General features: G+C 42.5%; 5 protein-coding genes across 6 annotated transcripts in view; 2 read left to right on the forward strand and 3 right to left on the reverse strand.

Moving 5' to 3' along the window:
• Window positions 1–381: 381 nt before the first annotated feature.
• ndufa2 (NADH:ubiquinone oxidoreductase subunit A2) lies at window positions 382–7,442 on the reverse strand. Its single transcript, XM_023281006.3, has 3 exons — window positions 7,285–7,442; window positions 2,521–2,627; window positions 382–640 (listed from the first exon to the last, which is right to left on the reverse strand). Exons 1-3 carry the CDS (start codon window positions 7,383–7,385, stop codon window positions 549–551), a joined length of 300 nt encoding a protein of 99 aa, XP_023136774.1. The 5' UTR covers window positions 7,386–7,442; the 3' UTR covers window positions 382–548.
• A 2,705-nt stretch (window positions 7,443–10,147) lies between these two features.
• Window positions 10,148–40,682, reverse strand: adamts2a (ADAM metallopeptidase with thrombospondin type 1 motif, 2a). The gene is made up of 25 exons (XM_035953178.2): window positions 40,492–40,682; window positions 38,980–39,416; window positions 36,053–36,317; window positions 29,936–30,042; window positions 29,283–29,366; window positions 28,655–28,738; window positions 25,496–25,649; window positions 23,994–24,099; window positions 23,517–23,660; window positions 23,298–23,430; window positions 21,321–21,434; window positions 20,255–20,400; window positions 20,087–20,176; window positions 19,886–19,968; window positions 14,522–14,655; window positions 14,105–14,228; window positions 13,760–13,840; window positions 13,527–13,690; window positions 13,292–13,451; window positions 13,090–13,222; window positions 12,085–12,292; window positions 11,727–11,856; window positions 11,556–11,630; window positions 11,275–11,452; window positions 10,148–11,102 (listed from the first exon to the last, which is right to left on the reverse strand). Exons 1-25 carry the CDS (start codon window positions 40,577–40,579, stop codon window positions 10,340–10,342), a joined length of 4,185 nt encoding a protein of 1,394 aa, XP_035809071.2. The 5' UTR covers window positions 40,580–40,682; the 3' UTR covers window positions 10,148–10,339.
• Window positions 40,683–45,940: 5,258 nt separating this feature from the next.
• LOC111575716 (GTPase IMAP family member 7-like) lies at window positions 45,941–47,962 on the forward strand. Its single transcript, XM_035953175.2, has 3 exons — window positions 45,941–46,013; window positions 46,124–46,228; window positions 47,196–47,962. The coding sequence occupies exons 1-3, from the start codon at window positions 45,941–45,943 to the stop codon at window positions 47,960–47,962; spliced, it is 945 nt and encodes a 314-aa protein (XP_035809068.2).
• A 1,704-nt stretch (window positions 47,963–49,666) lies between these two features.
• LOC111575713 (uncharacterized) lies at window positions 49,667–56,990 on the forward strand. Its single transcript, XM_023280996.3, has 5 exons — window positions 49,667–49,731; window positions 50,491–50,772; window positions 55,618–55,737; window positions 55,807–55,950; window positions 56,361–56,990. The coding sequence occupies exons 1-5, from the start codon at window positions 49,689–49,691 to the stop codon at window positions 56,426–56,428; spliced, it is 657 nt and encodes a 218-aa protein (XP_023136764.1). The 5' UTR covers window positions 49,667–49,688; the 3' UTR covers window positions 56,429–56,990.
• Window positions 56,991–60,089: 3,099 nt separating this feature from the next.
• The window catches only part of LOC111575721 (arf-GAP with Rho-GAP domain, ANK repeat and PH domain-containing protein 1), a 19,456-nt gene continuing 8,364 nt past the window's right edge, over window positions 60,090–71,181 (reverse strand). The window contains exons 17-26 of one of the 2 annotated variants that reach the window (XM_055017223.1): window positions 71,159–71,181; window positions 70,950–71,076; window positions 70,233–70,332; window positions 69,936–70,137; window positions 68,063–68,108; window positions 67,750–67,964; window positions 66,308–66,556; window positions 63,682–63,787; window positions 62,109–62,250; window positions 60,090–61,824 (exon numbers count right to left, since the gene is read on the reverse strand). The exon at window positions 71,159–71,181 is cut by the window's right edge and continues 34 nt beyond it. In XM_055017223.1, the coding sequence (XP_054873198.1) occupies window positions 61,771–61,824; window positions 62,109–62,250; window positions 63,682–63,787; window positions 66,308–66,556; window positions 67,750–67,964; window positions 68,063–68,108; window positions 69,936–70,137; window positions 70,233–70,332; window positions 70,950–71,076; window positions 71,159–71,181 (1,264 nt within the window). In that variant the 3' untranslated portion in view covers window positions 60,090–61,770. The remainder of the gene's footprint in view (window positions 61,825–62,108; window positions 62,251–63,681; window positions 63,788–66,307; window positions 66,557–67,749; window positions 67,965–68,062; window positions 68,109–69,935; window positions 70,138–70,232; window positions 70,333–70,949; window positions 71,077–71,158) is intronic. The other variant, XM_023281002.3, reaches the window with a different exon arrangement.

Raw genomic sequence — 71,181 nt, forward strand, 5'->3', positions numbered from 1 at the left:
TTTAGCAGAAATACAGAAATACTGAGAGGCAATAAAAAGAGACTTCAATCATTGCTTTAAAGCCAGCTAACACCACGTCATGTCCACTGAAACACAGCAGAAACAGATAATAACCCAACAAAACTTCCTTTAATACCTTTAGACTCCAGGTTTTCCTCATGGAAACCCAGTAAAGCTCCTAGAAAATCCAAGTGACAACCCCGTAAATTACCACTAAATTACTAGCCCTAACCCTTAAATGTAGCAAAGCCCTTAAAATAACCACTACTAGGCCTTTAAACCCCTGGAAAAAAACACCTGACCAATGAGAACCAGTTAAAAACACCTTAAATTCCAAGTAAAACTTTACTAACAGCAATAAAAACCAGTAGAAGCTGAACGTCAAGAATATTAAGGTTTATTCACATCAACACATTTACAGGAAAAATAAACTCAAGGAATTCAGGAGAGTCGATCCTGGACCAGACCACTTTCACCACGGAGGGGTTTGGACCAGACCACTTTCAGCAGGGAGGGCGGTTTGGACCAGACCACTTCCATCTGGGGGGTTAAGGTTTGGACTGAGCCAGAGTCTGCAGAGCTTGTCCCACCTGATCAGCCGACATGTTTTCCACGGAGACGCTGGTCTCTTTACCGAAATCTGATGGAAACAAACAGCAGCTTCATCAATAGTGGATCAAATAAGTGGATCAATAACAGCGATCAGCATCAATATGTGGATCAATAACAACGATCAGCATCAATAGTGGATCAATAACCACGATCAGCATCAATACAGTCATGGATAAAATAATCAGACAAACCTTGTTTTCTTCAATTTCTTGTTCATTCCAATGCCTGGTACCACTAAAGGTATTTTACCTGAACAATACAATGAACACGACTTTAAATGCAGCTGATTCCATCATACTTTATGTCCTATCTGACCTGCTTCAGCTTCATATTATTCCAGGGTCTAAAAGAGGACATTTCATGTCATCAGCAGCACATGCAAAGGTCTAGAGTGGTTTCCTGCTGACATTCAAGCCGTAACACAACTCAGAAGTTGTCAGCTCTCACATAACGCCTAAAACTAAAGAATTATGTGAAGCCACAAAGGCAGCCATCATGAATGAGAGACAGGTAGCCAAAAAAACTGAAGATCTCCAAGACAGCCGTTCATTACACCAAGAAAAAATAAGCCCAACATGGTTCTACCAAACTGCTAGCTGGTCAGGAAATGTCTTTCTACCCACCAGATGACCGTCACTCATCCATTCCTGTCAGGAATCGTCCTCAGACCTCCAGGGACCTTAAAAATGAGTGGACACTGTGGAGAAATAGGACTTGTTGGACAAGGACAGTTGGAAAGATACTTCTTGAAGCTGGTCTGAAGTCACACAGGGCAGGAAGAAGCCCTTCATCAAGGAAAGGCAGAGGAAAGCTGGTTACTCTTTGCTGGGATCACAAGGATTGGACTGTTGATGATTGGGCTGAAGGTTCTCTTCAGGAATGAATTTTCAGTTGATGTCCACTTCAGCCAACTTACTGCTTAGGAGGAAGCCTGGAGAAGCTACAAACCAGACTGTCTGCCCCTACAGTAAAACATGGGGGTGGATCAGTGACCATCTGGGGTAGTTTCAGTCTGGGTGAACAGGGCAGATGAACCAGGTCATGTTTGGGGCTACTCTAGAAAACAGTCTTCTTCCATCAGCTGGAAAACTCTTTCCTGCCTCCAATGACTGGATTTTCCAACAAGACAAGGTCAGTTAAAGCCTGGATGGAGAACCAGAACATTAGAACAGGCAATGCCATAGCTATTGATGGAAGAACTGAAGGGATTTTGGTTATTAAATAGAAAATCATGGAAAATGTCTGATATCAGCTCTGAAATTCATTCTGAAATTAAACTTTTATCAGCTATTTTTTGTTATCATTATATTTGTCCAAACTAACGTACCTTTAGTGGCACCAGACATTAAAATTAACAAGAAACAGAAGAAAACAAGAAAACAAAGATGGTCTAAATACTTTTTTACATGACTTCATGTGGATCAATAACAGCAACCAGCATCAATAATGGATCAATAAGTGGATCAATAAGTAGATAAATAATGGACCAATAAGTGGATCAATAGTGGATCAATAAGTGGCTCAATAGCGGATCAATAAGTGGATCAATAGTGGACTAATAGTAGATCCATAGTGGATCATTAGTGGATCAATAGAGGATCAATAGTGGACCAATAAAGGGAATCAATAAGTGGATCAATAGTGGATCAATAGTGGACCAATAAAGGGAATCAATAAGTGGATCAATAGTGGATCATTAGTGGATCAATCTTGGACCAACAGTGGACCAATAAAGGGAATCAATAAGTGGATCAATAGTGGATCAATAGTGGACCAATAGTGGACCAATAACTGGATCAATAGTGGATCAATAAGTGGATCAATAGAGGATCAATAGTGGATCAATAATGGATCAATAGTGGATCAATAAGTGGATCAATAGAGGATCAATAGTGGATCAGGACTGACCGTAGCGGGCCCAGAGCCGGGCCTGGACTCCAGAACATTCCCGGACCAGGATGGGGAATTCTGGGTTGGACTTCTTCAGGGTCACATAGTTCTGCTCCACAAAGTCCCTGAAACACACAGCAGCCAATCAGCAGCTGCAGGGGCTAAGATCATCAACCGGCCAATAGAAACAGTCTGCCGAACAGAAGCTCCTCCTAGCAACCAACCAGCTGTCAGGAAAACGTTTCACTGATTTTAAAGCCATCGATGGTTTAATCCTGAAACAAGACGTCAGGCTTCAAAATAAAACCGTTATGATTTCACAATAAAACTGTTTGAGCAGCTGAAAAAATAAAACTCAAACCGTCAGATGGCTGTAAAATAATCTACGAGACTGAATAATAATCATTAATAATTCAAAAATAATAAATATTAAGAATAATTAATTATTATTAATAATAAATACTAACAATAATAATTAATAAGGAAGAGTTTCTACTGTTGAAGTGCAGACCTTTGTATTAGTCCAGGGAAATAACCCACATGTTTGTACCTGCTGTGTATATTCACCTACGAACAAATGCTAACGTAGCTATGAGCAGCTGCATCACCAGCAACAGAACAAACACCCAGAGGGCTTCTGGAGACTTTAATCACACCAACTTAAAGATGGTTCTCCCCAGATTCTACCAGAATGTTGACCTTCAAACCAGGAAGAGCAGAACTCCAGACCAGGTCTGGAGCCTACAGAGTCCTCCACTCCCCCACCTGGACACTCAGACCATCTCTCCTGACTCCAAATAACAGCTGCTCATCTGCAGGTCTGAGCCCACTACCAGTCAGAGCAGTGCTGGACAGAGGAGTACACACTGAGGACACCACATGGAAGCTCTCTGAAGACCCAGACACTGAGCTCCACACCTCCTCTGTCCTATCAGACATCAGTTTCTGTATGGATAATGTAACATCAAGGAAACAGGTGAGAACATTTCCCAACCAAAACCCTGGTTTAACCCCAGTATCAGAGCACTGAGAGACAGGAAGCTACAGGAAGCCTACAGGATGGCTGGACCTGAACGGACGCATCAATGCTGCTAAACAAAGTCCAGAGAGCAGATAGAGGCCAACTTCAGGGAGAACAACCCTCGATCCATGTGGAAAGGCATACAGAATATTACTGACTACAAACAACAACCCCACAGCCCCCACCTGTCCATGATAATCCCTGTGAATGTCTACCTGTGGCCCTGACGCCAGGGATCATAAATGCATGGAGTTCTGCTGTTACAGCAGGTCCAGGCCCACATCCCACCTGGCTTTGATCAACATCAGTTCACCTACAGGTCCAACAGATTCCATCTCCATCGCCCTCTACACCACTCTCAGCCACACTGAAAACCCCAACACACATCAGGATGTTGTTTGTTGACTTCAGCTCAGCATTTCCCTCCATCAGCCCCTCAGACTCATCAACAAACTGCAGACACTCCAACCTGGAACCTCCCTCTGTCTGTGATCAAGGACTTCCTGACTAACAGACCCAGCATGTCAGAATGAGCTCCTCCACATCCTCCACCATCGTCCTCAGGGCTGGTGTTCCTCAGGGCCGGTGTTCCTCAGTACTGTGTGCTGAGTCTAGTCTTGTTGCTTCTCATGGCTCCAACACCTTCATCAAATCTGAGGATGACACAACCGCTGTGGGCCTCATCACCAACGGTTATGAGATGCCATACAGGGAGCAGCAGTCCAAGCAGTGGAGGCCTGGTGCAGAGACAGCCACCTCAACCTCAACACCAAGAAGACAAAAGACCAGGGGCCTCATTTATAAAACATTGCGTAGGATCCACACTAAAAGTTTGACTACGCCGAAAATCTGAAATAGGCGTACGCCAAAACATATTCTGATTTATAAAACTGTGCGTACGCACAACTGCACGCAACTTCCCATTTATAAATCACACTCCAGCTGGAAGATTGCGCAGGTGGATCCACCTCACATCCCGCCCACGACACACCCACATTTTACCATGAATGGTCAATGCAAAGTAACTCATGAATGTATTTGCATATAAACAAGCTGCTGATCCACGGCATTTTACGCTCAGTCATGGCAGAAAAAAGAAAACGAAATTTTTCAGAGACCGAGATAGAGATGCTTGTGGATGAGGTGGAGGCCAGGAAGAGTATTTTGTTTGGTGGTCATAGTAGTGGCATCACTAACAAAAGAAAAGGCACTGAGTGGCAGCAAGTTGTCACCTCTGTCAACAGTGTGAGTGCCAGAGAGAACTGTGGCAGAGGTGAAAAGGAAGTGGTCTGATTTGAAGGTGGAGTCCAAGAAGAGAGTGACATGCCATCGCCAAAGCATGTCTGCTACAGGTGGAGATAGAGGCAAACCCGAGCCCACACCTCTGGACAGCAGGATAGCATCCATCCTCGGGACGGCCAGCGGGTGTGGAATCGTGTCAGAGAAGGAAGGAGACACCGATTTGGCAGAGCCCACAGAGGAGACCGGTAAAGTACAGTTTTATCTGTTTATTAAATGTATTAAATATTTAAATGGACTTGTAAAAAGGCAGTGGACTTATGCTTTTTGTCCTCCGTCACTCTAGAGTTGGAAACGCTGGCTGACGAGGAGGTTCTGACCACAGCGTGTCCTGTCAGCGTGGATGAAGGCCTGGCTGTCCCCGGTACAAGTACATCCTGAGACCATGGCACACCCAGAAGTGGTCGGGTCCTGACAGACAGAGTCCTACAATCACAAAGGGACACCATCGGTGCCATAAATGAAGTGCGGGATGAGCTCCAGCAAATACGCTCCGTAATGAACAACATGTGTGAGGTCCTGTCTGACATTGCCGCCTCTATTAAAGAGCTTGTTAAAAAAAAAAAAAGAAACGTACTTTCGGTCTTATTGTAAACGCTGCATAACACCCCGGCTCTACAAGTGTAGTATGTGATGACAGTAAAGGTTTGAGATAAATCTGGCTTCAATTCACCACCTCACCGTCTGGCACTGCCGTTCCCTCTGTCTGCAAAATGTCCGTAAGCAAGCATCAAAGCTGGCGCACCGGTGCGCATATTCTCACGCCACGTTTATTTTTACAAATCACAACCTTTGCGTTGGAAGTGGCGTACGTAACTTTCTAGCCCTGATTTGTGCGTAAGCAAGCTTTATAAATGAGGCCCCAGGAGAGACCAACTTATCTTTGTCCAGGTTCCACATCCAGTCCAGTCTGATCTCCAGTAAAACCAGTAAAACCACATCATAATAACCTCTAAATAACCACAACTCCTAATGGTTCCTTTGTTTTAGTGCAGAAATGTTCACATTTAAGGAATTATCTTTTTACTAAACATCATGAACAACCTGAAATTTATGAAGAAAAATAAATTCAGTTTCATCAACATTCAACCTCAGTTTATCATTTCCAGTGTCTACAAATGAACACAACATTTAGTCATCTGGAACTGAACCAGAGAGGGTTTACTGGAGGATCAAAACCACAAAAAAGACACAAAAAGACAAAAAACAATAAAAACAAGACAAAATATTCCAAAAATGAGACAAAACGACACAAAAATGAGACAAACAAAAACCCCCAAAAAGAGACAAAAAATTAGACAAAAAAGTTACAAAGCGACAAAAGACAGGCAAATGACAAAAATTAGACAAAAAATGACAGAAGCGAGAAACAAAATGACAAAAACGTAGCGAACACAAGCGAGACAAAAAACACAAAACGACACAAACAATACACAAACCAACAAATAAAACAAAATGACAAAAACAAAAAACACAAACGAAACAAAAAGGAAACACAAAACGACAAAAGTCAGACAAAGAAACACTAAAAACAGACAAAATCTTACAAAAACGAGACACAAACCAACAACAGAACAATGAACAACCTAGTATTTTACTTTCTGATCAAAACAACTTGTCATGGCCAAGAAATGATTTTAACTTTATAGTTTTACTAATGTACAATCTGCAGTTAATGTCTTCTCTGGAATTTTTACACTTTGAGGGCCGGATTGAACCCTCTGGAGGACCGCTTTTGGCCCACGGGCCGCATGTTGGACACCCCTGCTATAGAAGTCATTATTGACGTCTACAGCCTGGTGGACAGCCGACAGCTTCTCCCCACCCAGAAGAACACATACCCACCTAGCTGCTCCAGGATACGCTGCCCAACAGAATGTCATTATTAGACCTTTGCAATGACAATACAGTTTCTTTATCTAAGTTTCAAAACATCTCAGCAGTCTCTAAAATCTGGGGAAAAATGACAGAATTTACCTCACTGAGACGGCAGCAAAGCTACACATCACCTGTCCGACAGGTGCTCATGATGCTAAGCTAACTGTCCGAGGACATTAGAGGAGGAACTGGTCTCTGACACCGCGGTCACCCTGATGTTAGCAGTTAGCCATTAGCAAAGACTGTATAATAAAGAGTCTATGGCTGTTAGCTGTTGGCCGTTAGCTGTTAGCATAGACTGTATAATAAAGAGTCTATGGCCGTTAGCTGTTAGCATAAACTGTATAATAAAGAGTCTATGGCCGTTAGCTGTTAGCATAAACTGTATAATAAAGAGTCTATGGCCGTTAGCTGTTAGCATAAACTGTATAATAAAGAGTCTATGGCTGTTAGCTGTTAGCATAGACTGTATAATAAAGAGTCTATGGCTGTTAGCCGTCCGGTCAGCGTTTCTGACTCGGACCGACTCTCTCTCTGTGAAACCGCCGCCGGTTCCCGCCTCTTGCGGCCGGCTCGGAGCTCACCTGGCCCCTTTACTGGCCGCGGAGGTCTGGCAGAGGTGCAGGCGGATCTCCCGGAGGTTTCTCCCCAGACTGGAGCCCAGACTTCTCACCGCAGCCGCCATCTTAGCTCTCTGAAGGACACGGTGGTTCAGCCCAGAGTCTGGTCTTTCAGGCAGCGAGCCGGTTTTACTTCACCCTGAGCGCGTCCTCACAGGAGTCTATTCTATTCTATTCTATTCTATTCTATTCTATTCTATTCTATTCTATTCTATTCTATTCTATTCTATTCTATTCTATTCTATTGACATACTACTACTAATAATATAAAACATCGTATTAAACAATCAGAGCTGCTTGAACACCGATAACAAAATAAATCAACAGTCTTCTTAATGAATTTCTGCTGAACTATGAGTTGATTATATTCAGTTTTCTGTTTAATAACTGATTAAAGATATTGATTAATGTTCAGTGACATTCAGGCGATCAGTCAGAATCTCTGAAATGTGAATTTATCATCAGAGGAAAAAGAATTCTGATCAGAGCTGCAAGAAACAAACAAAACAAACAAAACAAAACAAAACAAAACAAAACAAACACTGATGTAGGTTTGATTGATTTTTCAAACCTGTATGTGTTTCTGTCACCAGCAGAGGGCACCGTCAGACCTAGTATCACCAGACTAACCAGAGGAACCGGTGGAACCAGTGGAACCAGCAGAACCAGCATTCCTCAGGTCCTGGTTCCAGTTGTTCCAGTTTGTGGTTTTCGGATGTTTATGATGTTTCCAGAAGATTCTTTCTGAAGATGACAGAATCTTTTTGAAAGAATCCTGTGAATCCTCCAGAACCTCCAGAACCTTCAGAACCTCCAGAACCACCAGAACCTCTATAACCTCCAGAACCTCCAGAACGTCTGGAATCAGCCTGCAGATGTGAGACTGGATGAAGCAGCACTGAGACCAGAGAACGTCGGTGAGCTGGAGACAGTGGAAGCAGAAACCTTCACAGCAGCTCTGAGGTCCATGATGATTTTTCCTGAGTAAGTTTCTACGGAACATTTGTTTTTGTTCTGACAGTTCTTCTCCTGTTCCATCTTTGTGAGCTCCTAATTATTCTGAGATCTTCATCTAACTGACTTAATTTTGTGTTAGTTAGTCTCTGAGGGTTCAAGCTCATGTTTGGTTTCATCTGTGGGCTCAGCGATGTGTTCTCATCATGTTCTCATCATGCTCACATTGTGTTCTCATCATGTTCTCATTATGTTCTCGTCATGTTCTCATTATGTTCTCATTATGTTCTCATCATGTTCTCATCATGTTCACGTTCTCATCATGTTCTCATTATGTTCTCATTGTGTTATCATGTTCTCATCATGTTCTCATTCTGTTGTCATGTTCTCAACATGTAGTGCTTATGTTCTCATTATGTTCTCTTCATGTTTTCATCATGTTCTCATCATGTACTCATTATGTTCTCATGTTCTCATCATGTTCTCATTGTTATTGTGTTCTCATCATGTTCTCATTATGTTCTCATCATGTTTTCTTTATGTTCTCATTATGTTCTATGTTCTCATCATGTTCTCATCATGTTCTCATCATACTCTCATCATGTTTTTGTCATGTTCTCATCATGTTCTCATTATGTTCTCATCATGTTTTCTTTATGTTCTCATTATGTTCTTATCATAGTTTATGTTCTCATCATGTTCTCATCATGTTCTCATCATATTCTCATCATGTTTTTGTCATGTTCTCATCATGTTCTCATTATGTTCTCATGTTCTCATCATGTTCTCATTATGTTCTCATCATGTTTTCTTTATGTTCTCATTATGTTCTTATCATAGTTTCTTTATGTTCTCATCATGTTCTCATCACGTTCTCATATTCTCATCATGTTTTCTTTTTGTTCTCATTATGTTCTCATTAAGTTCTCATCATGTTTTCTTTATGTTCTCATTATGTTCTTATCATGGTTTCTTTATGTTCTCATCATGTTCTCATCATGTTCTCATATTCTCATCATGTTTTCTTTATGTTCTCATTATGTTCTCATTAAGTTCTCATGTTTTCTTTATGTTCTCATTATGTTCTTATCATGGTTTCTTTATGTTCTCATCATGTTCTCATCATCCTCACATTATGTTCTCATCATGTTCTCATCATCCTCACATTATGTTCTTATCATGTTCTCATCATCTTCACATTGTTCTCATTTTGTTCTCATCATGCTCTAATTATGTTGTCATTATTTTCTCATCATGTTCTCATCATGTTCTCATCATGTTCTCATTCTGTTCTCATCGTGTTCTCATCATGTTCTCATTCTGTTCTCATTCTGTTCTACTTATGTTCTCATCATGTTCTCATTCTGTTCTCATTGTGTTCTGCTTATGTTCTCATTCTGTTCTCATCATGTTTTCTTTATATTCTCATCATGTTCTCAGTGTACGTGTTGGTTTGCTCAGATGACCAGCTGCTCACAGCTAACTTGCCAATAGTGGTTCAGATCTATGTAGCTCCGCCCCCTCACTGCCTCCAGGTAACCAATCAGAACAAGCCTCTCAGTCCAGCAGGTTTATTTAGTTCCTGCAGCTGCTCTGCTGAATTCTAAAACTCGCCAAACGTTCTGCTGTTAGAGTGAACACAAGAGTCGTTATGCACTGCAGCACCTGAGGACCTGAACACTTCGGTTACCACAGTAACCTGTATCCTGGTGAATCCAGGACACGGGGAGGAGAGGAGCTCTCAGGTCAGCTGAATGTTGGAGAGTTTGTTGAATGGGTTTCATGTTTAAATGTCAGAAAGATTTGAGAGAAGAAGGAAAAGCTGGAGCAGAAACAGATGCTCCAGATGTTGGTGAGTCACAGCGACAACAGCTGGATGAAGTTTTGCTTTATTCATAAACTGGAATATCTGGTACAAACATGAAAACCAATGAAACTGAGCTGCAGCTTTCTGTCTATGTGGCTGTAATTCAGGAAGCGGCTTTGGTCTGTCCATTAGTGCAGTTCGTTAGCATAGCATGAGAAGCTGTCATGCGTGGCGGCGAGCGGCGGGAAACCTGCAGCGTCAGTGTTTCCCCACGGTCCGACTGGTGCTCGTCCTGCTCGGCTTCCTCAGCAGCTCCTGACGCCGCCTCTCGTTCAGGAGCTGCTGGATGCGTTTGTTCTGCGTTCGTTCGCGGAGCGGCGGCATCCGCGGCACAAAGTAGTTCTGCTGCCCCCTGTTGGCATCACCGTCCAGCCCCACAATCCGGTACGGAACCTCATCCACCGAGTTGTTGTCCTTCTTCAAGAGCGGGAAGAATGACGTCGAATCAGCGTCTATTGACGTGATGTTACTGTGGAGGCTCCACCCCCCTGATGATGTGGAGGGAATGATGTCATCAGGCACTGCTGTTTGGTTCCCAACATCCACAGTTACCATGGGAACCATAGCAGGAGAAACTGTGGTCGTTTTTCTCCAGAAAAAATGTGGTGGAACAGTTTTTCTTGGACGCCTTGTAGTTGTCATACTACTAGTAGTGGTAGTAGCAGTGGTACTAGCAGTGCTACTAGTAATGGCACTATTAGTGGTACTAGTAGTAGTGGTAGTAGTTGTAGTACTCGGACTGACGTGTGGACTCTTAGAGAGAAGCGATGGATCTTCGTAGGACAAGTACTCCTCATAGTCGTCATAGTCCATGTAGATGAAGTCAGTACTGGTCCTACTGATGGGGGGCGGAGTCACTGTGAAGCTGGGAGGCAGCGTGCTGATGATGTCACTGATGATGTAGCTGCTGTCAGACCAGGTGGATGCTGATGTCATCATCCGTGTGGTCAAAGTCCACGAACTGAGAGACAAAAACAAATAATCAGTCAGATGGAGGATACATTCAGCAGAGTGAAACATGGTTTGTACACTTTAGTTCCTCCATACGCTTAATCTAAGAGCTTTCATTTGTTTTTAATTCAGTTTTTACTTTTTATTCAGTTTTTCCCTATCTGTCGTCTGTCATGTCTGACCTGATGCTGTCTGTTGGCAGGGTCGTGCTGCTGCTGGAGTTGCTGGAATTGCTGGAGTTGCTGGAGCTGCTCTCGCTGCAGGATTTGCAACACATCTGCTGGTATCCGGCGATGGAGCAGTACCGACTCAGAACCTCCATCCGACAAAACACAGAGCGGTCACCACGGCAACGCTGTCCTGGAGACAAAGCAGGTGAGCAATGAGTCCAGAGGAGGAGGAAGATGAAGGGGATGAAGATGAAGGTGATGAAGATGATGAAGAGCAGCAGTGAGGGGTTTACTGGAGGAGATCTTGGCAGAGGGGAAGTCTGGGTTGGACCTGGACAGCCACTGGATGATAGCATTCTTCTGGTCGCCTGCAGGGGGAGACAAACAGTCACAAACAGTAACCACATCTCCCAGAATCCCCCTCTTCCCTTCAGAACACTGACACATGATTGGCCGCTGCGTACCAGTGCAGGGCGGGGCTTGGCAGGAGCGAGCTGTCATTGGTGGAGGTTCGCTGCAGTTTGTGGCGGATCCCTGCGGACCGGAGCAGGCGATCTGCCGCTCCTGAGTGCCGTTCCCACAGGAGGCCGAACACTGCAACAGAAACCATCAATCAATCAGGTATAGATCACACGGAGCACCGCCTACTGCAACAGAAACATCAATCAATCAGGTGTAGATCACACAGAGCTCTGCCTACTGCAACAGAAACCATTAATCAATCAGGTATAGATCACATGGAGCACCACCTACTGCAACAGAAACATCAATCAGGTATAGATCACACAGAGCTCCGCCTACAGCTGACGGCAGCAGTCGTACCGGGGTCCAGGGTCCCACCCTCCAGGCGGCGGGGCAGGGGAAGCGGTTGCAGGGCTGTTTGGCATCTGGCCGGTCGTCGCCACAGAGGTTGCTGTTTATGGACCGCTGCTGCCCCCCGCTGGACGCCTGCTGACAGCTCACCCAGCGGCGCTGCCACCCAGTCTGTCCACAGGAGGCGCTGCAGGGCTGCCAGTCCCCAGTGAGCCAGCTGAGGAGACACAGGAGAGACGACTGCCATGACGCCAAATGGAGCTACTGTGGCGACCAGCAGTTACTGCGTTACCATGGAGACATGCAGTGTGTTACCGTGGAGACATAGAGTGTGTTACTATGGTGACCAGCAGTGTGTTACCGTGGAGACATGCAGTATGTTACTGTGGTGACCTGCAGTGTTACCGTGGTGCAGTGTTACTGTGGTGTAGTGTTACTGTGGTGCAGTGTGTTACCGTGGTGCAGTGTGTTACTGTGGTGCAGTGTGTTACTGTGGTGCAGTGTTACTGTGGTGTAGTGTGTTACCGTGGTGCAGTGTGTTACTGTGGTGCAGTGTGTTACCATGGTGCAGTGTGGTGCAGTGTGCTATCATGGTGACCTGCAGTGTTACTGTGGGGCAGTGTGTTACTGTGGTGCAGTGTGTTACTGTGGTGCAGTGTGTTACTGTGGTGCAGTGTGTTACCGTGGTGTAGCGTGTTACCGTGGTGCAGTGTGTTACCGTGGTGCAGTGTGTTACTGTGGTGCAGTGTGGTGCAATGTGTTATCATGGTGACCTGCAGTGTTACTGTGGGGCAGTGTGTTACTGTGGTGCAGTGTGTTACTGTGGTGCAGTGTATTACTGTGGTGCAATACATTACCGTGGTGCAGTGTATTACTGTGGTGCAGTGTGTTACCATGGTGACCTGCAGTGTTACTGTGGTGCAGTGTGGTGCAGTGTGTTACCGTGGTGCAGTGTGTTACCGTGGTGCAGTGTATTACCGTGGTGCAGTGTATTACCGTGGTGCAGTGTGTTACCGTGGTGACCGGCAGGCCTCGGTGTTACAGTTGCGGCTGATCGCTCTCGGTTTGTTGATGTTGGAGCAGAACGTCCTCTGAACCATTTTCCCGTCCGCCTTCCTCCTGCAGCCGAACCTGGTATACTGTTTCCCTGGAAACCAGAAATCACTGTTAGCGACGTAAAGCCGTTTCCTGGTAACCAGCGAGCAGGCGTGCCTACCTCCTCCGCAGGGTTTGGAGCAGTGTGACCACTTCTTCAGTGCCCACTCGTAGAACACGGCGTCCTCCTGCACCAGGTTGGACTCCAGCGACGAGCGCAGGCGGTCCTGGATGATGTACTTGTAGGACACCGTCACCTTGGAGTCGCCGTGGGAACGGACCTGTAGGACAGAAAAGCCTGTTAGCACCAGCTCAGACTCCATGAGGACGCACCGTCTCCGTGGTGATGGACCAACCATGAGCAGGACGGCGTACTTCAGTGGCCCGGCGGTCTGCAGCGACTCCAGCTCCTCTGAGTTCCTGTACTCCCAGGCCACGCCCTTCTCGATCACCACTCGGGACTCTGGGAGCTCATGTTGGTCGTTGAGGAACAGGTTCCCCGTCTCCAGGTTCTTCACAGCTGCAGCACAAATACAACAGTTTTAGAAAATGAGCAGCGACAAGCCGCTTCCAGCCTCCCTCCTCTTACCCAGGATGTGGGGCGTCCCTCGGAACTCCTGGATTAGCAGGTGACGCGCTCCTTTAGGGACCTCCAGGATCTTCAGGTACCCTGAGGAGCAACAACAGTCAACCAATCAATCTATCATCTAATCAATCCATCAACCCAAAAACCAATCAACCAATCAATCATCAGTTAACCATCCAACACACAGGGGATCAGTCAACATGGTCTGGTTGAGTTTGGGGTCTACATAAGTTCTGGTTCAGTTCTGGTTCAGTTCAGTTCAGGTTTTGACTAAGTTCTGGTTCTGGTTCAGTTCTGGTTCTGGTCCAGTCCAGGTTCTGGTTCTGGTCCAGTTCTGGTTCCGGTCACCTTGCTTCTTGGTGCTCCGGGTGAAGTTCCCTTTGATGATCTTGCAGCTGGAGTTGTCCCCTCCACAGACTCCACATCGATCCTCCTGCTGGTCCGACGCTATCAGACCATCACAGCCGACATGCTGCAGGAGACAGGAGACAAGAAGACAGGGAGACAGGACACAAGGAGACAAGGAGACAGGGAGACAAGAGACAAAATGATTCGCAGTATAAACTGTGAGAAATGTAATAATTTTGTGAAATATTTTCTCCAAAATGTGACTAAAACAAGAAACACAACATGTACACAGAAACACAACATGGACATACAGAAAGACAACACGGACACACAGAAACACAACATGGAAAGAAACACAACATGGACACACAGAAACACAACATGGACACACAGAAACACATGAGACACAATAAAGACCTCACACTCTCCTCGGACGCACACGCTGAAGGCGTCATCGTAGGAACACGGCGTCCCATCGTGCACCATTCTGTTCATGGAAACCACTGCCGCCGTCTCCCGGGAACGACAGAACAGACGACAACGCTGCTCCGCTGCAGACACACAACACGTTACTGCAGACACACAACACGTTACTGCAGACACACAACACTGTAGACACACAACATGTTACTGCAGAAACACAACACATTACTGCAGACACACAACACTGTAGACACACATGCTACTGCAGACACACCACACTGTAGACACACACAATATGTTACTGCAGACACACAACACGTTATTGCAGACACACAACATGTTACTGCAGACACACAACACTGTAGACACACAACACGTTACTGCAGACACACAACATGTTACTGCAGACACACAACACGTTACTGCAGACACACAACACTGTAGACACACAACATGTTACTGCAGAAACACAAAACGTTACTGCAGACACACAACACTGTAAACACACATGTCACTGCAGACACACAACACATTACTGCAGACACACAACACTGTAGACACACATGTTACTGCAGACACACCACACTGTAGACACACAATATGTTACTGCAGACACACAACACGTTATTGCAGACACACATGTTACTGCAGACACACAACACTGTAGACACACAACACGTTACCGCAGACACACAACACGTTACTGCAAACACACAATTTGTTACTGCAGACACACAACACATTACTGCAGACACACAACACTGTAGACACACAACACGTTACTGTAGACACACATTGTAGGAACACAACACTGCAGACACACAACACGTCATTGCAGACACACAACACTATAGACACAACACTGTAGACACACAGCACTGCAGACACACAACACTGCAGACACACATTACTGTAGACACACAACACGTGACTGTAGACACAACACTGCAGACAAACAACACGCTACTGTAGACACAAGTGACTGTAGACACACGTTACTGTAGACACAACACATTACTGTAGACACACAACACGTGACTAGACACACAACACTGCAGACAAACAACACATTACTGTAGACACACAACATGTTACTGAAGACACACAGCACATTACTATCTCCTATATAAAGGTTGTCCTGCAGTTTATTCTCTTCTACATAAAGGTTCTCCTGTAATTTATTCTCCTATATAAAGGTTGTCCTGTAGTTTATTCTCTTTTATATGAAGGTTCTCCTGTAGTTTATTCTCCTCTATAAAGGTTGTCCTGTAGTTTATTCTCTCCTATATAAAGGTTCTCCTGTAGTTTATTCTCCTATATAAGGGTTCTCCTGTAGTTTACTTTCCTATATAAAGGTTGTCCTGTAGTTTATTCTCCTATATAAGGGTTCTCCTGTAGTTTACTTTCCTATATAAAGGTTGTCCTGTAGTTTATTCTCCTATATAAAGGTTCTCCTGTAGTTTATTCTCCTATATAAAAGTTCTCCTGTTTTTAATTCTCCTGTATAAAGGTTCTCCTGTAGCTTATTCTCCTATATAAAGGTTCTCCTGTAGTTTATTCTCTTCTATATGAAGGTCCTCCTGTAGTTTATTCTCCTATATAAAGGTTCTCCTGTAGTTTATTCTCTCCTATATAAAGGTTCTCCTGTAGTTTACTGTTCTATATAAAGGTTCTCCTGTAGTTTATTCTCTTTAATATAAAGGTTCTCCTTTAGTTTATTATCCAATATAAAGGTTCTCCTGTAGCTTATTCTCCTATATAAACGTTCTCCTGTAGTTTCTTCTCCTATATAAAGGTTCTCCTGTAGTTTATTCTCTCCTATATAAAGGTTCTCCTGTAGTTTACTGTTCTATATAAAGGTTCTCCTGTAGTTTATTTTACTATAAAAAGGTTCTCCTTTAGTTTATTCTCTTCTACATAAAGGTTCTCCTGTAGTTTATTTTCCTATATAAAGATTGTCCTTTAGTTTATTCTGCTATATAAAGGTTCTCCTGTAGCTTATTATCCTATATAAAGGATCTCCTGTAGTTTATTCTAATATATAAAGGTTCTCCTGTAGCTTATTCTCCTATATAAAGGTTCTCCTGTAGTTTATTCTCTTCTATATGAAGGTCCTCCTGTAGTTTATTCTCCTATATAAAGGTTCTCCTGTAGTTTATTCTCTCCTATATAAAGGTTCTCTTGTAGTTTATTCTCCTATATAAAGGTTCTCCTGTAGTTTATTCTCTTCTATATAAAGGTTCTTCTGTAGTTTATTTTCCTATAAAAGGTTCTCCTTTCGTTTATTCTCCTATATAAAGGTTCTCCTGTAGCTTATTCTCCTATATAAAGGTTCTCCTGTAGTTTATTCTCTTCTATATAAAGGCCCTCCTGTAGTTTATTCTTCTATATAAAGGTTCTCGTGTAGTTTATTCTCCTATATTAAGGTTCTCCTGTAGTTTATTCTCTTCTATATAAAGGTTCTCCTGTAGTTTATCGTCCTCTATATAAAGGTTCTCCTGTAGTTTATTCTCCTATTTAAAGGTTCTCCTGTAGTTTATTCTCCTGTATAAAGGTTCTCCTGTAGTTTATTCTCTTCTATATAAAGGTTCTCCTTTAGTTTATTTTACTATAAAAAGGTTCTCCTTTAGTTTATTCTCCTATATAAAGGTTCTCCTGTAGCTTATTCTCCTATATAAAGGTTCTTCTGTAGTTTATTCTCTTCTATATGAAGGTCCTCCTGTAGTTTATTCTCCTATATAAAGGTTCTCCTGTAGTTTATTCTCTTTTATATAAAGGTTCTCCTTTAGTTTATTATCCAATATAAAGGTTCTCCTGTAGCTTATTCTCCTATATAAACGTTCTCCTGTAGTTTATTCTCCTATATAAAGGTTCTCCTGTAGTTTACTGTTCTATATAAAGGTTCTCCTGTAGTTTATTCTCTTCTATATAAAGGTTCTCCTGTAGTTTATTTTACTATAAAAAGGTTCTCCTTTAGTTTATTCTCCTATATAAAGGTTCTCCTGTAGCTTATTCTCCTATATAAAGGTTCTTCTGTAGTTTATTCTCTTCTATATGAAGGTCCTCCTGTAGTTTATTCTCCTATATAAAGGTTCTCCTGTAGTTTATTCTCTTCTACATAAAGGTTCTCCTGTAGTTTATTTTCCTATATAAACATTGTCCTTTAGTTTATTCTGCTATATAAAGGTTCTCCTGTAGCTTATTATCCAATATAAAGGATCTCCTGTAGTTTATTCTAATATATAAAGGTTCTCCTGTAGCTTATTCTCCTATATAAAGGTTCTCCTGTAGTTTATTCTCTTCTATATGAAGGTCCTCCTGTAGTTTATTCTCCTATATAAAGGTTCTCCTGTAGTTTATTCTCTCCTATATAAAGGTTCTCTTGTAGTTTATTCTCCTATATAAAGGTTCTCCTGTAGTTTATTCTCTTCTATATAAAGGTTCTCCTGTAGTTTATTTTCCTATAAAAGGTTCTCCTTTAGTTTATTCTCCTATATAAAGGTTCTCCTGTAGCTTATTCTCCTATATAAAGGTTCTCCTGTAGTTTATTCTCTTCTATATAAAGGCCCTCCTATAGTTTATTCTCCTATACAAAGGTTCTCCTGTAGTTTATTCTCTTCTATATAAAGGTCCTTCTGTAGTTTATTCTTCTATATAAAGGTTCTCCTGTAGTTTATTCTCCTATATTAAGGTTCTCCTGTAGTTTATTCTCTTCTATATAAAGGTTCTCCTGTAGTTTATCGTCTTCTATATAAAGGTTCTCCTGTAGTTTATTCTCCTATTTAAATGTTCTCCTTTAGTTTATTCTCCTGTATAAAGGTTCTCCTGTAGTTTATTCTCTTCTATATAAAGGTTCTCCTGTAGTTTATTGTCTTCTATATAAAGGTTCTCCTGTAGTTTATTCTCCTATTTAAAGGTTCTCCTGTAGTTTATTCTGCTATATAAAGGTTCTCCTGTAGTTTATTCTCTTCTATATAAAGGTTCTCCTGTAGTATATTCTCCTATATAAAGGTTCTCCTGTAGTTTATTCTCCTATATAAAGGTTCTCCTTCAGTTTATTCTCTTCTATATAAAGGTTCTCCTGTAGTTTATTTTCCTATATAAAGGTTCTCCTGTAGTTTATTCTCCTATATGAAAGTTCTCCTGCAGTTTATTCTCCTATATTAAGATTTTCCTGTAGTTTATTCTCTTCTATATAAAGGTCCTCCTGTAGTTTATTCTCCTATATAAAGGTTCTCCCTTATTTTATTCTCTCCTATATAAAGGTTCTCTTGTAGTTTATTCTCCTGTATAAAGGTTCTCCTGTAGTTTATTCTCTTGTATATAAAGGTTCTCCTGTAGTTTATTCTCCCATATAAAGGTTCTCCTGTAGTTTATTGTCCTATCTAAACCAACACTCTGGAATGAGGTGGAACGTCTTCAAGAACCTAAAGTAGAAATCCAGTTAGTTCTTCCTGAAGCTCTGAGAGTCATCATGACCTAGAACCTTAAGGTGGAACAGTTAAGGTGGAATGTTTAGGGTTGTAGGCTTAGTTTAGTGAATCTGTGTTGGGTGTTAAAGGGTTAAATAACCTTCAGGTTCCCTCCAACAGATTCCTATCTGATGACGTCAACACGTGGACACACACACGCCTGTCTTCATTGCTCTCTGAGGACCATCAGTTACATCATGCATTCACAGGACTCTAACATGAACCTGGACCTGGTTCTGACATGAACCTGGACCTGGTTCTAACAGGAACCTGACAGCTATACGGGACACGTTTCCACTCAGCAGGTTTCAGTTTGTGTCGTCATGGTTACAGCCACAGGAATGTTTCGATGGTCTGGACCAGAACAACTGGTTCTGCTGCTCAGTACAAACACAGAGTTCACAGGGTTATTGTTTTCTGTGACGGGCCTAAAGAGAACGTTTAGTTTTTAATGACTCAGAGGTTGTTGACCCGCAGCTGCAGAAACTCTGAGGATTTGGCTGTAAAGAGAAACATGATGTCATCTAAGAGCTGCATAGTTTTTAACCCTGAACAAGAAACAACCTACTCTAAAATGATCAGAACACAGAACATCTGGAAACTGCAGCATCTACTGGTGACTGTAAGGCGTTTAGGGAACATCTGGAAACTGCAGCATCCACTGGTGACTGTGAGGCATTTATGGAACATCTGTAACATCTTTAAAATGTTGAATAAACACAGGGTCTCTGAGTGTTTACTTACAGTCAGGATGTTTGTGTTTATTTACAGTCAGGATGTGTGTCTTTACTTACAGTCAGGATGTTTGTGTTTATTTACAATCAGGATGTTTGTGTTTACAGTCAGGATGTTTGTGTTTACAGTCAGGATGTTTGTCTTTACTTACAGTCAGGATGTTCGTAAGGCAGCCAGTGATGTTTCCTTCCTTCATGTTCAAAAAATGGATTCCAGACTTTACACTGATCCTCCCTGAAACATAAACATCACGGGGGGGGGGGGGGCAGATAACAAAGGGAACAGCAGGAACATTGACCTGAAGCCTATGGGGGGGGGGGCAGATAACAGAGAGAACAGCAGGAACACTGACCTGAAGTCTGTCAGGGGGGGGCAGTCCTCTCTGCTGCACAGCTGGAACTCATAGCTGTTCCCGAAGCAGGTGCGCCCTCCGTTGGCTGGACTGCGAATAACACATGTTAGTCTCTCTCTGATTGGTGGGCCGATGCGTGACAGCATAGGCGACTGACACGTCACTCACGGTGGGTTGTCACAGCGCCGGGTCCGGAACCTGACTCCGCCCCCACAGGTCCGTGAGCAGGCGGCGTACGAGCTCCACGTCCCCCAGCCGCCATCTTGTCTCAGCATGTTGGGCATCAGCTTCATGCAGTAGCCTTTGAAGCAGTGCTGCAGCGACAGTTACCATGGAGACGGGCATTAGCATAGCGTAGCATGGACACCAAACATCAAACTGCAGATTTAACTGCAAATGATTCTTCCACTAGAGTTAGTTCTGGAGTTCCTCAGGGTTCTGTGTTTTAACTAGTACTATTTACTTTGAACATGCTCTCCTTAGACAGTATTATTGGGAAACACTCCATAAATATCTGTTGTTATGCAGATGACATCCAGTTCTATTATCTATGGAACCAATCAGTTGGTGGAACTCCAACATGTCTGAAGGACATAAAGACCTGGATGACCTGGAACCTTCTTCATTTAAATCCAGACAGACTGAGGTTCTTGTATTTGAAATCCTTCAACATATAAACCAGTCTGTAGGAGAGCTTTCTATCATCTAATGTTGTAAAATCAGGAACATCTGGTCTCAGAGTGATGTTGAGGAACTAGTCCATGCATTTAGAACTTCTAGGCTGGACTACTGTAGTTCCTGATGATCAGGAGGTCCCAATAATTCTCCTAAAAACCTCCAGCCAGAGTTCTGACAGGAACCAGGAACAAAGATCAGAGTTCTCCTGTTAGCTTCTATTCATGGCTCCCTGTAAGATCCAGGATAGAATCTAAAATCCTTCTTCTACCATCCAAACTCTTAATGAGCAGCTCCATCATATCTTAAAGACCTGACTGGTCGAGATCATCCTAACAGAACCCGTCCCTCTCAGTCTGCAGCTTTACTGCTGGTTCTAGAGGTTCCAGAAGCAGAACCTTCAGTTATCAGCTCCTCTGTTGCTGCTCAAAGGAAACTCTTGTTCTGATGATTGTCTGCATAAAGTTGGTCAGATCTTCACCTAAAGTTCTGAAGAACGTTGAGATAACACGTGGTGCTCAATAAACAAGACTGAACTGTGGTGAAGAACTATTCTTACCTTCCCCGGTCCACACTTGGTTCCGTCGAGTGGCGGACCTTTCTTGGTCTTGCAGAAGAACGGGTTGATGTAGTCGCTGCACCACAGCTGCTTGCAGGGTTCCAGGGTGGTGTACTGCAGAGGAACAAGAAAGGTTCTGAGAAGGTCCAGGTTACAGAAGACATGATCATCAGCTCCAGAATCAAAACAACAACTTTAAAGTGTTGGTTACAAACTTACAGAGTGCAGCCCTCCAATGTTACTTCAAGATCAACTGATTCTAAACTGTGTCCTTCACAGTAATCAGATTACCTCCTACAGTAGAGTACTGTCTCTGGTATCAGATTACAAATTACCAGTTTAGGTTCTCTATTAAATTCAGGCTCCACAGCAGGAACTCCATGAAACTAAAGTGAGTCCATGTTTCCTGAGGTTCTTTAGTTCCTTCAATCCTTTGTATCTTCTTCCATCTTCAGCTGGGGACTCATCTGGTCAGCCAGTATTCTGGTTCCTCCTCAGACCTTCATATTGCATCTAGAAATGTCTTGAACACCTTCTGACCTCATGCAGCCCCAGATCATCATACTTCCACCTCCGTGCTTCACTGTCAGGACTATGCATCCACTGTGGTAGTCCTGGTCAGGTTCTCACCAAACATCTGGACTCCATCTGAGCCCAACTCATTGATCTTCATCTGACCAAAGAATATTCTCCAACATCCATGAGGCTTCTTCTCATGTTCTTCATCTGGAAGTTTAGTTCTGAGCAGCAACCAGGTTTAGTTCTGGTCCTCCGTCCATAGAGGTTGATGTCCTGAAGGTTCCTTCACACTGTCTGAGCTTCACAATAACTCTGGTTTCCATGGAGAACCCCTGAGCCAAGTCTGAAGCAGCTGCTGTCTGTTTTTACAGCTGGATGGAGAAAGTAGGCCACTGTCTGTGGAGTCATTTTAGGAGCTCTGATTAGTGGTACTATGACTCCTTCTAGACCTCCTGATTAGTGGTACTATGACTCCTTCTAGACCTCTTGATTAGTGGTACTATGACTCCTTCTATACCTCCTGATTAGTGGTACTATGACTCCTTCTATACTTCCTGATTAGTGGTGCTATGACTCCTTCTATACCTCCGGATTAGTGGTGCTATGACTCCTTCTATACCTCTTGATTAGTGGTACTATGACTCCTTCTAGACCTCCTGATTAGTGGTACTATGACTCCTTCTATACCTCCTGATTAGTGGTACTATGACGCCTTCTGGACCTCCTGATTAGTGGTACTATGACTCCTTCTGGACCTCCTGATTAGTGGTACTATGACTCCTTCTGGACCTCCTGATTAGTGGTACTATGACTCCTTCTAGACCTCCTGATTCCTGCTGACTCTGTGCTTCACTGGTTTTTACTTGCTCACTGATCCTCCTGGATCCCTTTCTTTTTTTTATAACAGTTCTAGGTTTTATTTCTGGCTGTTGATCAGAGGAATTCATCTGCTGTTGTACTGAGAAGTAACCTGATTACTGTGTCAGATTGGAATCAGTTGATGACAGAAATGATTTTCCTGCTACTGTAAACTGTAACTCAGCTGCAGACTGCAAATAGAACTGAGGAGTTGCCACACCCAAACATGTTCTCAGTGACATGTCCAGACCCAACATCTGGAGAGGATGTTAACGTCTCTGGAGGACAATGAACAGAAACCATCAGCTGGCTTCAGATGCTCCAACATTTCTCCTGGATGACAGCAGCTCTTTTCCTTCTGGATCACTTTTCCTCTGAGCTCCATCAGGATTTATTTCCACTCAGTGGTTTCTGCTGCACTCAGGTTTAATGCAGTCTGAGGGTTTCTACTCGTTCCATTTTAGTGACAACGGACAGCAGACAGACAGGAAGACAGGCAGGCAGACAGACAGACAGGCAGGAAGGCAGGCAGGCAGACAGACATAGGCAGGCAGGCAGGCAGGCAGGCAGGCAGACAGACAGATAGACAGGTGAACCTACTGCAGTACACAGACTGTATCCGGGTCCGAAGTCGAAGCTACACTGCTGGTCCATGGAGTACTGGAAACCCGGCAGCTGAGGCTGAACCGGCCAATCATGGTTGAACGGGTCGTCACGGAGACAGTCGTAGGAGCTGCAGACAGATGTTTATCATTATTACCGCAGTGTTATTACAGATGTTGACCTACAGCTGACTACAGTAGTATTGGCAGTACTCACGGCAGGTACTGGTGCAGCTCCCTCCAGCTGCATCTGGACCAGTGGAACCGGTGGAACGTGGCCTGGACCCGTGGAGACATGATGCTGCCCAGCAGCACGTCGTCGGCGCAGTCGTTGGCCTCGCCATCATGCTTCATCCCCAGCCTGCGGACGGATAGACGGACGGTGAGGACACAGGACAGGAAAGTACTGACTCCAGAGAACACTCTGTAGTACTGAAGCAGAGGTTTGGGTTCCAGTTTCAACATCAAACAGTTTCTGTGAAGTAAAATTACCAGTAAATGTGTATTTGTGGTGTTTCTAAGAAGTAAGACTACCAGTAAATGTGTATTTATTGTGTTTCTATGAAGTAAAACTACCAGTGAATGTGTAATTGTTTTTTCTAAGGAGTAAAACTACCAGTAAATGTGTAATTGTGTATTTTCTAAGAAGTAAAACTACCAGTAAATGTGTAATTGTGGTGTTTCTGAGTCTCACACGTGTCCAGTTTCATGTGCAGCCACGAAGGCTGACGAAAATCCGTCCTCGAAGACCAGAACACAGCTACGATGTAAATGACACATCCCAGTAACCGGAGCGTAACCTGAGAGAGACAGGAGGTAATCAATACATACTGATCAATAGAATATAGATCAATACATACCAACCAGTAGAGTACAGATCAATAGATACCGATCAATAGAGTTGTGATCAATACTTACCGATCATTAGAGTTAGTAGTAATCAATACATTTATTGGTTGTACCACCTGTAGTACCATCTGTGGTACTATCAGTAATAGTACTATGTATAGTATTTTCAGGAGTAATACTACTAGTAATAATATCAGTAGTAATATCAGTAATACCATGAGCAGCAGTACTATGACCAGTACTATGAGCACTACAATGAGTACTACTATGAGCAGTACTGAGCAGTACTATATGCAGTACTATATGTAGTACTATGTTCAGTACTACCTGTAGTACTATATGTAATACAATATGTAGTACTATCGGTAGTATTATATGTAGTATATATGCAGTACTATGAGCAGTACCATATATAGTACTACATGTAGTATTATATGCAGTACTATATGCAGTACTACATGCAGTACTATATGCAGTGCTACATGCAGTACTTTATGCAATACTGGATGTAGTACTCCATGCAGTACTATATGCAGTACTACATGCAGTACTATATGTAGTACTCTATGCGGTATTATGTGCAGTACTATATACAGTACTACATGCAGTACTCTAAGCGGTACTATCTGTAGTACTATATGCAGTGCTATGAACAGAACTATATACAGTACTCAATGCAGTACTATATGCAGTACTATCTGTAGTACTATAGGCAGTAATATATGCAGCATTATATGCAGTATTATATGTAGTATTATATGTAGTACTCTATGCAGTACTATATGTAGTACTCTATGTAGTACTCTTTGTAGTATTTTCTATAGTACCTTGGATCCTGGACGGACCGAACTCCTGCCTGCTCAGGTACACTGTGTGGTGTAGTACTATCTGTAGTACTATATGCAGTAGTGTATGCAGTACTAAATGCAGTACTATATGCAGTACTCTATGTAGTATTAAATGTAGTACTCTATGCAGTACTATGTGCAGTACTCTATGCAGTACTGTATGTAGTACTATATGTAGTATTATATGTAGTACTCTATGCAGTACTGTGTGCAGTACTCTATGCAGTACTCTATGTAGTACTATATGTAGTACTATATGTAGTACTCTATGTAGTACTATCTATAGTACCTTGTATCCCAGACGGACTGAACTCTTGCCTGCTCAGGTACACTGTGTGGTGTAGTACTATCTGTAGTATTCTATGCAGTACTCTGTAGTATTATATGTAGTATTATATGTAGTATTCTATGCAGTACTCTGTAGTATTATATGTAGTATTATATGTAGTACTCTATGCAGTACTATATGTAGTACTCTATGTAGTACTATCTATAGTACCTTGCATCCCAGACGGACCAAACTCCTGCCTGCTCAGGTACACCGTGTGGTCATGCTGCTCAGCATGGCTCTGCTCCCTCTGCTGCAAGTAGGACCATCCACAGACGTTCTCCAGGCTCTTCTGAGGGTTCCCCACAGAGATCAGCTCCTGGGACTGGACCAGAAGAACACCAGAACACCACAACATCTCAGAACATCAGGGGTCCGTTTCACGAAGCAGGTTTAGTGAAAACTCTGAGTTTGTTAACCCTGAAATGAGGGAAACTCTGAGTTTTCCGTTTCACAAAGGGAGGTAACTCAAACCAGAGACAGAGGGGTAACTCTAGCCTGTTTCACAAAGAGGGGTAACTTAAACTCTCGGTCAGTTACCATAGTAACAGACTCTATGACTCTAACCTGGTCAGGACCAGGTTTATCTCAGTAAACCTCGAGTTTCTCTCTGTCTCCTTCCTCTTTCAGCCACACACGTTATTTCATTTCCTCATTCATTCAGTCAGCTGGCGAGTTTTGGCGAAGTCTAGTTCTGCCGTCTGTAAACGTCATGTCCTTTTATTAATGATCCAGTGGATGAAGGAGCAGCATTACTGCACAGAGAATTAAATATTCGTCAGGAGATTGTTATCAGACCGTGCATAGATGTTCTCGCATTTCTCGACAATTATCTTTTAGAGCGGTACTGTTTCACGTCACAGTCCATAATCTACATACAACCTCATCCGTCTTTAGATTTACAACATGACCAACCACAGTCATGCTCTCACATCCCAGCAGATATTGTGTGTTGTGCTGCAGTTCGTTGCAAATGGAAGTTTTTTTATATAATGTAGGAGATGCAGAACACTTCAGTAAGACAACTGTATGCAGGACGGTCAGAAAAATGTGTGTCTGGCCCTGAAACGACTTTTACCATCTTTGTGGTTTTCCCTGGACATAAACCTGTCAGAGCCATCAAGGCTCTCTCTCTGTGTGTGTATATATATATATATATATATATATATATATATATATATATATATATATATATATATATATATATATATATATACATATAGTTGGCTGAGTAGAAGTCCGTTAGTTTAAATAGGCTTAATTATTTAACAGAACATGATATGGATACAGACATTTAGGCTGTGTGGGATAAAACCACTGCACAGTAAAACAGCCACTTAATATTTAGGCTACTTTACAATGTAAAACATGATCAAAATGAGGTAGCTCCATGAGATTATGCCGACTTCTTACCTGTTTTAAAAATGTTTTTATATTTCATCTTAAGCTTCTCCCCTGCAGGATTGCACTTAAATGAAATAACTTAATAGTCTACTATTCAAACAGTTTTCCTGTAATATTATTGTGATTTAAACTTACGCATTGACCCAGGCAGCAATGTTCTCCCACACCGTCTTCCTCTCTTTTGCAGCTGCAGGTGTTGCACTTCTTTCTAAAAACATGCTCAAACTCGCTATATAAGCGCATTAAGATTTCCAATTCAAACGGTGTAGTCCTCCGCTTCCCCGTTGCCATGGTGACTCATCGAATCGGCGCTCCATTGATACTGGCTTTTCAGAGTTGTGGTGCACGCGCTGAACTCCGGGTGAAACTAGTCCGAGTTGATTGAACCAACTCAAATCAGCCGTTGTGAAACCGAAAACTCAGAGTTTTCTATCTCAGAGTAGATCAACTCAGAGTTCAGGGTTAAACTCAGAGTTTGTTGAACCTGCTTCGTGAAACAGACCCCTGAACAACAGAACACCACATCTCAGAACATCTCAGAAAATCAGAACACCTCAGAACACCAGAACACCTCAGAACATCCCAGAACATCTCAGAACACCAGAACATCAGAATAATAATAATAATAATAATAATAATAATAATAATAATAATAATAATAATAATAATAATAATAATAAATTTTATTTATAAAGCGCTTTTCCAAAAACTCAAAGACGCTGAAACACCTCAGAACACCTCAAAACATCAGAACACCACATCTCAGAACACCAGAACACCAGAACACCTCAGAACATCTCAGAACATCACATCTCAGAACATCTCAGAACATCAGAACACCTCAGAACACCAGAATACCTCAGAACATCTCAGAACATCAGAACACCAGAACACCACATCTCAGAACACCAGAACACCTCAGAACATCAGAACACCACAACATTTCAGAACATCTCAGAACATCAGAACACCTCAGAACATCTCAAAACATCAGAACACCACAACATCTCAGAACACCAGAACACCTCAGAACATCACATCTCAGAACATCTCAGAACATCAGACAACCTCAGAACACCAGAACACCTCAGAACGTCTCAGAACACCAGAACACCTCAGAACATCTCAGAACATCAGAACACCTCAGAACATTTCAGAACACCAGAACACCTCAGAACATCAAAACACCAGAACATCTGAGAATATCTGAGAACATCAGAACATCTCAGAACATCAGAACACCTCAGAACATCTCAGAAAATCTCAGAACATCTCAGAACACCAGAACACCTCAGAACATAAGAACATCTCAGAACATCTCTGAACATCTCAGAACATCCCAGAACATCCCAGAACACCAGAACACCAGAACATCTCAGAACATCTCTGAACACCTCAGAACATCCCAGAACATCTCAGAAAACCAGAACACCTCAGAACATAAGAACATCTCAGAACATCTCTGAACACCTCAGAACATCCCAGAACATCTCAGAAAACCAGAACACCTCAGAACATCAGAACATCCCAGAACATAAGAACACCAGAACATCAGAACATCAGGACATCTCAGAACACCTCAGAACACCTCAGAACATCTCAGAACATCAGAACACCTCAGAACATCTCAGAACACCTCAGAACACCAGAACATCTCAGAACATCAGAACATCTCAGAACATCAGAACACCAGAACATTTCAGAACATCTCAGAACCCCAGAGTATCTCAGAACACCAGAATGCCTCAGAACATCTCAGAACATCTCAGAACATCTTACAGTTTAAAGAACACAGAACCCAACAATCCCAACAACACAAACAGAACAAAGAACGTTCTGGACTTTGGTCTGTGACCGAAACACCAAAGAGAAGAAGTCAGAGTTCCTCCCAGCAGAACGTGGAACCATATGTGGTCTACTGCGTACCTTGGTTGGAGACAGCATGATGATCCGGACCAGGACCACGTTCATGTTGGCGCCCAGAGAGTGATCCTGATAGATCTCATTCACCTGGAACACAGACGGAGAACCCTCACCTGATTTATGGGACCGTCACCGTGGAAACTGGTTCCAGGTGCACTGATAAACCAGGCACCCCATCCTGGAGCTCAAAGGTGAGGGGCCACAAAAAAACCCCAGAGTAAGGTTCTACTGAGCCACGATTCAGTGAGGAACATCAGGAGGAACCTCAAAGTCCTCAACACTAACTGTCCTGAATATTAACACATTAAATATCAATAATCTGAATATCAACACGTTAAAGGATCAATAATCTGAATATTAACACATTAAATATCAATAATCTGAATAGCAACACGTTAAAGGATCAATAATCTTAATATTAAAATGTTAAAGGATCAATAATCTGAATATCAACACGTTAAAGGATCAATAATCTGAATATTAACACATTAAAGGATCAATAATCTGAATATTAACACGCTTAAGGATCAAAAATCTGAATATTAACATGTTAAATATCAATAATCTCAATATTTACACGTTAAATATCAATAATAATAATTTAATGATTGGAACTTTATTCTCCACCTACTATGTTCATCAAGGTCAGCAGGTACTTCTGGATGTGTTCTCTGCCGTGGAACAGGAGAACCGAATAGTCCACCGCTAGCAGCACCTGAGGAGAACATCAGAGAACATGAAGGTAAATGGTCCACAGTTCCTCCACCTGTAGGACAAACACCTGAGGAGAACGTCAGAGAACATGAAGGTAAATGGACCACAGTTCCTCCACCTGCAGGACAAACACCTGAGGAGAACATCAGAGAACATGAAGGTAAATGGTCCACAGTTCCTCCACCTGTAGGACAAACACCTGAGGAGAACGTCAGAGAACATGAAGGTAAATGGACCACAGTTCCTCCACCTGCAGGACAAACACCTGAGGAGAACATCAGAGAACATGAAGGTAAATGGTCCACAGTTCCTCCACCTGTAGGACAAACACCTGAGGAGAACGTTGAAGAACATGAAAAACGGACCACAGTTCCTGCACCTGCAGGACAAACACCTGAGGAGAACATCAGAGAACATGAAGGTAAATGGTCCACATTTCCTCCACCTGCAGGACAAACACCTGAGGAGAACATCAGAGAACATGAAGGTAAACGGACCACAGTTCCTCCACCTGCAGGACAAACACCTGAGGAGAACGTCGGAGAACATGAAGGTAAACACTTCGCTCACCTCTATGTTGAAGAGCTCCGCCTCCTCGATGTAGCGCCGGCGGCGAGCCGAGCTGGATCCAACCAAGACCAGGTTCTGGTGGAGGTTCAGAGAACCCAAGAGAGAACCTGCAGACAGAAAACAGACGTCTTTAATCAGGCAGAAGGTGTTCCAGCTGCAGATGGTGGAAGTTTGAACCAGCGGAACCAGAGTTAGCAGGTTCCACTGGTTCCTCTGGTTCCACTGGTTCCACTGATTCTACTGGTTCCACTGGTTCCACTGATTCTACTGGTTCCACTGGTTCTATTGGTTCTATTGGTTCCACTAGTTCCACTGGTTCTATTGGTTCTGTTGGTTCCACTGGTTCTACTGGTTCCATTGGTTCCAATGGTTCCACTGGTTCCACTGGTTCCTCTGGTTAGACTGGTCCCACTGGTTCCACTGGTTCTCCACAGACCGTCCTCATGTTTGGAGTTCTAGAGCAGCTGCAGGATGACATCAGTCCTTTTATTTGTAAATGTTCTAAGCAGCACCGTAAAACAAACATCATGTTCTGTGGGCAGAACGAGACGCAGCTTTAACGTCTATTTTTAGGTTCTGCTGCATTCCAGACATTCCTGTGGAATGAGGAGCATGCTAAGATGTGCCAGAGCAGAATGTGGTCCAGTCAGCTGGACAGGAAGCTCCATCCAGATGTGGCCAACAGCTGCTTCACACAGACGCAAACTGGTTCTTAAGAGAACAATCATCAGGTACTTTATGTTCTCATCAGGTTCCTGATGGAGAACAAAGGTTTTACTACTACTAATAATAACTTTATTTATATAACACTTTCAAATCAAAGTGCTTTACAGAGCAAGCAACAGATAAAATACAATAAAATGATAACGGATAAAAACAATGGCTAAGAAGACACAATAACAACAATAACAACGATAAAACTGATAAGAACAGTATCTAAGAAGACACAGAACCTCACAGTTAGGATTCATATCCAGCAGAGAACCAGTGGGTCTTTAGCTTTGCTTTGAACACCTCCACTGAGCAAGCTGGCCGAATGTCAGACGAAGAGCATTCCATAAAGACGGTGCACGGAAATAAAAAGCCCAACTGTCTTCTTTTAAACTCTAGGGACAGTCAGCAGACCCGTCCCTGCTGGTTCATCTGGGGCTACCAGCTCCTTTAAATATGATGGCCCAGTGCCATTTACAGCTTTATATGTTAAAAGAAGTATCTTAAAATCAGCTCTAACATGAACTGAAAGCCCATGGAGTGAGACTAACACTGGTGAGATGTGGTCATATTTCATTCTGAACCATTTGTAGGCTAAGCTCCTCTTAGGCAAGACAGACAGGAGAGCATTACAATAATCCAATCTAGAAATCACAAATGAATGGATAAGAACCTCAGCATCCTTAAAGGACAAGAAAGAGTGAATCTTAGCAATCCTCCTAAGGTGGAAGAAAGCTATTTTTGTCACCTCTCGTATGTGGGAGACAAATCTAAGAGACTGATCAAAGATCACGCTGAGGTTTTTAACAGTGTCCTTGCACTGAATGATGTCACCATCTAAGGTCCAGACATCGTTACTGTTCAGATGATTTAGTCTTTCGGAACCAATCACCATCATCTCAATCTTGTCTGAGTTTAATAAGAAGTTTGCTGCCAGCCAGCTCTTCACAGCAGCCAGACAGGCCTCAGCTTCAGTATATCTGAGCAACTGTCTACAGTAATCGGTGCAAACAGTTGCAGGTCGTCAGCATAACAATGGAACGCAATCCCAAAAGAACGTATGATATTGCCCAATGGCACCAAGTATAATGAAAACAACAAAGGACCAAGAACAGACCCCTGCGGAACCCCATACCCGACTGTCCGCTTCCCAGAGAATACATTGTTGTGTTGGACACACTGAGATCTATCGGACAAATATGATTTTAACCACTCCAACACTCTGCCTGAAATTCCATACGTTTTTAAGCCTGTCCAACAATATACAGTGGTCCACTCTCTCAAAGGCAGCGCTTAGGTCCAATAGTAGAAGAACTGATGTTGAGCCTGAGTCATTTTCCAATAACAGATCATTTAGTACCTTTGTAAGTGCTGTTTCTGTAGAGTAATTGGACTGAAATGCAGACTGAAGTGGCTCAAAGTAATTATTGTCTGACAAGAATTTCACAAGTTGTTTTGAGACAACTTTCTCAAAGACCTTAGACAGAAATGCCAGGTTTGAGACCGGTCTATAATTTACCAAGGAATCTGGGTCAAGACCTGGTTTCTTTAATAAGGATTTAACCACTGCAGATTTGAAACAAGCCAGGAAGACTCCAATAGAAAGTGAGAAGTTCAGGATGGATAAACTATAGAGTCCCAGAGTTGACCATAGCTCCTTAATGACCCAGGCTAGCAAAGGATCTAATGGGCATGTGGTAGATCTAGAGGACAAAACAATTTTAGTCAGATCCACTAGTGAGGTAGACTCAAGCTTAGAGAAGACCTATCCAGAATAAGAGGGAGGGTTGGCATCAGGAATTAATTCCCCTTAAGATGACTGGAAATTCTGGGTCTAATAGTAGCTACCCATTCATCAAAATAATCGGAAAAGTCAAAGGCAGATATTTCAGTTCCACCATTTTGCTGGTGGCCTTGTGTCAACTGAGCAACAGTGGCAAGCAGGAATCTAGGATTGTGTTTATTCTCGGCTATCAACGTCGAATAATAATTTGCCTTTGCCGTAGTCATTCTAGTCTGGTATATGGACAGATTTTCGTGCCACCATTGAAAATGCACCTCTAGTCTAGAGCTGCACCACTGGTGCTCAGTTTTCCGACAGATCTTTCTAAGAGCTAGTAAATCCTCATTTAGCCAGGGTGCATAACTCTTATGATGGCATTTTCAAAATTTTGCTGGTCCCACTAAATCAAACAAATCCTGGAGAGTGCTATTTAAATTATTCACAAAACTGTCTAGAGAAGGGGTCTGGTTAAAGATCTGATTAACAGCATCAGGCAGTCGTAAACACAGATCAGTCAATGCATTGGGGCTAATATAGTGAGACAGATGTGTTCCCTGCAACTTAGTCTCTGAAACCTTGGGCATAGGAAGTAGAACATTAAACACAATCCCAAAATGATCAAACTTTTGCAGTTGACAGATTTCATCTGTTGACACAGTCCATAACCTCAAACTAAATCCAGTGTGTCCACGTTGATGAGTTGATCCAGACACCAACTGTGTAAGATTAAAAGATCAAAATTCTGTCATAAAGTGGGACAAATCTAGACAAAAGATCTGCAAACTCAGAGATAAAATTCACATTATACCTAGGTGGACGATAGATTACAGCGACCAAAAAGGCGCATGGTCTGTCCATCGTAAAAAGCTGCAACTCAAAGCTGGTAAATGCAGCATCCTGAAAAATCTGCATGCATTTAAAAGCATCACTATGAACAGAAGCCACACCCCTGCTGGTCCAGTCAGCCTGGGAGTACTGAGGAAACTGGTGTTGGAGGGCAGAGTTCTGTCAGCGGAACCAGTTCACCCTCGTGCATCCATGTCTCAGTCAAGAACATAAACTGCAAATCGTGGGACTTATAGAAGTAATGAAGGATAAAAGTCTTTTGAGACAATGATCGGACATTCAGAAGAGCCATACGTACTTTCACCTCTTCATCGACAGCCGCCGGCACAACTGTGGGCATCAGCATATTGTCCAGACAGGCACCGCCCCTTCCTCGCCGCCACGCCCCTCTCCAGCAGGGGAAAAACAGCTGATCAGGCTGAGAATGGGCCAGGCAGACCGGCTGAATCCACCGCAGCCAATAGATCAGGTCCATGTCGCCGATCGAGGCAGCAGGAACCTGGAAATCTTTCCTCCACGCCCTCGCTTTTCTCTTTGCAATCGCTACATGTATCCCTGCACGCGTACCATGAACATGTTTGCGTTTCCTGCGAGTCCTATTGTGCAGCAGCTAAATAGGTTCATGGCGCCGCAGCTCCTCCGGTACCGTGGCCAGGTGGGGAGGTAAACTTAACGCCTGCTCTCTGCTAATAACGTGGGACAGCTTTCCAAAAGAACTGAGGATATTAAAGAGCACATGGCGCTCCTAAACCAGCAGTGATTTGGTATTTGTAGCAAGCAATGACACCACTAAACACACAATAAACACACAAATACTGAGAGAGGGATGGCGTGTCCTGACAGTCAGTACCATCTTGTGCTGTATGAACTCCAACATCTAGACCTCTATGAACACCTGACAGTGGGCACCATCTGGCCTCTCATCTTCTTAAAGCTCTGTCAAGGCACTGGAGAATCTCTGGACCCATGTCTGAAACTTCTCCTGCTGGTGTTTCCTGACTTTGATCTCCACACAGAAATGTTCTCAGTAGGGTTCTGGTCTCAGAGAGGTTCTGTTCTCAGTGAGGTTCTGGTCTCAGTGAGGTTCTGGTCTCAGTGAGGTTCTCAGTGAGGTTCTGTTCTCAGTGAGGTTCTGGTCTCAGTGAGGTTCTGGTCTCAGTGAGGTTCTCAGTGAGGTTCTGGTCTCAGTGAGGTTCTGGTCTCAGTGAGGTTTTAGTCTCAGTGAGGTTCTGGTGTCAGTGAAGTTCTGGTCTCACAGAGGTTCTGCTCTCAGTGAGGTTCTGGCCTCAGAGAGGTTCTCAGTGAGGTTCTGGTCTCAGAGAGGTTCTCAGTGAGGTTCTGGCCTCAGAGAGGTTCTCAGTGAGGTTCTGGTCTCAGTGAGGTTCTGGTCTCAGAGAGGTTCCGCTCTCAGTGAGGTTCTATTCTCAGTGAGGTTCTAGTCTCAGTGAGGTTCTGGTCTCAGTCAGGTCCTGGTCTCAGTCAGGTTCTGGTCTCCAGGACTCCGGCAGCTGGGTTGAACTGAGGTCAACAATCTGAACTGAGAGTCGCAGAAAAAGCTGAAAATATCTGAAACCTCCAGAGCTGTTAAACTGCCACGTCTCAGCTGTGTGTGTGTGTGTGTGTGTGTGTGTGTGTGTGTGTGTGTGTGTGTGTGTGTGTGTGTGTGTGTGTGTGTGTGTGTGTGTGTGTGTGTGTGCGTGTGTGTGTATGTGCGTGTGCGTGTTCTGTGCTCTGCCAAGTTTCCTGGATTGTTTCCACAGTTTTCTCTTTCTTGTTTCTGCAGCAGAAAACTGGAGAATCTTTAACAGAAACTCAGACCTGATTCAATACGACAACACAATACAACACAACAATACAACACAACAATACTACAATACAGTAACGCAACAACAAGACAACACAACAATACAACAACACAAAAATACAACAACACAAGAATACAACAACGCAACAATACAACACAACAATACTACAATACACTAACGCAACAGCAAGACAACACAATACAACAACACAACAACAATACAACACAACTATACTACAATACACTAACGCAACAACACGACAACGAAACAATACAACACAACAATACAACAACACAACAATACAAAAACACAACAATACTACAATACACTAACGCAACAACAAGACAACACAATACAACAGCACAACAAAAATATAACACAACAATACTACAATACACTAACGCAACAACACGACAACGCAACAATACAACAACACAACAATACAACACAACAACACAACAATACAACAATACAGAAACAGAACAACATAACAACACAAAACAATAACGCAACAACACGACAATACAACACAACAACATAACAACACAACAATACAACACAGCAGCACAGCAACACAACAATACAACAACACAAGAACAACACAACACGACAACAACACAACAACAACATGACATTACAACACAACAACAACAACATAACAACAAAACACAACACGACAACAACATATCACACAAACAACAACACAACACAATAACAACACTACAACAACAACACAGCAACATGACAACACAACAACATGACAACACAACACAACACAACAACACATCAATAACACATCAACAACATAACACAATACAACAACACAACACAGGAACACAACACAAGGACACAACACAACATGACAACACAATGTGAAACGTTGAACAAACGTTGAACAAACGTTGAATAAATGTTGAACAAACATTGTGTAAACGTTCTAAATGTTCTCTCAGGAACCTGCAGGTTTCTCACCTCGGACGGCATCATCAGTTTGATTAACAGTTGACCGTTTGCTGATGATGGCCGACGAACGATAAACGATGTGCCGTTGTCCTTCATCACCTCCTCCTCCTTCATCTCCTCCTCCTTTTCCTCCTCCTTCATCTCCTCCTCGTCCTCCTCCTCCTTCATCACCTCCTCCTCTTCTTCCTCCTCCTCCTCCTCTTCCTCCTTCTGTCCTCCACTGATCCAGCGGTTCGATGAAAAACTCCTCCTCCCTCGTCCGGATCATCCCAGCCTGAGAGACATCGAGAAAACTTAGATAAATTATACATTAAATATACCATAAACTTACTGAAATGTACTGCAAATACACAGTATATGTACACCGAATACACTGTAAATACACTGTATATGTACTGCAAATACACTGTAAATACACTGTAAATGTACACCACATACACTGTATATGTACTGCAAATATACAGTAAATATACCATAAACCTACTGAAATGTACTGCAAGTACACTGCAAATATACTGTAAACACACTGTACGTGTATTGCAAACACACTGTACATGTACTATAAATATACAGTAAAAATACCATAAACTGCTGAAAGTGTACTGCAAATATACAGCACGTATATTGGAAAATGTACTGCAAATAAATGGAAAATAATACAGCAAATGTTCAAATTTTTAAAGGCTGAATAGATGTTTTTTTAGGTCTGAGTCAGCATTACTAAGTCACACACTAAAGTGTGACTCAGCATTATTTTCAGTCTGAGTCAGCGCTATTTTAAATTGATCTGATCATTAAAGTTTTATTTAAGGACTGATAGATACTATAGAAATGTAGGTCACCATTTTTGAAGCATGAGTCAGCATTATTTTTCAAATCTGAGTCAGCAACATATTGAATATGAGTCCATGTTTTACAGTATCAGCATTTATCAAAGCTGAGTGAGGTATACAGGTGAGTATACAGATAGCATTACATTTAAATTAGTATATTCTCTACTGTAAATTTATTAAATTCTATTGATTTTAAATATAAATTAGCATTATTTTAAATATGAGCCAGCAATAACATAGATTTGAGACAGGAATATTTAAATAAGAGTCAGCATTACTCGAGATATTAATCAGCATTATTATAGATATGAGTCAGCATTATTATAGATATGAGTCAGAAATATTTTAAATGAGTCAGCATTATTATAGATTGGAATCAGCATTAGAATTATGAGTCAACAAAATTTTAAACAGGAGTCAGAACTGTTATAAATATGAGTCAGCAATATTTTAAATGAGTCAGCATTAATATAGATGAGTCAACAATATTATAAATATAAGCAGGAAATATTTTAATTATGAGTCAGAACTGTTATAAATGAGTCAGCCATATTTTAAATATGAGTCAGCATTATTATAGATTTGAGATAGCAATATATAAATATGAGTCAGCATTACTCTAGATATTAATCAGCATCGTTATAGATATGATTCAGCAGTATTTTAAATGAGTCAGCATTATTATAAATTGGAGTCAGCATTAGAAATATGAGTCAGCAATATTTTAAATATGAGTCAGCATTATTCCATGGTGAGTACAGTTTGAGTTGGCAGTTTTTAAGAGGACACAGATGCTATTAAAATGTACCGAAGCACCACTGAAACATGACCCAGCATTTTGTAAATCATGAGTTGGCATTTTGTACCAGCTGAAGCTCTATACGTGATAATGCAGCAGTTCAAGCTGTAGCTGCAAACATTTGTGTGTCTGTTCCTGTTATTGAGGATCTAATCAGTGTTTCTGTCAGAGCAGCTTCGTCAGCAGCAGGAAAATATTCCCTGGTCTGGTTCTTTTGAACGCCTCTCATCTTTCCTCCACATCTGGCTTCACTCAGCGGCTCGGCCCACGCTGCAGCCAGAGGAGCCGGTTGGAGGGAAAGTCGCCTCAGTCCGTCACCTTTTACTGGCCTCAAATCATCTCAGTTTCTCTTCTTCTGCCTTTAAACCTCAAAGTAAATTTGGATTTTATTCCTTAAAAAGCTCCATGAGACACTTTTACGGCTGTTTATCTCTGGCAGAAGGTTCTTCGGTCCCGTCAGAGCAACTCTGAGGACGTTATTTGCAGCTTCTGCTCCAGTTTGATGCTCTGAGAGTAAAACACATGGAAACACTAACAGATGTCCAAACATCTGCATCCAGCTGCAGCCTCCTCGCTCAGAGCCACCGTGGAGTTTGGATATTTATGAAAAGAGGCGGAGGAGTTTAAAACCCAACCGCGATGCAAACATGTGAAGCAGCTTCAGTAAACACAGACATCATGCCAGAAAGATTCCAGGATTTTCATCTTTCCTCCTGCAGCAGCTCTGATGGTTGGCTGTTTTCATCCTTCACCCTCAGAATGGAGCAAGAAGAGCTTGGTAACGCCTCGGGATCCCGAGGCGTTACCAGGCCAGATGAGAGGCCAGATGAGATAACCTGAGTCAGATGTTGAACCACCTCAGCTGGATCCTGTAGATCTGAAAGAGTAGCTGAGCTGGTACAACATCTGGTTCAGGCCAGATGAGATACATAGGAAGCTGCAGATGAGATATATAGGACTCTGGTTCCGGATCTTCCTCTGCAACTTCCTACATATCTCGTCTGGCCTGAATCAGATGTTGAACCACCTCAGCTGTTCATGTCAATATGAAGGAGTTGCTGAGGTGGTTCAACATCTGGTTCAGGCCAGATGAGATACATAGGAAGCTGCAGAGGAAGAACCAGCTGGTTCCCAGCATCAATCTGTGTGTTTTCCAGCTGGTCCCATTAAAGCAGCTTAACATGAACCATTTTTCTCTGGACTGGACTGGAACCTTGTTCTGGGTGACCCAGCATTGGTCCACGGACCACAGCTTTAGAACCTGAGAACACCTGTTGACTGAACCCGGGTCATGGGACACCTACCAGTCCATCACAGTTGCTGATGGCAACAGACGAGTCCTCCATGTCAGACACCGTTCCTGTGTAGAAGCAGTCGGCGTCTCTTATTGGCTGAGAGTGGAGGTGTCCTGACTCCTCCCACTCCATGGTGGCGGCAGGGGCAACGAGGCGAGTGTTGGGCCGCAGCCGTAGGTGGAGCTGCTGACCGAACACCGTCACGTTGTAGAAAAGCTCCTCCTCCCCGTCGCTCCGCCGCCTCCATCTGGGGCCAGACATTGGGGGCGGAGCCTGTTCTGATTGGTCCTTATGAATCCAGTTGTAGGAATCAGTGTTCTCAGGGAAGGGGGCGTGTCTTCTGCTGCGGCCTGCATGGTGGGCGGAGTCTGACAGCAAACGCCCTTCTGAGTCCGTCCTGATTGGACGCATAACGGCAAATTCTGACAGAACCTGATGGAGAGAATCTGAAAGACAAAGAGACGCAGTAAACACCTGGAACCCTGGAACCAGGTCCAGACCCTGGAACCAAATCCAGATCCTGGAACCAAGTCCAGATCCTGAAACCAGGTCCAGACCTTGGAACCAGGTCCAGTCTCTGGAACCAAATCCAGATCCTGAAACCAAGTCCAGATCCTGAAAACAGGTCCAGATCCTAAAACCAAGTCCAGACCTTGGAACCAGGTCCAGACCCTGGAACCAAATCCAGATCCTGGAACCAAGTCCAGATCCTGAAACCAGGTCCAGATCCTGAAACCAGGTCCAGATCCTAAAACCAGGTCCAAATGTTAAAACCAAGTCCAGACCCTAAAACAAGGTGAAGACCCTGAAAGCAAGTCAGACATTAAAACCAACTCCAGACCCCGAAACCATGTAAAGACCCTGGAACCAGGTCCAGATCCTGAAACCAAGTCTGGACAACGAAACCAAGTCCAAACCCTGGAACAAAATCTGGACCTTCAAACAAAGTCCAGCTCCTGAAACCAAGTCATAGTTAGGAGGTAGTTCATGCTGTAACATGGTAGATTTATGGTGGACAACAGCAGCAGTATTAACAGCAGTAGTAGTAGTAGTAGTAGTAGTAGTAGTATTAGCAATAATATTGCTAACAGTAGCAGCATTAACAGTTACAGCAGTAGTATTACCAGCAGTAGCAGTAGTATTTACAGTAGTATTAGCAGTAGTGGTAACAGTAGCAGTACTACCAGTGGAGCAGTAGTAGTATTTGTAGTAGTAGTATTAGCCATATTGGTATTAGCATTATTAGATATCAGTATTAACAGTAATATTAGCAGCAGTAACAACAGTACCAGTAGTAGTATTTGCAGTAGTAGTAACAGTAGAAGTAGTTGTAATAGTAGTAGTAGTAGTACTAGTAGTAGTAGTAATAGTAGTAGTAGTAGTAGAGACAGTAGTAGTATTAGTAGTAGTAGTAGTAGTATTTGTAGTAGAGACAGTAGTAGTAGTTGCTGTTGTAGTAGTAGTAACAGTAGTAGTAATAGTAGTATTAGTAGTAGTAGAGACAGTAGCAGTAATTCTCACCTGAACTGTTGGTGATGTAAACTGAATGTAAACAGTTGATCTGCAGCAGAAACAGAACAAACAATAATCCCAAACGACAATCCTCCATGCTGACAGACAAATAGACAGACAGGCTGAGAGTGAGACAGACTGAAAGTGAGACAGACTGAGACGAACAGAGCTGCTGAACTGAACTGAATTAAAGTGAAGAAAACACTGGAACAGACTCTCCTCCACTCTGTCATTGTCTCCTCCCTCTGAATGACTGCAGTACTACAATAGTGCAGTACTACCGTACTACAGTACTACAGTACTACAATACTACAGTACTACAATACTACAGTACTGCAGTACTACAGTGCTGCAGTACTAGTGTACTAATATAACCAATTGTAACAGCAGTAGCAGCACATTTGAGTGTGTCTCACCTGCTGCTGGTAGGTTTAAACTGTAACATAATAAAGTGTTGTCTTTTCCTTCAGCTCCACCTGCTGGTCACCAGATACAGTTACAGTCGGAGCATTTCCTGTTTTATGAATTATGTTACTTTTAAGGATCATTTCCATACATCAGAATTCATGAACAAAACATTTAAATTTTAAGCAGGAAAAGTTTATCTGTATGAAGTTAACAAAAAGCTGATTTGACAAAATCACGTTGCTGTTATTAAACTTCTAAATTACATTTAAGTTTGATTAGAAAATGATGAATAAAAAAAATCAGTAAAATCACAAACAGTGGATATGAACTATTTTCATCAAAAAACTAGCAGCTATAAGCTACTAAACCATCGGCTATAAGCTACTGAACTAGCAGCTATTAGCTACTAAACTAGCAGCTATAAACTACTAAACTAACAGCTATAAACTACTAAACTAGCAGCTATTGGCTACTAAACTAGCAGCTATAAACTACTAAACTAAACTATCAGCTGTAAGCTACCAAACTATCAGCTATAAGCTACTAAACTAGCAGCTATTAGCTACTAAACTAGCAGCTATAAACTACTAAACTAACAGCTATAAACTACTAAACTAGCAGCTGTTGGCTACTAAACTAGCAGCTATAAACTACTAAACTAAACTATCAGCTGTAAGCTACTAAACTAGCAGCTATAAGCTACTAAACTAACAGCTATTAGCTACTAAACTAGCAGCTATAAGCTACGAAACTAGCAGCTATAAACTACTAAACTAGCGGCTATAAACTACTAAACTAGCAGCTATTAACTACTAAACTAGCAGCTGTAAGCTACTAAACTAGCAGCTATAAGCTACTAAACTAACAGCTATTAGCTACTAAACTAGCAGCTATAAACTACTAAACTAGCAGCTATTGACTACTAAACTAGCAGCTATTAGCTACTAAACTAGCAGCTATGAGCTCCTAAACTAGCAGCTATAAGCTCTGAAACTAGCAGCTATAAACTACTAAACTAGCGGCTATAAACTATTAAACTAGCGGCTATAAGCTATGAAACTATCAGCTATTAGCTACTAAACTAGCAGGTATAAACTGCTAAACTAGCAGTTACTGACTACTAAACTAGCAGCTATTAGCTACTAAACTAGCAGCTATGAGCTCCTAAACTAGCAGCTATAAGCTATGAAACTAGCAGCTATAAACTACTGACCTAGCAGCCATAAGCTACTAAACTAGCAGCTATAAGCTACTAAGCCACCAGGGGGCTCCAGAGCCACCAGGGGGCCCCAGAGCCACCAGGGGGCCCCAGAGCTACCGTGTTCAGCCTCATCTGAGGGGGATTAAATTACTTGTGTTTATCTGTAGCAATCTCATATTTTATTATGTCTGTTATATGGTTAAAAATAAATGTAGGAGATAAAAAAAGAAGCTGCAATGATAAGCTGTGACTGTTGTTGCATAATTAAGTCACAATCATTGGACTGCACTGTCGCACAGGAACGCTGACAGGTACAGTAGGAATGATTGATAACTATCCATCACTGACAGGAATGATTGATTACTATCCATCACTGACAGGAATGATTGATTACTATCCATCACTGACAGGAATGATTGATAACTATCCATCACTGACAGAAATGATTGATTACTATCCATCACTGACAGGAATGATTGATTACTATCCATCACTGACAGGAATGATTGATAACTATCCATCACTGACAGAAACAGTAGGAATGATTGATTATTATCCATCACTGACAGGAATGATTGATAACTATCCATCACTGACAGGAATGATTGATAACTATCCATCACTGACAGAAACAGTAGGAATGATTGATTATTATCCATCACTGACAGGAATGATTGATAACTATCCATCACTGACAGGAATGATTGATTAAGACCCATCACTGACAGGAACAGTAGGAATGATTGATTACTATCCATCACTGACAGGAATGATTGATAACTATCCATCACTGACAGGAATGATTGATTACTATCCATCACTGACAGGAATGATTGATTACTATCCATCACTGACAGGAATGATTGATAACTATCCATCACTGACAGGAATGATTGATAACTATCCATCACTGACAGAAACAGTAGGAATGATTGATTATTATCCATCACTGACAGGAATGATTGATAACTATCCATCACTGACAGGAATGATTGATTAAGACCCATCACTGACAGGAACAGTAGGAATGATTGATAACTATCCATCACTGACAGGAATGATTGATAACTATCCATCACTGACAGGAATGATTGATTACTATCCATCACTGACAGGAATGATTGATAACTATCCATCACTGACAGGAATGATTGATTACTATCCATCACTGACAGGAATGATTGATAACTATCCATCACTGACAGGAATGATTTATAACTATCCATCACTGACAGGAACAGTAGGAATGATTGATTATTATCCATCACTGACAGGAATGATTGATAACTATCCATCACTGACAGGAACAGTAGGAATGATTGATTATTATCCATCACTGACAGGAATGATTGATAACTATCCATCATTCCCGTTAGTGAGGACATTCATGGTTCCAAAAATAAATGATCCGAGTGGTGCAGAAAAACACAGAATTAGAAAACAGAAGAAAAATGGTGAAAGGATAAAGATCAGGCATTTATAGGTGGTGTGGGATGGATGGAGGGATTTTGTTTGATATTGAATCTCTGCTCTCAGATCCCAAACTGGTTTCAGCATCTTGTCCAGGCTGATCCATCTGACAGCTGTCTGGTAACCAAGGTCACCATGTTCACTCTAATCTCCTCCAAAAACACAACAAACTGTCTGTAATTTGATGCTCTCGCCCTGATGAAGTTAACTACTTTAGCTACAACGTCAGTCACGTGGTTGATTTTTAGCACTAACTTATACACCACCAGCACCCCTCCTCCTCACCCCCCACCACCACCCCTCCTCCTCACCCCCCACCACCACCATCACCCCTCCTCCTGCCATCCTCCTCCTGCCACCCTCCTCCACCACCCCCTGCCTCTCCATAACAGCTGATCAGGTGAGAAGTGAGCTTAAAAAGATCAAAACCAGGAAAGCTGCAGGTCCTGATGGAATCAGCTCCAGACTCCTTAGAGACTGTACAGACCAGCTCTGTCAGGTGCTGCTGCACATATTTAACCTGAGCCTGATTCTGGAGAGGCTTCCTGTTTTATGGAAGACTTCCTGCCTGGTTCCTGTCTCTAAGACCAGGAACCCCAGGGAGCCAAACCACTTCAGACCTGTGGCCCTCACTTCTCATCTGATAAAGACCATGGAGAGGATCGTCCTCAAGAACCTTCGTCCCCAGGTGAGCCAGCATCTGGATCCACTGCAGTTCGCCTACCAACCGAACATTGGAGTAGATGATGCAGTGCTCTACCTGCTGCACAGATCGCTGACTCACCTGGAGAACCCCAGCAGCACTGTGAGGGTCATGTTCTTTGACTTCTCCAGTGCTTTCAACACAATCCAGCCTTCTCTGCTCAGGGTGAAGCTTGAAGGAGCAGGAGTAGACTGTCACCTGGCTGCTTGGACCATCGACTACCTCACCAACAGACCACAGTACGTGAGGCTTCAGGACTGTGTGTCTGATGTGGTAGTCAGCAGCATGGAGGTCCACAGGGGACAGTCTGTCCTCCTTTCTCTTTACCCTGTACACATCGGACTTTCACTACAACTCTGGTAGCTGTCACCTCCAGAAGTTCTCCGATGATACAGCCATTGTCGGGTATCTGAGGGGGACGAGAGGAAGTACAGGACGGTCATCTCTGACTTTGTTGACTGGTGTGAGCGAAACCATCTGCAGCTCAACGCCAGTAAGACGAAGGAGATGATCATTGACTTCAGCAGGAGGAGGACACCCCAGACTGCACCGGTGAACATCCAAAGTTTGGACATTGAGATGGTGGACACATACAAATACCTGGGTGTTCACCTCAACAATAAACTGGACTGGACACATAACACTGAGGTCCTGTACAAGAAGGACCAAAATCGTCTCCACCTGCTGAGGAGACTGAAGTCCTTTGGAGTGTGCAGATTAATAATGAAAACTTAGAGAATTCGATGTGGACTTACAGTGACTCTGCATTATGAACTACAGATAACAGTGACAACAGAACAAAAGTCAAATGAAACATCCTTTTGATAACATTGTAATTGAATCAGTTTCTTTGTGAATAGCTCTACGACAGAGAAGAGGTAGCAAGGATCGACCTCTAGGTATGAAACTTTCCTCCAGTCTGAATGACTTCTGCTCTTTAACCACAGCTAAAGTTGGACCTGAAGTCTAACTGTAACACCCTCGACAGCAACAGACACAGGAAGTGTTTCTGCAAAAGGTGGAGGAAGAGGAATATTCCAGCAGAGAACCTCCAGAGAACCAGAGTCCACTCATTTCTGCTCACATTCTTCTCTGTTTTCTTCAGGTGCTCTTTGCTGGAGAGGTTGTGTTGCTCTACCTTTCTCCGGAGAACACCTCAAAGGTTCTGCTGGCTTCAGGACTCACACTGTCCAGGTCCTGGTTCCACTTGGTTCTAGAGGAGAAGCTCTGGTGTGATGATGTTCTCTGGATTCACTGTGGTGGTAGAGAGGTTGATGTTATTATCTGTCCTCTACAGCACCTCCTGGTGTTTGTTTTGTGATGTTTTGTGGTTGTTTAGCGTGTTTTATAGACATTATTCCTATTTTTGTGGTCATTTTGTGTCTCTAGGTTTGTTCTGCATCTTTTTGTGATTGTTTTGTGTCTTTTTGTGTTGGTTTTTCACCACCATGCTTCACTATCAGGACCATGCACTCACCGTGGTGGTCCTGATCAGGTTCTCACCAAACATCTGGATGTTTTAGACAATTTGTAGCTCATTTCGGGCATTTTTGAGTAATTTTGAACAATTTTGTGTCATTTTGGATGTTTTTGAACTCGTTTTGGACAAATTCTAAAACATTCCGGACAATTTTGAATCCTTTTGGACAAGTATTTACAGTATTTGTCATCTACAAATGTCTACAACACCTTCTGACCTCATGCAGCCCCAGATCATCATCACACCACCACCTCCAGCTTCACTCTCAGGTCTATGCATCCACTGTGGTAGTGCATATTCCACCTGTGTTATCTCTGAGTGCCCTCAGCAGCCAGACGGAACATCAGCTGCTTCATTCTTTGTTCTGTTTCTGCTTCAGACTTCAGACTGGTTCTAGTTGGGAAAACTGGATCAGGGAAGAGCTCCAGTGGAAACACCATACTGGGAAGAGACGCCTTCAGTGCAGCCATCAGCCAGTCCTCAGGTGACTCAGTGCTCATGTCATGTTGAGGTGTACATGTACAGATCCAAGTACAGAACTAAAAAGAGAGTGTGTCTCCTACTGTTTTTACCTCAATATCATTGTCACTATTACTTTTTACTTCCTAATTTAGCCTCAGGGACCCCAGACACACATCAGATAAAGAAATGGTTCCATCAGGCTGGAATGAAGGTTCTAGACTGGTCTCCCCAAAGTCCTGACTTAGACCCATCAAGAACCTGAAGAGCCAAGTCAGAAAGACAATAAATGGAGTGGAACGTCACCAGAACTGGTGCCGTTCATCTACATTTGTTGTCTTTCTGTCTCAGACTTGAGTCAGTTAAATTGATAGTAAAATGATACTGCCACCTCCATGCTGGATGGTAGATATAGAGTCCAGAGGAGTTCAAGATCAACCAGAAGATTGAAACCAGAAGAACCAAACTGAGGAGGAAACGGACGAATTTAACCAAATATTAACATTTCTGTTTATTTATGATCCAGCAGGTTTAGTCAAATTTCTAGAAGATCTTTAATAAATCTATGAAAGAACCAAAGTTCATGATTGATTAAGTGACAAAGATTCGTGTTTCAATGATTCATAGAACATTCAGAGTTACAGGAGTTACTGGAAACCACAGACTGAAATGGTTTAGACAGACTTTATAAGTGGATGGAAACTTTTATTCATGACTGTAAGTTATCTTTGATTGCAGGATTGCATTTAATGTGTGATCCAGTGAGAACAGATGTATAGGCCATAGGGGAAAGACTTCATTTGTCACTTGATCCAGTTTTTGAGTATCTGGGACTCTTCATTAACCAACTGGACAGTTGTTTATTTCTCTGTCTCGGCCAAATGACATAAAAACACATAAATGTAATGAGAGGAGGTGGTCCAGGTTCTAAGTGATGGTGGGTGATTGGTGGATGTTCCTGTGGTACCAATCACGCTATTTTCTCTCCTCAGTCACCAGACAGTGCCGGAAGCAGACTGGAGAGGTATTTAGCAGGGAGGTGTCCATGGTCGACACCCCCGGCTTTTTCGACACCTCCATCCCTGAGCCCGCCCTGAAGAGGGAGATCTCCAAGTGCATCAACATGTCGGCCCCGGGGCCCCACGCCATCCTGCTGGTAATCAAGGTGGGGCCCTTCTCTGCAGAGGAAAGAGACGCCGTCAAGAAGGTGGAGGAGATCTTTGGAGAGGATGCCTGGAGGTACACCATGGTCCTGTTCACCCAGGACAACCCAACTGCAGCAGACATCCAGGGACAGCTTCAGGAGGTGGGATCTGAGCTGCAGGAGATCCTGAAGAAGGCCGGAAACAGGTACCACGTCTTCAACAACCTGAAGGCCAACGAACGCACTCAGGTCCTGGGTTTGCTGAAGAAGGTGGAGGAGATGGTGGCTGCTAATGGAGGACAGTTTTACTCCAACTACACCTACCAGCAGGTGGTCGAGATGTTGAATCAGAGAGAGTCGCAGCTCAGAGAGTTCTACCAGAAGAAGCTGGAGGACGAAATCAAAGCTGTGGAGTCCAAGTACAAGAAGCTTCTGAGTGATGCAAAACAGGAGCGGCAGCAGGTGGAGGGAGAGCTGCAGGTGGTGGTGCAGGAGCTGGGGCGGTTCTACCAGGTGATGCAGAATCAAGTCCGGCAGGTCGTGGAGCAGATGGTGGAGACTGACTCCATAGAAAACATCTCCAAGTTTCATCAGACCCTCAGACTGATTTCCTAAACTCTGCTCTCCACTGACGTCTTCTCCAACGATGTGGGGACACCTGAAGGGACAAACATAGAGGACAGTGCAGAGGACAGGCAGAAGACAGTGCAGAGGACAACACGTCTACCTGGGGACACGGCATGAAGAATGCCAGAACAAAGTCACTACATGTGATAAAATACTAATGCTTCCATTTATTCAGAAGATATTAACCCTTCATTTACTCTCCATAGCAGCTCTGTGTTTTTATTCATCAGACTGAATGCACCACCCCACTGTGGTGCATTATGGGAAGTGAACGTGAACACGCTAACACACCAACACACTAACACCCTCACACGCTAACACCCTCACACAATAACACCCTCACATGCTAACATGCTAACCTGGACTGCGTCATGAAATCTTTCTGGAGGCATGTTGCCATGGTGACCCTCCAGCCGGGTATCAGAGAAACCGTTGTCTCTATGACATCATCTAATGAAGACTAGTAGATGTCTGCCTCCGGTTCATTGCATTGTGGGAAACATATGCTGGCGTAATGCTTCCATCCCATAATATTCCCCTGGAAACAGTTTCCACATCCCGCTGGGGTCATGCTAAGGTTTCAGATGTTAGCACTCAAAATGTCCTGTTAAGGTGGAATTAAAGTTTCAGACATTAAACGCCAGAACTTTACCAGAACTTCACCAGAATTTAACCAGAACTTCACCAGAACTTCGCCAGAACTTCACCAGAATTTAACCAGAACTTCACCAGAACTTAACCAGAATTTCACCAGAACTTAACCGGAACTTTACCAGAACTTCACCAGAATTTAACCAGAATTTCACTAGAACTTTACCAGAACTTCACCAGAACTTTACTAGAACTTCGCCAGAACTTTACCAGAACTTTGCCAGAACTTAACCTGGACTTTATCAGAACTTTACCCAACCTTCATTTGTTAAAGATCATCTCTGAGCCCCGTCAGATTCACCGTCTCCCTCCTAACCGCTAAATGCAGAAATGAGAAGTTTCTTCTCTGCTGTAGTTCAGTTTGTTTCTCTGCCAGATGTCTTCCAGGTTTCAGTCCATCCCATAAATATCGCCATCAGCCTGCTGTTGTCAGCTGGATTTTAATAATGCTCACTTCTGGTTCTTAGTTCTGCTGCTGATGTTCCACAAACTAATACTGCATTTTTCATACAGCCTCTAGGACTGATAGACATCAACCTTCACTGGATTTACAATGTCCACCCAAGAACTTAGCAGCTCTGATTAGTGGTACTATGAGTCCTTCTAGACCTCCTGATTAATGGTACTATGACTCCTTCTGTACCTCTTGATTAGTGGTGCTATGGCTCCTTCTAGACCTCCTGATTAGTGGTACTATGAATCCTTCTGGACTTCCTGATTAGTGGTACTATGACTCCTTCTAGACCTGATTAGTGGTGCTATGACTCCTTCCTTCTGATTCCTGCTGCTTCACTGGTTTTTTACTTACATTTTAAATCTACTTTTAGAGTGTTTGTTTCTGCTGCTCTATTGAGAAGTAATTTGATTACTGAGTAGAATCAGTGGATGTTTCAGCAACTCTTCCCAGGCCTGTACTGTTGTGTCTGAAGGTGTGTTCTAGTCATTTACTGGAAGGCGGCATCGTGGTCTGAAACCTCAGCCTACTTTCAGCCACTCAGTAGCCATTTCCTCCTCAGGCTGAAGTCTGAAGGTGGAGCTCAGAGTCCTGCAGATCAGTCCAATCATGGTGACCGGTGTCTGGATGGTGTTTCTACTGATGGCTGAAGGTCAGTCTGTGGATTCAAGCTTCTTCTGAGATACATGTAGACGATCTGTAGATGATTTGTAGACAATGTGTCACTTCCTGTCTGGCATTCTGTGGTCAGATCCAGGAAGCACAGCGGTAGGAATCAGACATGTTGAAGGAACTTAAAGACTAAAACAGAAAACCAGAAGGAAGATCAAACTGAGGAAAAAATTTCAGTTAAAATATTCAGAATCCTCAGATTTGGTTTGATGAAAAGCAAACAGAGAAGTGTTGATTTACAGGAAGTGAGTGTAGCAGCAGCCCTGAGGTATGATCCAGAGATGTGAAGCTAAAACTGAAGCTGTTCTCAAGTTTAGGTTCTGGATGGTTCATCAGCAGCAGATCAGAACGTGTTCTGGTTTTACAGACCACCAGCAGTTTTCCGATCCATCAGGAACTAGTTTAAAATGTTGGTTTGATTTAAACTAGATGTATTTTGAACTTTTTTAGTTGTTCTGAACTCATTCTGAGTCATTTTACTCCACAGGGTTTGAAGCTACTTTGCTCCATGTTTCAGTTGTTTTGAGTTAATCCTAGAGTCAGTGAAAAACGAACAAAAGTCATAGTTGGATGTTTTAAACAGGTTTCATCATTTTGTCCTTTCTGAGTCATCCTGAGCAGCTTTTAGTTTTGTTGCTCCATGTTTGAATTGTTTTGGACAGACTTTGGACAGTGAATTAATATTTTTCTGCTGAATCTCACCTGGATGTGGTGGTGTGTTGTGGACCTCTGGCTCCAGCTGTGTCTTCAGAGATCATCACGGTATCAGCTGGTGGAGACGTCCTGCTGCCGTCCGGTCTGCCGACTCAGCTCCAGGGAGATGTCCGGTGGACTCATCGTCATCTGCTGCTCAGAAAGAACCAAACCTCAGCGTGTCTTCATGGACGCTGCGAGCTGCTGAGAGACGGATCGCTGAGGTTCAGCCGAGTTCAGACCGGAGACGGAGGAAACTACACCCTGGAGGTGTTTGATGAAGGAGGGAAGCTGCTGCATAGGAAGGACTTCCTGCTGCAGGTGGAGGGTGAGTCTACAATTACAGAGACTGACACCATCCGAAAAACACCAACCAACAAACACAACCGAAAAACACCCACCAACAAACACCAGACACCAACCAACCAACAAATACCAACCAACAAACACCAACAAACACCAACCAAAAAACACCATCCAACAAATACCAACCAACAAACAAACACCAACCAACAAACACCAACCAACAAACACCAACCAACCAACACCAACCAACAAACACCAACCAACAAACGCCAACCAAAATAATGTAAATGATGTGAACCACTGTTAATTCAATTCGATTCAATTAATTTCAATTCAATTCAATTCAATTCAATTCAATTCAGTTTTATTTATATAGCCCCAATTACAGGTCAAAATGTGTCAAGACGCTTTGCAGAACCCATATGCCTGAACCCCCAGAGCAGCCCTAAGGAGACAGTGACAGGAAAACACCCTTTTAACAGGAAGAAACTTGGAACAGAACCTGGATCTTTATGTGGGGGAACCCATCTGCTGCTGGAAGGAGGGTAGAGAGGAACAGAAGAGGTAGAGGGGGGTGGGGAACAAGGAACATATAATACACAGTGTTATATATAGCCTATTTTTTATATATATATATATATATATATATATATATATATATATATATATATATATATATATATATATATATATATATATATATATATATATATAGCAGGTAGTAAAATTCAAACAGTAAGTACATGAACATATCAAGTATAGTGAGGGTAATGCAGGGGAGACTGGTGGAAATGGGCAGCTGGAAGCAGTGGGCTGGAGGAAGGTCAGCAGCAGCATCCCACAGTGGACATGATGGAGACTAGGCCAGTTGGTGGGAGAACAACCACAGATCTGAAGCATCCAGCTCTGGGACCAGGGACACTTAGAGAAAGGACACAAGGAGAAACAGAGTGAGTGTAATGCAATGACGGCATATATATTAAATATAAAGGTAGGCAGAGAAGGGCTCAGTGCATCCAGAGAGGTCCTCCAGCAGGAAGACTCCAGCTGACCCCTCAGGGTCCCCCAGTCAGTCCTAACTATAAGCTTAGTCAAAAAGGAAGGTTCTAAGCCTGGTCTTAAAAATAGAGAGGGTGTCCGCCTCCAGAACCCAAACTGGGAGCTGGTTCCACAGGAGAGGAGCTGATAACTGAAGGCTCTGCCTCCCATTCTACTTTTAGAGATTCTAGGAACAACAAGTAATCCTGCAGTCTGAGAGCGAAGAGTTCTGCTAGGATAATATGGTACTATCAGGTCTTTAAGATATGATCGAGATTGGTTGTTAAGAGCTTTATATGTCAGAAGAAGGATTTTGAATTCTATTCTAGATTTAACAGGAAGCCAATGAAGAGAAACCAGTATAGGAGAAATATGATCTCTCTTGCTAACTCCTGTCAGTACTCTGGTGAACTAACGGATATTTCACGGTAACGGATGCTTAACGGTAACAGATGTCTAACGGTAACGGATGTTTAACGGTAACAGATGTTTAATGGTAGCTCATGTTTAACGGACCGCTAACGTCTGATTCTAACGGTAACGTACCGTCAACAGACGGCGTTCCTCTGGTTTGGTTACTCTGAGGTGTCGGGTTCAATTCAATTCAATTCAATTCAATTTTATTTATATAGCGCCAATTACAGTCAAATTGTCTGAAGACGCTTTACAGAACCCATATGCCTGAACCCCCAGAGCAGCTCTAAGGAGACAGTGGCAGGAAAACACCCTTTTAACAGGGAAAAAAACCTCGAGCAGAACCCGGCTCTAATGTGGGGGACCCATCTGCTGCTGGCTGGGCGGGTTGAGAGGGACAGAAGAGGTAGAAAGGTAGAGATAGAGGGATGGAGGTAGAGGGATGGAGGTAGAGGGGTAGAGGTAGAGATAGAGAGGTGGGGGGGACACAAGGACCATAAAACACACAGAATAATACATGCATGATAAGACAGATGATACATGCAAAGTACAACTAACATGGAAACTGATTATAGTTTACTGCTATGGTGTACGGCTCTGACATTAAATATACTACATATATAGCTGGTGGTAAATTCAAAAATATGTAGATGAGCAAATCAAGTATAGTGAGGGTGATGCAGAGTAGATTGATGGAAATGGGCAGCTGGAGGTGGGAGAACAACCACACATCTGAAGCATCCAGCTCTGGGACCAGGGACACTCGGAGAAAGGACACAGGGGGAAACAGAGTGAGTGTAATGCAATAATGGTATATATAGTAAATACATAGGTAGTTAGAGAAGGGCTCAGTGCATCAAGAGAGGTTCCCCAGCAGTCTAGGCCTATAGCAGCATAACTAGGGGCAAACTAAAGGGACGTCAAGAGGGGACGTCAGTTGTGCAAATGAAAACACCAGCTCACCCCGTCAGGGTCCCCCAGTCAGCCCTAACTATAAGCTTTGTCAAAAAGGAAGGTTTTAAGCCTGGTCTTAAAAATAGAGAGGATGTCCGCCTCCCAAACCCAAACTGGAAGATGGTTCCACAGGAGAGGAGCTGATAACTGAAGGCTCTGCCTCCCATTCTACTTTTAGAGATTCTAGGAACAACAAGTAAGCCTGCAGTCTGAGAGCGAAGAGTTCTGCTAGGATAATATGGTACTATCAGGTCTTTAAGACATGATGGAGATTGGTCGCTAAGAGCTTTATATGTCAGAAGAAGGATTTTGAATTCTATTCTAGATTTAACAGGAAGCCAATGAAGAGACACCAATATAGGAGAAATATGATCTCTCTTGCTAACTCCCATCAGTACTCTGGCTGCAGCGTTTTGGATCAGCTGTAGATGTTTCAGAGAGCTTTTGGGACAACCTGATAATAAGGAATTACAGTAGTCAAGACTAGAAGTAACAAATGCATTGACTAGTTTTTCTGCATCAGTCTGAGACAGGATGTTCCTGATTTTCACAATATTTCTCAGGTGGAAAAAGGAAGTCCTACAGATTTGTTTTATGTGCGAGTTAAAGGACATGTCCTGGTCAAAGATAACACCGAGGTTCCTCACAGTAGTACTGGAGGCCAATGTAATGCCATCCAGAGAAACTATATGCTTTGAAAGCAATTCTCTAAGATGTTTGGGGCCAAATACAATGACATCAGTCTTGTCTGAATTTAGTAGTAAGAAATTATAGGTCATCCAGGTCTTTATGTCCTTAAGACAATCTTGAGGTCTAGCTAGCTGATTAATTTCATTTGGCTTCATAGATAAATACAATTGAGTGTCGTCAGCATAACAATGGAAATTAGTGCTTACTAATAATGTTGCCGAAGGGAAGCATGTATAATGTGAACAGTATTGGTCTAAGACAGACCCCTGAGGAACTCCATGATTAACCCCAGTATGCTCAGAAGAGTCATTGTTGACATGCACAAACTAGAACCTGTCTGATAAGTAGGATTTAAACCAGTCCAGTGCTGTCCCTTTAATGCCAATACAATGTTCTAGTTGCTGTAATAAAAGTTTGTGGTCGATTGTATCGAATGCTGCACTAAGGTCCAATAAAATAAGTATAGAGACCAGTCCATTATCTGACGCTATGAGAAGGTCATTAGTAACTTTCACCAGAGCTGTTTCTGTGCTATGATGCACTCTGAAGCCTGACTGAAACTCTTCAAACAAGCTATTCCTTTGTAAATGTTCACATAATTGATTTGCAACTGTTCTTTCCAGAATTTTGGAGAGAAATGGGAGGTTGGAAATTGGTCTATAGTTGGCTAAAACATCTAGATCTAGAGTGGGCTTTTTAAGTAAAGGTTTGATTACAGCAACCTTAAAAGCCTATGGTACATAGCCTGTTACTAGAGAGAGATTAATCAGATCTAACATTGAGGAATTAATTAAAGGTAAAACCTCCTTGAACAGTCTAGTTGGGATAGGATCTAAAAGACATGTGGATGGTTTGGATGTAGAAACTATTGAAATTAGTTCAGAGTTCTGGTTTGTTGTTTCAGCTGCTTTCGGGTTCAGAGCCACATGAAACTTTGAAGATCAAAAGTGAACTCAGACTGATTTAAATCTTCCTTTACTTATTTTTCTAACCAGTTTTACTAAAAACATGTTTTATCCAGAGCAGCTATAAATGACTGAATCTTCTTCCAGACTCTGAGCTGCTGTTGAGGCTTTCAGTCGATGTTCAGGCTGCAGATCTGATATTTCTGTTCACCCTCCGTGTTTCAAACCTGAACCAGATATTTGTGTCTACAGAGTTTATTTTAGTGTTTGAGACTCTGAGTGTGAACACAGATAACCTCCACCATGACCTTGTTTCAGCAGGTACCTGAAGACCAGCTTCAGAGGTCCAACAGGTGTCAGATCTGACCTCAGCATTTCTGGATTTGTCTTGTTTTGTTCTTCTTTAGACAGTTTAGGTCTATTTGTTGTGGCCGTCTTGTCTCCTCATACTGTAGATAATCAACTATTTCCTATTTCATCTCTAGTTTGAGCTTTCTGAGTCACATTTTGGCTCTTTAACGTCTTTTTCTTGTAGTTTTTGGTCACATTTTATCTCCTCATCCTGTAGATGTTCTTCTATCTCCATGTTTCCTCTCTATTCTGCTCATCATCAGTAGATCTTTCTCCATGCTGGATGGATCTCCAACAACTAGATCCTCTGTTCAGTGTTTCTGTTTATTTTAGTCTCTCTGAGGAAACACTGCCTGCAGTTCAACCTGAAACTCTCTGGTTCTCCCGTTTAGAGAGGTTCTAATGAGACATGGAGAACCAAGGGATGATTTTGAGCTCAGCTTTGATGATGATGCGTTCAAGGACCATCAGAAAGTTGAGTCAGATGATGTTTAAATCAGCTGCTGTGTCTGCAGATGTGAGCAGCAGCATCAAGAGTTTGACCTTCATCTTGTGCCTCCTCCTGTCCTTCCTGCTGCTGCTCCTCATCGTCATCTTCATCCTGAGGAGGAGGAGTCAGAGGACGACCATCACAGGTACAGCACCCAATCAGAAGCAGCCTGACACCTGGTTTCAGTAACTTACAGTCTGCTCACCTGCTTCAGGTGTCAAGGAGGAGAACGTCTACATGGTGATGCATGGTCGCCGCGGCAACAAGGAGGAGAACATCTACTCAGTAATGCATGGTCGCCGAGGCAACAAGGAGGAGGAGGAGGCAAAGCAGGAGAAAGAGGCGGAGTCTCTCTATGGTAACAGCAGCAACACATGCCGCAGAATAACAGCGATGCTAACAACAATGCTAACAGTGATGCTAACAGTGATGCTAACAACAATGCTAACAATGATGATAGCAATAATGCTTACAGCAATGCTAGCAATGATGCTAACAACGATGCTAACAATCATGCTAAAAGTGATGATAACAACAATGCTCACAACAATGCTAACAGGGATGATAATAACAATGCTAAAAACAATGCTAACAATGATACCGATAATGATGCTAACAGTGATGCTAACAGCGATGCTAACAATGATGCCAACAATGATGCTAACAGCGATGCTTATAGCGATGCTAACAGTGATGCTAACAGCGATGCTTATAGTGATGCTAACATTGATGCTAACAGCGATGCTAACAGGTTGGTTTTCCTCTCAGTTCCCTGTCGTGCTCCTGGATCCATGGAAACAAAAATCACAGTGGAGGACGAAGACATCTATGTGTGATGACCAATCACAGCTGATGCCATCCAACACCTGGATCACCTGACTTTCATCTGACCTTCTGAGCTCCTTCAGGTTCCTCCAGCTCTTATCCTTAACTCTGTGAAATTTTACCTTCAGAATTCAGAATCACTTCTATCAGGTTTATCCTCACATTTAAACCTGAGTCTGAACAACATCTGAGGAACCATTAAAGATAAAACCTGAAATGTTGTGTTATTTATCATTTTTGATCCAGAATTATTATTGATCTAGAATCAGTTATGGATCCAGACTCATACAATACACTCTAAGAAATTTCCCTGTAAGTTTACAGTAAAGAGCTGGCAGCTAAAGTTGCCAGCAGCGCACTGTTATTTTACAGTAATCCTACCGTATTCTACAACAACAGTTTAATACTGTAAAAAATATTACGGTATTATGCTGTTTAGAGAGCTATTTCCTGGGGCTTTCAAAATGAAAGCCCCGGGAAATAGCATAGCATAGAAATGGCTCAGACAAGAGATGACTTTTCAACATTAAGCTTTTATTAAAGCCAACATTGTATCAAACATAGTTCAAAAACTGACTTATTTAACCCATTAAATTTTAGTAACATACAGTCATTTCCTCATGCTGAACAGGTTCTCATTGTGCATGTTCTAGTTCAGGTACACTGAGTTTGGTTTCCATTTTTCCTGAACTGTAACAAAAGATTCCTATATATCACTTAAATTATTTAATACTGCATTGAACACATTCAGCAGCTAACACATTTCAAGAAATTGAAGTCTTGTAAAATACAATCTATAAAAACAACTAATGATGTTTAACAGGTTGTCAACAATCTGTTTAAAAACTGCACATCACATTTCAGGTACTCTGCCTTCAGAATCAGTCTTTCATAACTCTTGATCATGTTCAATAAACACCAAGTCATGGAACAAACCTGGAACTGAAGTATTTTATACTGAACCCAACACAATACTGAGACTTGTTACCTTAGAATGACAGCATGAACATCTGGTTGCAGACGGGGCTTTTCCTTTGTGAAAGTGAGGTCCTGTGTGGAGAGGTGCTGTGGGTTTACATGAAGTCCCACTCAGAGTCCATCAGTCTTTTTATAAAGGTGACTACATGGGGATTTACAGTAGATGCCTTTTTCTGGAGCAGCTCCCCGACCTCTGGAACATCACCTTCTCCTGGCTGCCTTTGTTCCCCTCTCAGGGTTGATACCAAGGAAGCGCCTACCATGAAATGACAAAGAAAGAGTATATTAGGTGTGGTAGGCAAACATCCCTTAAACTCAATATGGAACTCTGTCACATTCATCAAAAAAACCAAACAAACTAACAAAAAAAAAACAAAACAGGAAACTAAAATTAAGCAAAACAGAGGCTTCCACTTATAACAGCTGTTTAGTTCAGTACACATTTAAATCTAATTTTTGCAGCCGTTTGCATAACAAGCAAGTTTACCTTTCCTAAGTGGAGAGAAAAGCAACATGACACATCCTACAAACCTTTTTAAAACTTGAAATTACCCAAATGGTCGGATGCAGACAAGTACATGTGGAGATCTGATAACAGATCAGTGGAGCATCACATTGGATATTTGATGGAAAATTACACGAAAGACAGAGATAGCTAACCTAACCTAGTTGGATCTGGTTGCTTCGAAATTCATTTTCCTGGTCTGGTTTAAAAGAAAGACCCAAAGTTTTATCCACTCTGCAGCCAAAGGAGAGGATGCTAGCTAGCTAGCTAACAGTGTGGGAAACGTTAGCATTCATGCTAGCTGCTAGCTACCAGTGTGGGAAACGTTAGCATTCATGCTAGCTGCTAGCTACCAGTGTGGGAAACGTTAGCATTCATGCTAGCTAGCTAGCTAACAGTGTGGGAAACGTTAGCATTCATGCTAGCGACTCGTAGCTAACACCAAGCAGTAACTAACCTGGCTATATTTATGTTACTGTCAAAGAATAAAACATAAAATAGACTGACAGAATTAAAAGTAAGGCTGACTTTTTAATAATCACAGTTACCTTGTTAAGTGAACCGGAGCAGGATGGATCAGCTACAGATGGTCCCTGCAGGTCTGAGGCCCGAAAATCGTCGTCCTCGGTTCTTCCTTTTCTCCACATCTTCCCTCAGTAATGAGTAAAATCACTGATACATAATATTTTAAACCTATTTCGTCACTTCTTTGTGTTGACTGTTTGCTAAAAGCAGTGATGTGCAGGAAGATTTGCCGAGACGAGTAACAGTCGGACTGCAGCAACAGTCACACTCAAATCAACCCAAACCAGAAAAATACTGTAATCTGCTGTAAGATTGTACGGTAGCTTGCTGTTAATATTTTGTTCTTGAAAAACACGTGAATTTACAGTATTCAGCTGTATTTACAAAGAACGGTATATTACTGTACAAAATATGCTGTATTTTTACAGCAATTTGTTACAGTGTACAATAACTTTATTAATCCCTGAAGGGAAATTCAATTATCTGGTCTCATCTGTTTACTTTTGAATTAAATAGTCTGATTGCTGATGGTAGGAAAGATTTCCTGAATCTTTCAGTCCTGCAGCGCAGGGATAGGAGCCGTCCACTGATGTTTTGTTGTTCACTGAGGCAGATGCAAAGTGGATGATCCAGGTTTGTCAGAATGGCCTCCATCTTTCTAAGTACCCATCTCTCCACCTCATCCTGCAATGAGTTCAGTCTGATTCCAACCACAGAGCCAGCTTTTTTAATCACTTTGTTCAGACACCTTGCATCCTTGTTTTTTATACTGCCTCCCCAGCAGACTGCAGCATAAAACAGGACACTTGGTACCACAGACTGATAAAACATCTGCAGCATCTTACTCCGTTGCCATGGTGACTCATCGAATCGGCGCTCCATTGATACTGGCTTTTCAGAGTTGTGGTGCACGCGCTGAACTCCGGGTGAAACTACTCCGAGTTGATTAAACCAACTCAAATCAGCCGTTGTGGAACCGAAAACTCAGAGTTTTCTATCTCAGAGTAGATCAACTCAGAGTTCAGGGTTAAACTCAGAGTTTGTTGAACCTGCTTCGTGAAACAGACCCCAGAACGCAGTCCAGAGTTCAGGGAGTCCACAGAGTCTGGTTCTAAAAAGACTGAGAACATTCCTCCTTTTCTATCGCAGAACATCATCCAAATGTTGATGAGAAAACATTCTAAGAACTTTAGAGGAACATTACTGGAAACTAGAGTATTTTCAAAACATTTTGAACATCTGGTGAAATGTTTCCTTTAGAACAACATCGTGGGAACGTTCCCTGCATGGTTGTTGACTGTTCCGTTAACCGTCAGTTATTTCAATAATCAGCTGATCAACGTGAACATCTTTTAGAACATAAAATCCGTCTAGTTTCAACTTCTTCCCTGAACTTTTGGTTTCTTTCCTCAGACACTAAATTAAAGATCTCCAGACTAAACGAGATGTTTTAAGAAACTCTGATCCACATCTTTAACATTTTCTGGTGTTTTAGAAACAAACAGCTCATCGGTTCCTCCAAATGTTCTCTTTATTCAGAACCTTCACAGACATGTTTCTAATCAACGTTTGTTTCACTGTTTCACTCTCGCTTTTTTCAGCCAATCACACGTCAGATGTGGAGAGACTTGTTACCATGGTAACACAGAAAATGGAGGGAAACATGTCGTTAAATGTTTTTATTTTAATCCAGAATTTTATATATTTGGGTTCCAAACCTTAATCAAGCTTCTGACATGTAAAAGAAATGGCGAAGTTTCCCAAAACCAACCCACAGAGAATAAAAAACAGAAAATGAGTCGGATCATTCAAGAGCTGGAGGACATTTATCATCCCATAATCCACGTATTAAACCCTAAAACATGCAGTAGTGTGTAAATGTTCCTGTCCTTAGACCAAATCTTAAAAAAAATAGGAGAAAAGAATGTTTAAGATATATTTTAAATACCAAATAAATCTGGAGTTCCCCTAAAATACCATTTTTCACCCCACTGATGACCAAACTGGATCTCTAATGAAACAGTTAGAATCTAAATCTCCTTTTTCTGTTTTATTTTTTCATTCATGTCTCTGTAATTGTGGGAACATTTTTTAATCAACAGATTATTCTAAATAATACTTATTATTCATGGAACGTGTCCCACAACATGTTGGCAGAACCTGGTGATGACATTTTTGTCTTGTTTTAGTGGTTTTGTGTGTCGTTTTTGTCATTTTCTGTCTCATTTTTATTGTTTTTTTGTTGTTTTGTGTCTTGTTTTTGTTGTTTTTTGTCTCGTGTTTGTGGTTTTGTGTGTCTTGTTTTTGTCATTTTCTGTCTTGTTCTTGTCTTTTGTGAGATTTTTTGTCATTTTCTGTCGTTTTTGTTGTTTTGTGTCTCGTTTTTGTTGTTTTTGTCATTTTTTGTCATTTTGCAACTCGTTCTTGTAATTTTTTAATGTTGTTTTAGTGGTTTGATGACTAGTTTTTGTTGATTTGTGTCTTATTTTTGTCATTTCCATCATCCATCAGTGTTCCTACAGAATAGGTAGAGCAAAGCTATGTCCTCTCTTCTATTTTTCATATTTTCATCACATTGTCAGCCTTGATTGAATGTCTCCCTCTACCTCATATTATCAGGATCAGACTAATTCTTTGGACTGTTTTCCATCAGTCAGTTTGTCCTCTTGGTCAGCAGTAACAGCAGCTAAATATCTAGCTTCTACTGCTGAGAAAAAGATCACATTAGCATGGATTAGAGTAGGGTTAGCAAACAGCACAGAAAACATGGAATAAAAATGGTGCCATTGATGTGGAAGTTGAGCCAATCAGTGCCTATTGTTGATCAATATAGAGCAGAAAATATGGAGGCTGATTTTCGAACATTTCCTCCAGTTCTGGACCGACCCCTGAGACAGGAAATGGATGTGAAGTCTCTCTGATGTTCTCTGGTGTGAAGTCTATGTTTGGTCTGACTGACTTCCTGTCCAACCACATCACAGAAGAGAAACACCAAGCGTCGCCATGGCAACCAGACACCAACATGGCAGGTTTAGCTTGTGTCGACTAAAAATACAGATTGGAGCTTCAGCAGAACAAATGTTTGCATGTTAGCATGTTTCTCCACGCAGCAGAGCCAGCAGAGGGCGGAACTAACATCAGGGGGCGGGGTCAGCATTGGGGGGCAGGGGCGGAGCAGCATCTGGGGCGGGGCCAACATGGGGCGGAGCCACACTCTCAGTTAGAAACAGAAACATGCTGACAGAGATTCAATCCAGCACCAATAAGCGCTTCATCCTTAAAGTTAACCATCATTAGAAAAACAGAAACTTCAGAAACATTCAGATCAACTGAGTCTGGTCTTCATCAGAAGGCAGTCACCTCCTCTTCATCCTCTTCATCACCCTCCACCTCCAGCGTCTGCACAGATCAGACACACCAGGTAAGAACCAGCAAGAGCTAAACGGAAGCTCTGAGACAGGTGTGAGACAGGTGAGAGACAGGTAAGGTGTGAGACAGGTGAGGTGTGAGACAGGTGAGAGACAGGTAAGGTGTGAGAAAGGTGAGGTGTGAGACAGGTAAGGTGTGAGACAGATAAGGTGTGAGATAGATAAGGTGTGAGACAGGTGAGAGACAGGTGAGGTGTGAGACAGGTGAGGTGTGGGACAGGTGAGGTGTGGGACAGGTGTGAGACAGGTACTGACCAGGAACAGCAGTGTGTGGTGGATGATGAACTCTCTGGTGAGTCCGATCAGATCCTGGTTCAGGTCCTGAAACAGAGACGGAACCAGAACCACGGCCAGGTTGTGAGCCGACATCCTGTTCACCTGAGAGAACACCTGGACCCTGGACAGGAACAGGAAGTAGAACCTCAGTTAGGATGTAGAACCTCAATCACTGTGTGTATTAATGCGTGCGTGCGTGTGTGTGTATTACAGTTTTTCTCAGTGGCTTTGGTTCATTTCTCAGATCAGAATTGAAATTCTCTAAACTATTGTTCAATCTTCACATCATTGTGTCACTGATCCACATCAAAAAGCAGTTTCTCATTTCTGTGAACCAGCTGTAAATGCTTTGGTTCATCCATGAAATGATTCTGTCCAGTTTTCTGCTGTTTCCTCTATTATCCGCTGCTTCCGTCCTGCTGATCTAAATGTATTCTAATGGCTCTCTGTTGAATAGTCTCACCTCCACAACATCTATGCATTAGTTCATCACATCAGTCTTTACATGCAGAATGGTTGAACAAGTTGTCACAATATGTCAGGATGTTTCTATACATTTCTATTAGACTTTTTTCTAAATCTGTCTTGAGTTGGTAAATTGCTCCCAGGTGAATCTTGATTTTCTCTAACGAAGGGAAATGTGTGAAGCGTTCAGGTTTTCTGAAATTGCTCAAAGACGCCAGAGAAGATATTCGTGATGTGGATGAGAACTTGTGTCCCAACAGACAGGAACGTCAGGAGGTGTAGGAAGACTGAACTGGAATTCCTACAGCTGCATGGACAGTTTTCCCTCAGGAGATTGTCTCATGTTCACATTTCTACTTTAGTTTTTTCTTTATGCTATGCAGTGCTGTTTTTCTTTCTGGATCACAATAACGTGGTCTGTCAACTAATTACAACAGTAAAAGTATAAATGTGAATCTTGTCCAGTCTCTTGGAATCAGTCTCCCACATGCACTAAGGTGGAACTTACAGTTTACAATAACTGTCATCAGAACTTTATCCATAGTTTAATGAGAACATCCCTCCAGAGAACAGTTATAATGACAACATGACTCAGCAATCTGACTGTCTGATCCACACAATGACACCAGGACTGGTCATTCTGATCCACTGACATGTTCACTGACACAGATTTACCTTTGATAGATGAACTTAGGATTTAGAGCCAGAGACTGGCTTTTACAGGTAATTTATGGTGTTTGTTTATTATTTATTTATTATTTATTTATTACTTGGAGCAGAGACTGGCTTTAGCAGGTAAACCATGGTGTTTATTTATTTATTATTTATTATTTATTTATTACTTGGAGCAGAGACTGGCTTTAGCAGGTAAACCATGGTGTTTATTTATTTATTATTTATTATTTATTTATTACTTGGAGCAGAAACTGGCTTTAGCAGGTAAACCATGGTGTTTGGCTGTTTGTACGAATTGTTTTGAGAAATGCACTTCCTGTTTAGCAAATGTCGAGGATGATTGGAGAAACGTACCAAAGAGAAAAACTGTAGTGTGTGTGTATTAATGTGTGTGTGTGTATGTGTGTGTTACATGTAGAAGTGTCCAATCAGGGCGTTCAGTGTTGCTCTGTTGTCATCAGGTAGTTGCCGTAGTAACCGTTTGTATTCTTTAAACCTGAAGCGTTCATCTGGAATCACTGAGAGACGAGAGTTCAGTCAGACACAGTACTACCTGTACTACTGCAGAAGTACTGCAGTAGTACCTGTACTACTGCAGAAATACTGCAGTAGTACTGCAGTACTACCTGTACTACTGCAGAAGTACTGCAGTAGTACTGCAGTACTACCTGTATTACTGCAGAAGTACTGCAGTAGTACAGGTAGTGCTACCTGTACTACTGCAGAAGTACTGCAGTAGTACTGCCGTACTACCTGTACTACTGCAGTATTTCTGCAGTGGTATAGGTAGTACTACCTGTACTACTGCATAAGTACTGCAGTAGTACCTGTACTACTGCAGTACTTCTACAGACTGCATTAGTACAACAGACTGTGTACTTGTACAACAGCGCGCGTATTTGTACTACAGTCTGTGTACTTGTATTACAGACTGTGCATTTGTACTACAGACTGTGTATTCTTACTACAGACTGTGTATTTACACTACAGACTGTGTATTCTTACTACAGACCCTGTATTTATACTACAGAGTGTATTGTTACTACAGACTGTGTACTTGTATTACAGACTGTGTATTCTTACTACAGACCCTGTATTTATACTACAGACTGTGTATTCTTACTACAGACTGTGTCCTTATACTATAGACTGTGTACTTGTACTACAGACTGTGTATTCTTACTACAGACTGTGTATTTGTACTACAGATTGTGTACTTGTACTACAGACTGTGTATTCTTACTATAGACTGTGTGTTTATACTACAGACTGTGTATTCTTACTACAGACTGTATATTTGTGCTAGACTGTGTACTTCTACTACAGACTGTGTATTTGTACTACAGACTGTTTACTTGTACTACAGACTGTTCAGTTGTACTACAGTGTGTGTTTGTACTACAGACTGCATTCTTACTACAAACTGTGTATTTGTACTACAGACTGTGTACTTGTACTACAGACTGTGCATTTGTACTACAGACTGTGTACTTGTACTACAGACTGTGTAGTTATACTACAGACTGTGTATTTGTACTACAGACTGTGTATTTGTACTACAATCTGTGTACTTGTATTACAGACTGTGTATTTATACTACAGACTGTGTATTCTTACTACAGACTGTGTATTTGTTCTACAGACTGTGTATTTCTACTACAGACTGTGTATTCTTACTACAGACTGTGTATTTGTATTACAGACCGTGTACTTGTACTACAGACTGTGTATTCTTATTACAGACTGTGTATTTGTACTACAGGCTGTGTACTTGTACTACAAACTGTGTATTTGTACTACAGACTGTGTACTTGTACTACAGGCTGTGTATTCTTACTATAGACTGTGTATTTATACTACAGACTGTGTATTCTTACTACAGACCGTGTATTTACACTACAGACTGTGTATTCTTACTACAGACTGTGTATTTGTACTACAGGCTGTGTACTTGTACTACAGACTGTGTATTTATACTACAGACTGCGTATTCTCACTACAGACCGTGTATTTATACAACAGACTGTGTATTCTTACTACAGACTGTGTATTTGTACTACAGACTGTGTACTTGTACAACAGACTGTGTATTTGTACTACAGACTGTGTACTTGTACAACAGACTGTGTATTTGTACTACAGACTTTGTACTTGTATTACAGACTGTGTATTCTTCTTACAGACTGTGTATTTATACTACAGACTGTGTATTCTTACTACAGAAGGTGTATTTACACTGCAGACTGTGTATTCTTACTACAGACTGTGGATTCTTACTACAGACTGTGTATTTGTACTACAGACTGTGTACTGGTACTACAGACTGTTTATTTGTACTAAAGACTGTGTATTTGTACTACAGGCTGTGTACTTGTATTACAGACTATGTATTCTTCCTACAGACTGTGTATTTGTACTACAGACTGTGTACTTGTACTACAGACAGTGTATTTGTACTACAGACTGTGTACTGGTACTACAGACTGTGTACTTGTATTACAGAATGTTCACTTGTACTATAGACTCTGTATTTGTACTACAGACTGTATATTTGTACTACAGACTATGTATTTGTACTACAGACTGTGTACTTGTACTACAGACTGTTCACTTGTACTATAGAGTGTGTGTTTGTACTGCAGACTGTGTACTTGTATTACAGACTGTATTCTTAGTACAGACTGTGTATTTGTACTACAGAATGTGTACTTGTACTACAGACTGTGTACTTGTACTACAGACTGTGTATTTGTACTACAGACTGTGTACTTGTACTACAGACTGTGTATCTGTACTACAGACTGTGTACTTGTATTACAGACTGTGTATTCTTACTACCGACTGTGTATTTGTACTACAGACTGTGTACTTGTACTACAGACTGTGTATTTGTACTACAGACTGTGTACTTGTACTACAGACTGTGTATTCTTACTACAGACTGTGTATCTGTACTACAGACTGTGTACTTGTATTACAGACTGTGTATTGTTACTACCGACTGTGTATTTGTACTACAGACTGTGTACTAGTGCTACCTGCGGCCTGCAGCCACTGCTCTCGGTGTCCATCGGGGATCAGACTCCCCCGTTGGCGGATGTACTGTTTGAGGGCGGAGCCAGCATCCAACACTCCCTGCTCATCTCCCTCCAGGGGTGCGAAGTTTGGTGATGTCATCAGGGCCTCCACCAATCGGTTGACTTTGTTGGCGAGACCACAGCGACGGTAGACGCCCTCCACCTTCAGGCCTGAGAGACAAACGTTAATGACAAGCTGCAGAACCACACCTGAACCAAACAAACAAAAAACAAACAAAAACAAACAAAAAACAAACAAAAACAACAACAATGAAAATATTTGAAGAGCAAACAACAAAATGAATGACAGCATTTCAAAACTAACGGCTAAAACAAGAATCAGCCGAACATAAAATAAGATTCATGTTAGAAACCTGGGTTCTAAAGGACAAAGTTGAGCTGTACACTGGATATAAACATCTGTACAGTGGATATAAACAGCTGTGCCGTGAATATAAACAGCTGTGCAGTGAATATAAACAGCTATACAGTGAATAAAAACAGCTCCACAGTGAATATAAACAGCTGTACAGTGAATAAAAACAGCTGCAGTGAATATAAGCAGCTGTACAGTGGATAAAAACAGCTGCACAGTAAATATAAACAGCTGTACAGTGGATAAAAAATAGCTGCAGTGAATATAAGCAGCTGTACAGTGAATAAAAACAGCTCCACAGTGAACATAAACAGCTGTACAGTGAATAAAAACAGCTGCAGTGAATATAAGCAGCTGTACAGGAATAAAAACAGCTGCACAGTGAATATAAACAGCTGTACAGTGAATAAACACAGCTGTACAGTGGATAAAAATAGCTGTGCAGTGGAGATAAATATCTGTACAGTGAATATAAACAGCTTGTACAGTGAAAAAAACAGCTGTGCAGTGAATATAAACAGCTGCAATGAATAAAAACAGCTGTACAGTGGAGATAAACATCTGTACAGTGAATAAAACAGCTGTACATTGAATATAAACAGCTGTACATTGAATATAAACAGCTGTAAAGTGAATATAAACAGCTGTACAGTGAATATAAACAGTTGTACAATGAATATAAACAGCTGTGCAGTGAATATAAACAGTTGTACAGTGAATATAAACATCTGTACAGTGGATATAAACAGCTGTAGGGTGATGTTTGAATTGAGCTGATCTGGAACATCTGGATGAATCTGGACGTTTTTAACTCGTTGAGTGAAAACTGGACACTAATCTAGAATAATTCTAGATATTAACCTGGAAACATCAGAAACCTGGAAATGAAGGTTCACGGTTCCTACAGAACATTCAGGAACAAACCAGCTACCAGCAGTGGCCCATTTAACTAAACTGCTTTGCTAGATGCTGTTTCCATAGCAGCAGCCTGCCTCACACCGATTGGTTGTTAACAAGCTCTGCTGACCGTAGGCGGTGACGTGGGAGATGCAGCGCTCCACGGCCGCTGGCACCGAACCTCTGGCCCCCACGTCCATCACCGGGTACAGCGCCTGGCGAGTTGGGCCCTGATTGGCCACAGCAGGGTGGGGTGGAGCTGAGCCCTGATTGGCCAGAGCTCTCTGCAGGTGGCTGAACCAGGACCGACAGCTGTGCTGCTCCTCGAAGCGAAACGCCACGCTCCTGGTGAAAGAAACGACAGCAGTTCACCTGCAGCATGCTCAGCCAATCAGAGGCCAGGAGCTGACTGATCTGTAATGTCTTTTCAAACCTGTGCTCACCTGTCCGAGGTTGCCATGGTGATGATGTTTTCAGATGGATTCATCTCTGGAAGAAGAGGGAAAGTGATCATCCACTGTGTAAATTCAAACACAGCAACAGAAACGTTTTAGAGCCATCAGTCAGAAATGATTTAGTTCTTCAACATCTAAACTCTAATGGAAGCTTCTCAAATGTTTTCTGGTTTCTTTGTGACGGTAAACTGGATATTTCAGGACAGTCTGTAGACCAAACAACTAGAAGATGAGGAACATCTTAGGATGAACGCTGATAGAAAAGCTCAGTGCATCGAAGCTCTGTCACAGCAGAGAACACCTCAAGAACACCAGATTCACCTGTAGTCCTGTGGAACACCTGAGGATGTAGCTAGAGGCTGCGGATCGCTACACCGAACAGGAAGTTCCCCACCGCTGCTCAGCTAGAGCCCTCGGTACTAAGATGAAGAAGCTGAGGCTGGATTTAGCATCTCCTGAGGTGTGTGATGAGGTCCTGACCTGTTAGCCTCTGAGCTAGCAGATGAAAGCTCTGGTGTGTCTCTATAAAGAACGACTGATGCAGAAACACTACAACCATCCAGACACCGCTCACCTGAGCTGCTGGTGGTTCAGGTCCGTTCTACCTGCTACTGTTACAGCCATCTACATCCTCATGCTAATGCTAAACTAGCACTCGGCTATGTGCTAACGACTAAAAACAAACAGAATGCTAACCCTGATGCCGTCTTCACTGTTGATGGAGATTTAAACACTAATTTAAAGACTGTGCTTCCAAAATTAAATGAGAGGAGACAACTCTCTGGACTGTTTACTGCAGCGTCGCTAAGGGATACAGAGCTCCTCCCCCTCACACCTGGAGAGGCTGCTACCAGCAGGGATCTGCTGTTTGATGGAGACGTTCAGACTGACAGCACCACCACCTCTGCTGCACCTGGACCTGTGCTGAGAACGTCTTCCCAAGCAGGAACCATGGAGGACCTCCTCAGAGGAGGCTGAAGGACCGTTCCTCCATCAGGGACCCAGCATGTTTGTGGCCGAGCAGATTACCAACAACAGCATCCTCAAGAACCCCCATCAGAGGAGACCTTCCTCTGAAACATCTGGGCTGATGGTGGAGCTGCTTCCTGACAGTCTTCAGCTCTGTCAGTACCAGGAGAGCTGAAAGTAGATGGATGTCTGTCCTCCTCCAGCCAGTGGTCCTCAAACTGCCAGCATCCCAGAGCAAAGCATTATCAGCTTCAGACGCCTACAGACCTGATGTGGACACACCTGGACCAGATCGGTGCAGGAACCGAACACCTGCTGGGTCGTCTCCAAACACCTGGGCCTGGTCTCAGCTGGTCCTCAGCACCGGTCCGGTCCAGAGCTGAGTCCTCTGGTCCATCTGGACTTCAGACAGTAATTAAAGCTGCAGGAGACTCGACATTACAGTGCTGAGAGTCTGACCACAACAATCAGATGTCAGAACCATCAGAACTACAAGAACCTTCATCAGGTTTCAAACAGAACATCCCAGAAGCAGGAGAAGATGACCTGACTCCACCTGTAGCGTCCTGAAGGATGGAACATCCACCTGGAGGCGCTCCAGCGCCATTAAAGCAACAAACAGCTGACCTCTGATAACTCGTCCTACCTGCAGGTCTCTTAGATCTGACCTCCATGGTGTCGTTTTGCTGGATGTTTTACCCACAACTGAGGCTCCAGTTCTCTTTAAACTTATCTGTTGATTGATTTTCTTTGGGATCTCGTTGTGAGGACTCGTTATATTTCGGTAACTTCCTGACTGTTACGCCTCAGACAGAAGTTAGAGAGCTTCCTGGTCTTGCAGGTGGCGCTCAGCAGCAACGCTTCAGGTGAGACTGGTTATAATTTGTGTTACCATGGTGACTGAGCGCGCTCAGTTCCATCCTCAGCGGCTGCTGCGAGTGTCTCTGGACCGGGTGGACGCTGACTCCGTCCTCCCACAGCAACAACCAGACATCTGGATCGCTCGAGGCTCTGCCAACTTCCACGATACACACTTTACTGACAGCATAGGCCCCGCCCACCTCTGCATAAGACACACCCCCTGGGAGAATCACCTGGAAGGGAGAACTCAGGTGATGTCAGCGGTCTGTCAGAGAAAGCTGTACTTCCTGTAACCATGGAAACGTTACAACCAGTTAGACAGGTGTACCTTCAGGATGTGGACCAGGTGAGTCTGCAGAGCCTCCTTGTCATCAGCATTGCAGATCAGCTGATCGCTCAGTGTCACCATCTCAAACTGATGAGTCGGTCTGAAACACAGAATTACATCTGATGGTAGAACTAAACCTCATAGTGGATCAGAGGATCAAAAAACATCTCAGCTTCTGTCTGTGAGCAGCTGCAGTACTAAAGAACCTCCAGCAGGGGGAGCTGCAGTCCTACAGAACCTCCAGCAGGGGGAGCTGCAGTACTAAAGAAGGGGGAGCTGCAGTCCTAAAGAACCTCCAGCAGGGGGAGCTGCAGTACTAAAGAACCTCCAGCAGGGGGAACTATAATACTAAAGAACCTCCAGCAGGGGAACTATAATACTAAAGAACCTCCAGCAGGGGGCGCTGCAGTACCAAAGAACCTCCAGCAGAGAGAGCTGTAATTCAGTCTGGCCACTAAAACTAAAACCATGATCAGAACTAGTTTCTGATTCCTGTTTCTGTTACTGACATTAAACTTAACTTTAGTCATCAACAGTATTACAAGTCTTAATTAGCAGTATCAGGAGTATTTAGTTGTAGTATTACAAGTATTTATTAACAGTATTAGGAGTATTTCTATGTAGCATTTCATGTATTTATTAGTAGTATAACATGTATTTATTAGTACTACTAGTAGTATTTATTAGTAGTACTAGTAGTATTAGTACTGCATGTACCCATCTCTGAGGAACACTGATAGAACCTCTCTCAGGTCCAGAACGTCGCAGGCCGCTGAGTCGTTCTCCAGAGAGAACAGGAAGCGGTCGTCTTCCAGTTTACCGTGAAGCTCCTCCTCCTCCTCACCTGCACAGATGACACCAGAAAGAACACATGACCCAGAAACCCTAGACTCAGTCTGTCTACCTGGCTGCATGTCAGGTCATACCTGAGGGGGTGGAGCCAAGTCTC

The sequence above is a fragment of the Amphiprion ocellaris genome, chromosome 14 (genome assembly GCF_022539595.1).
Source record: "Amphiprion ocellaris isolate individual 3 ecotype Okinawa chromosome 14, ASM2253959v1, whole genome shotgun sequence".
NCBI lineage: Eukaryota > Metazoa > Chordata > Actinopteri > Pomacentridae > Amphiprion > Amphiprion ocellaris.

Excerpts from the sequence above, each read along its gene's own strand:
- ndufa2 (XM_023281006.3), bottom strand. The coding sequence starts at position 7,385 with ATGGCGGCTGCGGTGAGAAGTCTGGGCTCCAGTCTGGGGAGAAACCTC. Across the intron at positions 2,628-7,284 it reads GCGGCCAGTAAAGGGGCCAG|GGACTTTGTGGAGCAGAACT; the intron begins GTGAGCTCCGAG and ends TGTGTGTTTCAG. Across the intron at positions 641-2,520 it reads CCGGCTCTGGGCCCGCTACG|ATTTCGGTAAAGAGACCAGC; the intron begins GTCAGTCCTGAT and ends TGTTTCCATCAG.
- adamts2a (XM_035953178.2), bottom strand. The coding sequence starts at position 40,579 with ATGGAGGATTGTCGTTTGGGATTATTGTTTGTTCTGTTTCTGCTGCAG. Across the intron at positions 14,656-19,885 it reads GCCTTACGAACATCCTGACT|CGGAGCAGCGTTGTCGTCTG; the intron begins GTAAGTAAAGAC and ends GTGTGTCTGCAG. Across the intron at positions 14,229-14,521 it reads GCGTCCGAGGAGAGTGTGAG|CATGTCGGCTGTGATGGTCT; the intron begins GTCTTTATTGTG and ends TGTCTCCTGCAG.
- LOC111575716 (XM_035953175.2), top strand. The coding sequence starts at position 45,941 with ATGTCTACAACACCTTCTGACCTCATGCAGCCCCAGATCATCATCACA. Across the intron at positions 46,014-46,123 it reads ACCTCCAGCTTCACTCTCAG|ACTTCAGACTGGTTCTAGTT; the intron begins GTCTATGCATCC and ends TTTCTGCTTCAG. Across the intron at positions 46,229-47,195 it reads AGCCATCAGCCAGTCCTCAG|TCACCAGACAGTGCCGGAAG; the intron begins GTGACTCAGTGC and ends TTCTCTCCTCAG.
- LOC111575713 (XM_023280996.3), top strand. The coding sequence starts at position 49,689 with ATGGTGACCGGTGTCTGGATGGTGTTTCTACTGATGGCTGAAG. Across the intron at positions 55,738-55,806 it reads TCAGAGGACGACCATCACAG|GTGTCAAGGAGGAGAACGTC; the intron begins GTACAGCACCCA and ends CACCTGCTTCAG. Across the intron at positions 55,951-56,360 it reads AGAGGCGGAGTCTCTCTATG|TTCCCTGTCGTGCTCCTGGA; the intron begins GTAACAGCAGCA and ends TTTTCCTCTCAG.